General features: G+C 38.3%; 1 long non-coding RNA gene across 1 annotated transcript; it reads left to right on the top strand.

Annotated features, from left to right (window-relative positions):
• Positions 1–31,059: 31,059 nt before the first annotated feature.
• Positions 31,060–51,944, top strand: LOC119703020. Its single transcript, XR_005257526.1, has 3 exons — positions 31,060–31,158; positions 48,542–48,681; positions 51,594–51,944. It is a non-coding gene; the product is annotated as an uncharacterized LOC119703020 (long non-coding RNA).
• The last annotated feature ends 20,145 nt before the right edge of the window (positions 51,945–72,089 follow it).

The raw sequence follows: 72,089 nt of genomic DNA, 5'->3' as shown, positions 1-72,089 counted from the left end.
GATGTTTTTTAAAAGGTTTTTGTGAAGTTTTGGGAATGTGGATGTGCATAGGCAACCTCTTAAAGGTTGATTCTTCCTTGGTTTATGGCATTCCCTCTGAAGTTCTTAAAATCATTGGATGAATGTCAGTGTGTATTAAATGACTACTGAAAGGAAAATGTGGTAGCAGAGTAAGGCAGATTTGGTTAAGAAGCTCATAATGAATTTAACAAAAATAATAACAGTTCTCTGAAACTTGTCTGATTTTCAATTATTAGGGAAAGAACTGTTCTTCCAGGCACAACTTGCAAAATCCCATTTGTTTTCAGCCTAGCCCAGGGGAGGTTATCAACATTACCATCCCATATGTATTGCATTAAACACTTCAAGTCACTTCAGTAATGCTTGCAAAGTTAAAATTAGATTCAAGACTGGAATGATTTAAAGGTCTTTAAAATGAATGAACCATGAGATTGCTTTAATTGTTTTAAGTATAATCATCTGTATTTAAAAATATTATTCCTAAAACATTCAATTTTGGCATCCAAGAGGAGATTAATTTGGCAGGCTCTTTTTATATTAGGCTTAATGAAATCGCTTAAATTCAAATGTTCAGAGTAACCAGTGATTTGTAGCTGCCTAATTTAAGCCATTTTGGAATGGCATTACCATAAAGCTTCTTCAATATCAGAAATTACATCATTTGGAGCCCACAAAGCTGTAGTTTTGTTGAGCTACAGTACCACAGTTGTGGTGTAAATCAGTATCTAAATTACTTGGGAAAATGTTATGAAAGTGGATCATTTAATGCTCACATGACTTTTGTAAAGCTTTTTAAGGACTTCAGTGCAGCACTCAGGCAACAACTGTGTCCTGGACTTCAAGTTAATGAATTGATCAGCCTGTAAAGCTTGATTAGCACCATGCCATAATGTGTAGGAAGACTGGTGCTGCCACTAACCCATCCTTCTTGAGGAGAACAAAGGAAATTATTTGGTCAAAACTCAGCTTAGAGTGTTGCACAGAAACTGCAAAAGAAAACCCCCCAGAATTTTGAAAGGTGAATTAAGACAGAAGGAAATGAGGGCAGTTGTCCACATGCAGCTGTTTTGCTGCATGCAGAGTAAAGCCTTTTAGCATCACAAATAAATGCTGACAGTGGGTTTCTTACTCAGGTGAGGAGGATGGATGGGAGGAAAAAAGCAAACTTCTTTCCCTAAATCTTCACCTTAAATTTGGCTTCTGTACTGCAATGATAAATGAGGAGTGAGATGTACAGAGCAGGTTTTCATATCTCAGTAAGAAATGCCTGACAACAAATGGCATATTAAAATGGCTGTTTTAATAAGTCAGGATGAAAGGAATACAGGTAATGAGCAAATTTTATACCCCTTCAGGTGCTGGGAATCCCACACTTATGCAGCATCAGACAGAGCCAAATAAATACAATAACAAAATACTCACAGGGAGGGGAAAAAGGACCATCATACCTCTATTTGTGTATGTGCAGGGGTGGATGTGCGGCCAAAACCAGGTGAGCTGCGCCTCTGAAATGCACTTTCACTGCAGGAGGGCATAGAGCAAAGTTTTCAGACAGCCTATTATGGGTTTTAGCTCTCATATTTCTCTCAGGACATCCCCTGAGGCCGTGACAAATTATGTGTTGACAAATTACATGTCAACAAATTGCAGAACTCAAAGATGTATGGCTGGAACGAGTCAGATTCTCTTGAATATAAACAGGCCTCATTAAACCTGGCTGTAGATTTTAGGTCTGGCCAAAAAAAGAGTATTGTGTAGCCTCAAGATAAGCATAAAAATGTGAATGGAAAGGACCTTTTTTTTTTTTTTCCTGACAATAGCAAGAAATGGAACACTAGGTAATTTTAGAACAAAAAATTTTAGTGCTGGAAAGCCCTTTTGAAATGGGCAGTAGAGCCTCCACAGTTCCAGAAGACCAGAGGAGAGCTATATTACTTCATTTTTCTTATCAGAAAAAAACCCTCAAAACAACCAACCAACTACAACAACAAAACCAACTAGAAAACCCTGTCAGATTAATCTGGATTTTCCCCAGCCCCAACAAAGCTCTGATATGAAGACTACAGCTTTTCCTAACAAGAAAATCAGCAGACTTTTTAAAAGAGGTCAGAAGACAATTCTGCCAATGTTTTTGAGAAAAACGAAGTCTGGCCTATTCCACAATAAGATTAATACAAGTAGAAAAAATACCCTGGAAAAACAAACAAACAAACAAACAAAAAAAACCAACCAACAACAGAAAAGGAGCCAAATATTTCTCTTTATAAGCTGAAATTTGGTGGTTTCACTGTTTTAGAGCACAGAAATATTTCAAATATGCTATATCCAAATAAAGCAATATTTTCCATGTAACAGGTTTAGGTAATATTTAACTATTTAAACCATAAGCTTTTCAAAAGCTGGGAGATGGGAGTGTTTTGGGAGGGAGTTTTTGTAAATTTATAAGACCTGAGTACATCTTTTGGTCAGTGAGGTTTCAGATGACAGGAGGTGTCTTGACTGTAAGTTGTAAAAAAGGACCAAGAAGTGATGAATTTCTTGTTTTGGGTGTGGACTGTGTTTGTGTCTGGGGGTGTCTGATCAAATCCACAATTGTACTGAGATATTAACTGGGGCATTGCCTGTAAAGATGTTAAAAATGTTAAGAAACATTTCCTCTTCTTGCCTCTTCTTACTTTTGATGCTATTTGAAACTAGTTATAAGTAGGGATTCAGTGGAATATGGGGCAAATGCTACCACAAAAACCTGGAAAATCATAGTTCTTTTAAAGTGCTTCATTTCCCCTTTTGTTTTTTTTTCCTCCCTTTTTCATTTTTCTTTTTTTTTCTTTTTCCCTTAGAAAAGACCATGAGGTTACATAAGGCAATCCATCTGGTTTTTGTCTAAACCAAACAAATTGCTTCTTTTGATTTCTCATTTTTTACCTGATAACTGATCATCATTAAGTCACAGTGAGGGTAAATTAGAGACAGGATTCTCCCTCCAAAAACTCAGTTCAAGAAAAGCCACATAAAAATGAAACAAATACATAAAAAATCTTGGAGGGATGATATTATTTTAGAGAGAAACTAATACATTCAACTGGTTATGAAGCAAATGCACTCCTTTTTCTAAAATGAGTAGGTTTTTGGATCTGGGTCAAAGATTTGTGATCCAAGGAGATTTTTTCGGTTTTTTTTTTTGTTTGTTTGTTTGTTGTTTTTTTTTTGTTTTGTTTTTTGTTTTTTTTTGTCAAAAAAAGACAGACTTAGCAACTTAGTTATCTTGCCCATTCAAAATACCTGTGGAAACTCTCATTTAAGGTAAGCATCCATGGTTTAAGTGGAATTACAGAAATGTAATTTCTCTGTTATGCATCCATATCTGAGCACAAATTAGAAATAAAAGGCAAAGCACAGCTGGAGGAGGTGGGCATGGGGAAATATTTTGCAATGTGACAGATATCACAATAGCAAACAACATCATCTACTAGTGCAGAAAGGGATTTTCAGCCACCTACTTTCTGCCCTCAGTCCTCCATTAAAAATATTTCCTGAATGTATCAGACTTGAGGATTTTAATGTAACCAGTGAATTATGATACATTATAGCAGAACAGTCTAAAGTAGCAAAACTTTTCTAAAAAATAATCAATGTGTGAAAAAAAGGTGATAATAGTAGCAAATTTTGTTTAGTGTCATCATTAGAGATGAATAACTTACAAATAGTGGCATATAGGCAGAAACACACCAAAAAAACCTCTCAGGAAAATGCCCAGCCAGCCTGCCTGTAACAAAGATCTCTGGTACAGAAAGATCTGAGAGTACAAAAGAGCTTTGACTGGTCCTGTGTCTGAATTGTCCTCAAATTTCACAAAGAAGTTGTAACATCCAAAAATTCACACAGAGCGAGGAATGAAATGTAACACAGGAGAGTAAAAGCTCTCTTTTTGTGTTATACAGGATCTGAGAAAGAAAAGCTCTAACAGATTCCATCTCACAGCAAAGAACATTTTCATTACACAGTTGTTGAAGGCAAACAACCACAGATTTATTCCAGTGACTCTGAGCCTTTTATTCCATGAGTGTATATGGGTTTTTGTTAGATTATTCCATTGACTTCTGAAGAGTTACTTTGGATCACACTGATACCACTAAAATGAGGTAAGAAGACTCAAAACCCCCCACCCTACAGAGCTACCTCCAAAGCTCAAAAAAAAGCTCTGACTTCAAGAAACTGGTGCAGTGTTCACAGATATATTTTAGAAACCTGATTGCAGACCCTTATTACATTAAAAAAAACATACAACAAGCAAAAAAAAGGCTGTCAGAAGTTCTCTGAGTATAAAGTCGCACAATGCTGTTGTAGCTCATGTGAGCCTTTTCTGGCAGAAATCAATTTTTTATTGTTTTAAAGAACTATCTATTTTGCTGTTGTTGTCTGTTTTATAGACTGGAGGCTTTTTTGTTGGGCCCTCTGGAACAAAGAAAAAAAGTGTAAACTGATTTTGGTTTCTGTTGTTGCTAAGGAATGTTGTAAAGGGGTCCGTTGAAACCTACTTGTGATAATAGGTAGGAATTGCTCTCTAGTAGATCTTAACTTCAGTGCTTCTAGGATAAAATGGGATTTCCTGGGTGATGCAATATTGACAAAAGTGTCACCAGGCAGAAGAATTGCCATGCTTACACAGAGGCAGCAGTGAGTTTTTAGTGTCTTAGGAACGTTCACAACACCTTGAACGACCAGCAAGTTGTGATTTGGAATTCTTGGAAGCCATGACTTAAACAGATAAAAATTCTGTGTAGGGGAGCTGTGCCATTCAGCCAGGCTGGAATAAGGGGAATGATTATGTACAGTGACAGCTTTTTATAGGGCCTTTTTCCAGAATAAGCAGGAGCTTCATCCCTCATTCCATTATCCTGAGGGCTGGGGGTCACCTCTTGGGTTACTTGCTACTGGATTAGAAAGCTGTGTGGTATTTAGGAAGGAAAGTTCACAGCAATATGAGTCAGTGCAAGCTCCTCTTTCCTTCTCTCACTGTGTCAGATATTACAGATTAGCAATTTCCCTAAGTGACATTTAATGCTAATTACTTCAGGGTCAATGAGCTGTGACCAAAAAAAAAAAAATCTTTAATAGGGTTTTTCTCATTTAAAGCTTATAATGGGTATTTCTTCAGCCCCATTTCCGCTCTTCACATGTGCCTGTCCATACTGAGCCCACACCAGCCTGGATGTGGATGTTGAGACTCAGTCTTTGGTTTTTCCAGTTATCCTCATCAAATGACTCCTGCTGCCAGAGATTCCAAAGTGACAACACAGATCTGTGATTTGAAATCAGCATTCCAAACCTATGGAAAGAAAAAAACGCATTTTCTAGTGGCACTCTCTTCCATTTCAAAGTGTTTCTGTCACAGATGAGTTCGTGTCCCTCCCTCTCTCTTCTTCACCTGCCTTGTCACAGTGGGTGTGTTTGGGTTTTAGTTATAAATATTTTTTAAAAGGCAAGGTTTTTCTTCTATGTGGAAGACAGGAATTCAAGGATATTAGAGCCATAGTGAAGCACAGGAGTTACTGAGTGGAATTGCAGAGTTCTTTTCTTGCCAAAACCAGACCAGATATTGTCTTTGTTTCTTTTGTCCTTCAAGTCATCCCAGCAGTAGCAGTCTTCAAATATGAGTCAGACCCATGAGAGAAGATAAAAGTAATTTTGAAGTTTTTGGGTTTTTTTTTTATTTATCTTTTATGATCATGAGGTTTAAGTTCATGGTCTTGTCTCTGGTATCTGGAGGCCAGAAATTTGCTTTATAAAGCAAAGGTGAAATTCTGATATGGTCATTTGGTAAAAGAGTTCTCTGAGGTTTGAGCATGACCCAGTGGAAAAAAATTCACCATTTTGCAGATTTGAGTTTGTGACAGCAGTATTATCTAAATGCCCAGAGAAGGAGCAGCCCTTTATTCTTTCCCTGGAATATTAACAAAATTCTTTACAAGATTGTTATGAAGTGTGGTTAGAAATACACTGCTAATGGTAAACACAGTTAACATTTACACAATGCTTCCTCAGAAGCACTGCAATGCTTACCTAGAACAAAAATTGATGATTTGAAAATAATTGTTCATAGTCTACTTACCAAAACAAACAGGGGTTCTTTTTCAGTTGGCCAAAAAATCTACCAAATTATTTTGGTCAGAAAAAAAAGAAAATTGAACTTGACTAAAACTCTGGTGCTGTTTTTACCTCAGTCAACAGTACTGGCAAATTAGCAAATGTACTGCTGTAAGCTTATGGAAAACCAACCATAGTTGCAAACTTCCTGCAAACTAAACTAGTTTAGAAGCTTAGTTTAGTGCAAATAAATTCAGATAAAAATATTACCACAGACTGTACAGTTTATGTCAGTTTTTACTACTAATCTTGAAATTTATTTTATTCTGTTTATCAAATCAATGGGAAATCATCTATCAATTACATTTTTTGTCAGCTAGTCTGCACTACAAATTTTTGAAAGTGCACAATTAAAATTTTCATTATTATATGAGACCATTTTTGTGCTCATGCATTTGAATTATGGCTGTGTGAGTACTGTGCTCATGCTGAAATATTTCCAGTCCAGTTTAAAAAAAAAAAAAAAGACAGAATTATCTGCTGTATTTCTAAATAAGAAAAGAACAAAACACATTTATTATGTAAAGGAAGTTCAGACCAGCTCCTTTCTGAAGAGCTCTTTCTTTTAGAAAAAGCAAAAAATTGATGGGAAACCCAACTTGATGTCAGGCAGTGAATCCCAAATTGAAATCCATAGGCTTGTGTGGCCAACCTTTGCTTTAAGAACAAGATCAGTATGAAAACTGCTGAAAATGCAGAGATGTCATTTTATTTGCAGCAGAGGAGTGGCAAGGAAAGAGATGAGGAAACAGACTTCAGCTCAGAACATCTCTGAATAATTCTTAGCCTACTTGGAAAAATTTTACACTTCACAAAAGCATAATGAAATGAGGGAAGGCCATTAACCCCAAATAACTTCAGGCTTCATCAGAAATTAGGTCTCTTAAGCAGAGGAAATGAACCAGCCACCCTCACCACAGCTGAAAACGTGGCCTGTCCTTACAGCTGCCTATTGCAAACTATACAGGCTTGAGTTTATTAATTTAAAAGTGAGCATCCAACTGATACACAATGCATTTAATTTATTATTTTAATAACTATTATTATTATTATTACTACTTACTTTCTCAGTGACATAATTTTATACTTAGTGAGTGGGTGAAAAATACCTCTGTTCTGCAATCCTCTTCTAAATCACATTGTTTTCTTGTTTGAGTTTGACTAATTTCATTAAAATAATGAACACTCTCATTGCACTTGGGTTTGGTATCTCCTTGCTCTGGACAATTAGTTAAAATTTATTTTCAAAGAGTGCACATCCATCCCCTGATTCAATGAAGTTCCTGCCAGCATGGTGGTATCAACTCTGAAATATTGAACCTGTTTGTATTTGTCTATACAAACATATGTGTGAACATGTATTTTGTGTGTGTTTGTCAGTACACACCCCAAGAAGAATTTCCTTTCTTTCTTATTTCTCTTTCTGAAGGAGGCATGTAAATGTCCTGTTTTCCTCTTGTATTCTTATGAAAAGAAACCAAAGACACATTTGACATTGGCTTCTCTGCTTTCTTTCTTACCCGGGAACTCTCTGAATAAGCATCCAAAATATTTTTGTCTTTATCAGACTCAGGCTCAGGTATTATGTTTTATGATTTATTTGGTAATTAATTACATTATTTTTCTTTATTTTAAAGACAATACCTCTTTCTGAAATCCCTTGTTACAGACAGGAGGCTCCCTGGTCGCAGCTGCCACATCCTCCTGGCAGTCAAGGAGCACTTCACCAGCACAAGCACAATATCCTTGAATTCTCTCAGGAACTTCCCAAACCCTGTGAGGTGACAATGTGAAATGTTCATGTGCAAAAACACTTTTTTGCTATGAGAGTGGTTGCACAGTGGAACAGTTTGCACAAAGGGACAGTGAGGTCTCCTCTCCTGGAGTTATTAAAAACCCAAGTGTGTCTGCAGCTGCTGGAGCAAACTGCTCCTTGTCTGATCAACATCAACAGGACCAGCAATCACTGGAGGGTAAATGGTCTCCAGTCTTCTGAAATCAGCGCACAAACAAAAATACTCACCCTGACTCTTCTGATACTGAGGTTGAAACAGATTCTTTATCAGTTTTAGCTTCCTGTTGAGTAATTAGCCCTTCACAGGGTTTTTATCTGAAAGATAAATGCTTTTCTTAAACATTCATTAAATTGGAGCTTTCATTTTGATATAATTCCTATAATTTTTGTAACAGGAGAAGACTCATTACATAATGCAGTACATTCTCCTTAATGACACAACTTTACTGGAATTTAAGTTTATTAGCATAATTGTATGATGTGCCTTTTATTAATATTACAATGTGATGCAATAAATTACTATTATTTTATTAGCTAATTCAGTTCATACTCCTTCTATAAGAAATGTGGACATAGGTCATAGTGTTAAAAAATAGTTGAAAAGTGAGGACTGATTTGGAACTGCCTGTTTGTAATTTTTTTATTAACGGGAAAGTACTAACAACAAGCTTTTGTATTAGTGAGGATCTATAACAAATATATCCTTTTGGGTTTTTTCATTGCTCCTAGGTATCTACTAAAATTTTTTCAAATGACTTTTAGCTAAAGGCTGTTCAGAAATGTTTTAGATTAAATAGGCTGTCAATATTACCCATTTTGCCTGAACAAAAGGCAACAGAAGGATAGGAGGGTTTTGACTTCACACTATTGCACTGTTAACTCTCTGTAAATCAAAAGTAACATATCAGTGCACAGTATCTGAGTTGATAACTGCACCTGGGTATATGCTTTCCCTGAAGTTCCTTTAGCAAAATTCAGTGCTATAGGAAAAGAGTTTATGATGTATAAAAATAAACTTACAGTGGAAGAGAGAATTCAGACTGTAAAAATGACACCTATAATTGGCTGCTCCAAAGTGAATGTCTGAATCAAATCTTATGCTTTTTCAAACTTGAAGAAATGAAAAGTGAATGATAATCTTGGCTATAAAAAAATGAAGATCTACTTCTGTGAGTAATAGAAAAATACCTGGGGTTTCTTTCTCAGCTTGAAAAGCAATGATAACAAAAGAATAATTTTATATGCAGTGCTCTTGGCTGCCAGAGATCAAGATAGGAGCACTAAAACTGACAGAGCTCACAGATACAATTTTATGAAAGAAAAAGAGTTATTTTTCTTTTCAAGTTCTCAGTCATTCAGTGAAAACCAGATGCAGGAAACTCACTTTTCTTAAAAACCCATTCCAAAAAATTTAGACATTGCATTTTTATCCCATCAAGTTTCAGAATAATTATGTTAAAATCACACTTATGATTGATATAAGCCACATGTTTATAGAATGAGGTTCAAGTTACAAACTGTCACTGATATTGTAAATCTGATGGCCAAATCTGTGTCATCTCCTTACAATTGTTTTATTTTTGCTTAAAGTTATTTACTCGAGGCATGTTGAAAAGGGTACGTGGCTTTAAACTGAAAGAGATTAGGTCAAGATTAGATGCTAGGAATAAATACTTTTTTTGAGGCTGGGGAGGCCCTGGCATAGGGTGCCCAGAGAAGCTGTGGCTGTCCCTGGATCCCTGGAAATATCCAAGGCCCGGCTGGATGTGGCTTGGAGCGCCCTGGAATAGTGGAAGTTGTCCCTGCCCATGGCAGGGTGTAGGAACAAGGTGATCTTTAAGGTCTCTTCCAACCCAAACCACTCCAAGATATTCTGATTTAACAGCCTTGAACATATAGTTTCTAACTGTTAAAGGCAAGAATTTTCATTCAGTTCAGGCTGGGGGCCTTGCATTGCTCTGGTTTTGAGTAAGGATAACTTAAGGAGATTCCAAGAGTGAAGTTAGAGAAAAAAAGACCAATTACTTGAAATAGGCTCTAGAGAGGGTAACCTGTCAGCTCCTCTGGTTTTTTAGGTTTTTGAACTTAAATGGCATCTGAAGTTAATAATAACTCTCTAGGTTTTTTTTGGGTCCTTTTTCCATGACTGTCTATATTAATGAAACTTCAGTCCATTCCTTTGCCAGCTAATCACCTCCAAAGTTTGAAGTGGAAGCAGAACATGTGTAACTTTTTCTCCACCAGCTGGGGAAGTTAATTTTTAACAGTATTAATTAATTTTCAGATTCCACTGTGTTATTCATATATTAGAGTTGTGCTCCAGGTCCTTTCTGATCCAATGCACATTGATTCTACCTAATGAACAAAACAGAGCCACTGCTTCTAAAAGGGAATGTTTTGTTCTAAGCAGATATCACTGTAACACCTGGCCATGCCAGATAATTTCTCTTTAGAGGAACTACAGTAAAATTGAATCTTTCCCTGACTGTGGCAGTAAGTTGCAAATGCCATATGCTTTCTGGAACAAAGTTGGCAAAGTGCATACTGTGCTTCCTGTAAGGATGAACCTTCTCTAATTTTACTAAAAGTTGTGTGAGAGCCCTGAAGGTTGAAAGCTTCTCTTTGGTTGTACTTCTTGTTTGTGTTTGCTGAAAAATATCTACCATACACAGAGTATCCTAAACTAAAAGTGTGGTGAAGCACAAGATACTTTAATATTATTGGAAAAATAAACCAGGCTGCATCATCTATTTACAGCAGATGTTGAACCTACCTGGCTCATTTGTCTTGCAGGAAACACTTAAAAAGGGTCTGGAAAAATTTTTATCCCATGATTGGGTCACATGAATGTATTTTTCTAAGAGGACGCTGAAAATACAGTGTAGAGAATTCCAGGCTCAAATAGGATAAGCTTTCAGAACCTGGAGGCTTTTGGTTCTTGTCAAATTTTGAGCAGTGAAATAATTTTCAATTTTGGAATGATTGGCACAACATTTAATGTGTTCATAACAATTCAGTCATTTTCTCCAAGTCTTTAAAATGGCTGCCTTGCAAGTCAAACATAAAACTTTCTACAAGAAGCCTGCAGGTCTTAAAATGCATCTAAGCATTATTTTTGTATTCTATGATACCCTCAAAAATCACCAGCTTTTACTGAAAAAAGAAAATGATATTGGTTTGAAATGTGAGGTTGCTGATATTTTGAGCCCTCATGCTGTTTCTATTTTACACTAGAAGGCCATTTAATTTGTATTCAATATTAGCATATTTAATTTCCAGCACAGTCTGAACCTTAGGAAGTCAATTCCCACTGTTAGTCAAAGAGTAAGGACGTCCTATAATTTTTTTTTTTTTTTTTTACGGTAGCTATCAGCCTGATTCTGATTCATATTTATTTATATTTATTTTTATGGTATGTCAATAACTTGGTAAAAGTAGTTTGATTGGCATTTTAACAAAATTGCTAAATTTACCTTGAATTCTTTTTATGTTTTTTTTTTGCTACGAAAGGCAGCCTAGTCCTTTGGAGTAGTATTTCCAATATGTCTTGATCTAAAAGAAGCTGAACACCATCTTCAGCATTTCATGTCCCTTCTGACAAGCACAACATTAACAGCAAAACCAACAATAATAAAAATAACTAAAAAAACCCAAAACTCCACAAGCTTGCTCTCTAGTTTTGTAGAAGAATTAATGTAAAAATCCTGATCTGGTAGCTCTGGGGGTTTGCTTTCAAATTTTATCTTAAGGAGCATGCATTGACTTTCCAATATTGCTTTTAATATTGACAGTAGAAAAGGAATGCTTTTCACATAGGTGTAAACATTTCTACATGCATTTTTTTTATTCGATAAGGAGCATGCTGTTATTTGTTCTTTGATTAAATGCAATCAACACAGTGTCAGCATTTGGATTAAAAATATCCTATGAACTCTACTCTGACACATAGAAATAATCAAGCTTGAGCCCCTTGACCTTTATTCCATCAGCTAATTAGAGTAGGATGAACATAATGTTTCCTGAGGGCCTCTCATTTATGACGGAGTGGATCCAAAAAAGAAATTGGGAGCCTAAATTTCCAGTTGTAATGTTCAAAAATTCTACTCCTGGACTCTGCACAACAATCGCCTGGGTTTAATGCTGCAGTTTCCAAGACAGCAGAAAATCTGCTTCTGAACAGATAGAAGCTAAAAATAGTGATAGAAAAGAAAGTCTGTGCTCTCACAAATCCCAGTGAGGCTGGGAAACTCAGTACTGAGTTAGTCCCTGCATCCATCTGGATCCATGAGCTTGATGTTCCATTTTAGCAGAGGAGATGATCAGCTAGGGATCTGATCTGGACCAGTCTTTGCACAAAAATCTGGTCTCCTGATTCAGGTGCCCTGCTGTATCTGCCTCCCCTGAGATCAGCTCCTCTGCCCCCAGCACCAGAGCTCCAGGAGCTGCCTGATATCTTAATTCACTTTGCTGCCACATCTTTTGGGGTATGGGCTGCTTCAGATGAGTGTCAACCACAGTCTTTTAACTTTTGAAGGATAAATGCTGCCTTCAAATTCTGCCATTTTTCCCCTGCATCAATTTCCCTTTGATAATTGAGTGGCGGTTGCCGAATGATCTGGTTACATCTCACAGGTGGCTGAATTAGGCTGAAAATAGCTGCTAAAGGAGAAAATGGAATAAGGAGGGGAAGAAAAATGAGAATTAGCCTCTCAAATGGAACTTGTGCTTTTAAATTAGATGCATGATAGAGGATGACAGAAAAGTGATAGGAGCTGCCATCCTTACTCGTATTCCTATGGACTTCAAAGGAAGTTTTCCCCTTTGAGAAATGCAGGATCAGACATCCTATCTGTACTCATTTCTTTCAGCGTCTGCCTCTTACTTGTGTTGTCAGGAGAGCTTTTCTCACCATACGGGACTTGTGAAAGGTTTTTAAAGCCCTTGGTGATGTTCAGTCCCTTCCCTACTTCGCTGGCCATTCCTTACACCTTTCTAAAAAGTGCCACTGCAGACAAAACTTTAATCTGCACTTAAATGTGGGAAGCCTTCCTTGTATTGGACAGTTTTTTACAGCATTTGACTCTTACTGTAGCTTTTGAAGAAGCAGACCCAAAAAAACTGCCTTGCCCTATGCTGCCTCAAGAGAAGGAGCATGTCCTTTTCACTTATTACTGTTAGGCTTTGGCTCTTCTTTTTCCTAGCTGAAATTAAAATGTTCTTTTTTTGAACAAATCTTTGTCCCTTTCCAGTCGTGGGATGCAGAATGGCTCTTGGGCTGCTCTTTCAAGCTGGTGAAAGTAGAAAGTTAATAGTTAGATGTAGGTTTCTGGGTAAGAATGAATCAGCTGATATTATTAAACACATGTGTAGAAGCCATAAATGTTGCTGTGTAAAAATGTATCTCGTGTTCCATAATGAGGACCTGATTTTGTGTGCCCTCCAGTCACCCTTAATGCTGGCTTAAACTTTCTGCTGTGGCACAGCCCAGTTCAAATGTATTTGTTGTCATTTTTTCAACAGAAGGGAAGAGGATAGGTGAGTGCTGGAGAAGGTTCCAGCAGAATGGTCACTGTGTGCACATAACAAGAGGTGTTGTGTTACTAGCTCAGGTTTTTGAGGGAGGAGTCTTAAAAACTGTGATGAACAATTATGGTTAAAAATGTTCTGACAGCTTTAGGCTATTCCGAAAGAGCAGGAAGTATCCTTATGCAGTAATAAACATTTTAATTGCAGAATCACAGAATCATTTTGGTTGGGAAAGACCTCTAAGGTCACTGAGTCCAACATTTGACTGATCACCACCTTGCTAGTCAGACTAGAGCACTAAGTGCCAGTCTAACATCCAGTTGTTTCTTGGACACCTCCAGGGATGGTGGCTTCATCACGCTCAATTCTTTTGCTGGTGGTAGTTTAAGGGGTGAGGTTAATTACAGCAGACATGGCAAATATTTAATTTATTCCCTTGTTGTAAATCATGATTTCCTTCAGAAGATAACATCGTTCATTTTCTGCTGCACCTATTCTGTGAATATCTGTAAATTGACTTATACTTTTATAACTCCATTGTTTTATCAGCAGACTCTTCTCTCTGATTAGAGCACCTAAGTTTCTCCAGTAACCTTCTCTTTCCCTTTATCCTCTAACATTCTACTCATCTAGTTTACATATTTCCTCTGGCTCAAGTGATTCGAGATACTGAGGGTGAAAATCATGACAGAAGACTCAAAAGAAATCATTTGGTTAAACCTCTGGGTGGCCATCAAAAAATCTTGTTTCAAATGCCTTTCAGCTGTGCAGAAATGAAGAGAGCCTCATTGTGACACTCAGCTTTGATCAAATGTCGTATCTGGGATTCCTTCTGCTCAGAAGTGTTTTTGTAATAAGAGCTATCATATTATAGCAGCTCAGACTTTAAACTGGCAGGAAAGGAAAGCCTGGGAGCTGGATGAGTTTTCCAATGGGTCATAAATCCTTGGCATTCTGTGCAAGAGAGAAGTCTAAACCAGCAGTACCTTCTTAGGGTTTTGGCACCAAGCAGATATTGTTGTACTCTGACCTAGACTTCCTCTGTGGCCTTGCATAAGTCATTCAAGCTCCCTCGGTTTTTTCTTTAGATTTGTTTTTAATAATGATATTTTTTTACTTAAGGAGAATAGAGTTCAGGTAAAGCAGGGTTGTGTTTGTAAAACTTGAGGATATGTGACTTTGACAACCTGGTAAAAACTTACCTGTGATTTTGGCCTTCTGTGAAATGTGTGATATACTTTACTTCTCCTCTTTTTGGTCTTTTTTGTTAAATTATGTACTCTTGTTCATATTAATAATTCTTGGCCTGTTTCAATGATCACAGAGAGAATCTAGGGTTTTTTTAACATGCAACCCCAGAATTGACAGATATATATATATTTTTAATTTTTTTTACAAAATTATATATATATATATATTATTTTAAAAAATGATTAAAAATATTTATAATTATCCCCCACATGTACAAAACCACACACTACTAGTCAAAACCATAAAAAAATGGTGTGTGAAGATTTTCCTTTGCAAATATAACTACAGAACCAAGGAAGACAGCAAAAAAAGGAAAACTGTACATGTATCACATTTAAATGATAAGCTTTAAATGACTATTTGAATGACAGTTTGCAGGGTTCAACCTCAGGAGCTGAACGCTGAGCACATTAATGTTCTAAAACCTCAGTGTTGCTCCTCCTCCAGCTCACTTTCTTTTCCATGAAATCAAAAATCCTTCCACCTGCTGCTGATTTCTCCACAGTGAATGATCCAGTTATTTGTTTAGCACCAGATAACATCCTATTAAAGATGCAACTACTAAAAAGAGATAAGTATGACTTGGAACTCTACTGTCTGCGGAAGTGCTTGCTTAGATCATATAAGTAGTCTTGTCTCATTCTTCATCAGGACTATAGAAGTCAACCAAAGAAATCCTTTGCTGACTAGATCAGTATGGATGCCTTTCCATCTCATTTTTCATTTATTTTGATGCCAAAAGCATTGTTCTCCTTGTCTATTGAAGGCTTTGATTTAAAGTAATTAAGAATATGCCTTTGCTCAAATGTCAAAAAATGTCCATGTGGTGAAAGCAAAGTCAAGTAAAGATTAAATACAGGGAGAAGGGAGGGGAGAGGAGAAGAAGGAAAAGGAAGAAACCTGAAATAGGTCTCAAAATTAAAAGTGAGTGATTTTTGTTAAAAATCAAGACATACCTACTTTTATTTGAAGAAGTAAAATGGGAAAGTATTTTTTTCCATTCTATAACAACCATTCATGAAGACATTTGAAGTGAATTTTCCACTCTCTAGGAATTTTCCACTTCCTTATTAAAAGCAGTTTATCTGGATTTGAGGGTTCAGGTACTTCCTTCTGAATAAGCCAGCAGTGGAGGAGGAGGAGGGAGGCAACTGTTGTGAATACAGGTGTTTTTGGTGGTGGATCTCAGGAATTAAACACAGATGAGTGGCACCAGCAATCTTTAGTTTTGAGAGGCAGGAAAAGACATTTTTTTCAGAACAAATGGTGGTAGGAAAATGTTGGCTTTATCATGAAGCAAATGTTAGGGCTCAGGGTTCAGCAGATTTCACCATGCTATGGCACTTATGTCAGCTGCTATAAAATACAGATTCTTGGAATACTTTCCAGGCCAAAAAGAACTTTTGGGTTTTAGTTGTTTCCCTTATATCTTTTCCTTATTTTCCTTACCTTGCAGTCAATTATATATCTCATCAATAAGGCAATTGTGTTGCTGCATTTCAAATCAGGGAAAAAAGGAAAATTACCAAGGTTAAACTTGTAAAATTTGTCGGTGAGCACAGTTTATGCAGCAAAGGAAATAGATTACCTGCAAAGCAAGCATTGTGAATGAAGTCATGAGGAAGGTTCCTGAAAAGCATGACTGCATGAGAGTTTTTCACCAGAGAGCTTTAAAGCTTCTTTCAGGGAAGATCTGCCCATTGGTTTCCTGGGTTCAGTAAGCCTGTCCTCCCTAGGATCTCTCCCAAGCTTCTTGTATTTCTTCCATGTTACCATTTAGTCAGTCAAGTACTTTATTCCCCTTATTTTCTTTTATGTCTTTCCCCTTTCCCCACCTATTTCCAACCACTCTGTTAAACACCCAGGTTAAAATGAGTCTTTACAAAACCCATTGAGATGCCATTATGTTCACATCTGATTTATTTCTCAGGTTTTTCTCTTCCCTGGTGCTACTCAATCTATATAAAGTGGTTATTTCAGTCCATGAAAATTTTTATGACAAATCAGGCACTGCACTGCTGAGGTGAGAAAGCCACATCAGGAGAGGCTTCCCTCAGGCTCCAAAATGCAAAGCAGCCCTGGAGATCTCTCATATTTGATTGATATTTTCATATTTGAAGTGAAATCCAAAGATGAGCAAATTGATGGGCATCACATTAAAGGCTTTTTTTTTTATGAAGACTGAACACGATTTCTGTCAAAAAGCTGATCCTGCCTTTCACTGGAAGACTTTTTAAATCTGTGGCTGGCAGAGCTGACTTCACAATTAATAAATATCATACCTGTGTGCACATGCAGTTGCCTATAACAGTGTCAATTCCAGTGAAATCTGTGGAGTTCTGTGTCTGTAAAGGCAGTGGAAAGTTCCATGACACATTTCTGATAGCAACAGCAACAAAGTACGACTCCTTCCCAACAAATCTTGAATACCTGATATGGCATTTTAGCCTGAGGAATTGCAACATGCAAACTGCTGTGGGAAAACTCCACAGAGTCTCTGGATGGTGCATCATGTCATAAAACCCAGGAATAACTTTATTTTCAAAAATAGAAGAGCTGAACACATATATGGACATTGTCTCCCAGGATTATGTTGCACAATACCGTCTCTGACACCTTTAAAAAATCATAAAAGATCAAATATTGCACAGTTACAGGGGATGATTTACTTTGGAATTTTTTTCTTTTTTTTTGAAAACTTGCAATACATTTAGTTCTTTTAATATGAAAGAACTTATTAAACAAATGTATAATGCTTCCCTTTTTGTTCCCCATGGGGTTAATTGTGCATTTGGCATGAAAAAATTAATTTAAATATTTTATTGCCCTTTATTAAGCCAAACTATATTATTTCAGGAAAGAGCTATTGCAGCTTGTGGTATCAGTGTTCTTCCAAAGAGATACCAACGTGGAAAAAGCAGAGATTTTCACATCTATTAAACCAACTGCTAGCAGTCCTTCAGAGCAGCCTACAATTAATTAACAATAGCTTCTGATGATCTGAAAATGGAAAAGTAATTTATGCTTTATTATCTGTGTATGGAGAGCTCATACTTTCTGTTGCCCTGGAATTATCTGTTTATTTGTTCAGTTCTTCCCTAAAGGCTTGGGGAGCAGGTGGGGGGAGATGATTTTATATTTCAGAAACTGGGAAGGGTTCCTCAAATTGCCCTGGCCTGGGAAGAATGGGTCATTGCCTGGAGCTGCTGAGGCCACTTGAACTGCTGGAGAGCTGTGTGTCCCATGTGCCCAAGGAGATTAACTATCCACAGTATGAAAAGAGACTGGTTTGTTTGTTTGTTTCTTTCTTTCTTTCTTTCTTTGTTTTGAACCTGACATCCCCCAGTATCTCTTGATGTTCCTTGCATTGTAAATGACAGCAAATAGTTATTCCTCACTCATCAGAACCTCAAGCGCATGATCTCAGGCAATAGCCTGAAAAAGCAAATCATCTGTGAGATAGTTGAAGTGGAGCTTGATCATTAACTCTTTTCATTCATTTTCTAGTTTGGGTGACTTTCTATAAACCTATAAAGGCCAGCTGCAGACACCCTGAAAATAGTAGATCTGTATTTAATATCAAATATTTTCCAAAAAAAAGCTAGACCAATTGATAATTTTCACAGCATTTTTGTTGGTGATCATGATTCGTCCAGATGACCACATTCCATTTTGTCCTTGATATATGCATGCTTTATTAATGATAAACTAATGAAGCCAAGATCTAAATCCTAGTTTTACTGTTCATCCATATTCTTCTAGCCTTTTCCAGCTAGATTGCCAAAACATTCTCTTAAAGGTATAGAGAAAATCTCTCAGAAACCATGAAGACAAAAGAGTTATTGTAATTTTGAATATATGTCATTTGACATATGTCATTTTGCAATTCAGAATATTAAATCTGTCCCATCAGAAAATGTTCTAAAATGTCACTGATGATTGATTACATAAATGATGGGGATAGAGAAAATGGGTCTTATGAATTTCACATTTCCAGTATTAGCAGTTAGGTCATCAGATTTCTATCCTTCGCAGTCTGTTTTGTCTTATCTTTACCCTTTGGGCAGCTCTTTGTTTCCTCATCAATCCTAGCAGAGTCAAAAATGCTCACCAGAGATTCACAGAATCCAATATCTGTAGGATCAAAATTGGAATGATAAACCAATCACCTGTCAAATGTGTAAATGCTTATAAAAAAAAAAAAAAAAAAACAGGTGAAACTAAATATGACAAAGTTGTATTGAAAAGAACTCAATTACTTCATTGAACCTGAAATCTCTCATAAATCCAGCTCTCATTTGTAGGAGGCATTTTTTGACTCTGAAAAACCATGGATGGCATAACCTTTTAAAACTAACAAGCTTTTTTTAAAACCATAAACCACAGCTGAGTGAATAAAGAAAATCAGTTGACATTGTCCCTTGTGTCTAGCATTAGACATTCAAATTCTCTTATAGAATTGTAGCCTATAAATGACTGAACTTTTAGGAGACACATTCCACCTCCTGCTCTGGGCATGTAACAGCAGTGCCCAAGCAGCTGAATGCCCAGTGAACAACCACAAACCCTTTCACATCTCTTTTGGTGATACCAGTGATGAGGGCTTTTGTTAATGCAAATATTCTTTTCCAGGAATGAAAACTCCTTTCCAATAGGTGCATGGGCCAAGGTAGAAATTCTCAGAGAAGGAAAGTGCCGTGCCACACCAATCACCCTGGGTCACCCCAGGTGGTTGGAGCATATGGCAGCAGTGAAGTTGTCACCGTGGTGTCCCTGAGTCCCCAGGTCATGTGCCCAAACAAAGATGTTGCTCTGTTTTCTGAGCTGACCTTTGAGGGAACAAGCAGAATTTCCCTTTGGGTGTCATCTGCTCATTTGGCTCTCTATAAACCACCCACAAACTGGCTTCAAAGGCAAACATGCACCAAGGCAGGGCTTCCCCAGGGGGCTTTATTAGATAAATTATTTTAAGTGCTTCTGGCCAGGAGAAGTCTGATGAAGACAGATGGTAAAATGGAGGAGCCTCTTTCCAAAGGGAAGGATTTTTGTTTTTCAAGCTTTGCTGCAATGTCACTGTGTTTGTGGAAAAGATTAAGAACTGGGTCTGCACAGAAAAAGAATAAATTCATAAATGTGGGTAAACTATCCCAAATTTTTATAATAGCACAGGGGTTTTTCATAACTATTATCTTTCCAAGAATGCTTTCATTGGGTTGTGTTTTAGCAGGAGATATTCACCAGCTGGGGCTGCCTTAATGTGAGAGCTGGGAATATTGCCTCCCTCTTATGCACAAGAAAGAAAGCAGAGATTAAGCTCTTTGCATAACCCAGTGCCTGAGCCACTTTAAACAGGTGAAATACCAGAAGGAACACTAATGAGCACAAGTAATTACTGAAAATGGGCAGTGAGAAGAAGCACAGAAGGTGAGGCAAAGTGTAAAAGCTCTGTGTAAAGGAGGAGCACCACTAATGAGTGCAGCTCCTGAGTGTGCTTGTGCTGCTGCCCCTACACGGGGTGAGAGTCCTTCTCTAAAACATTTTCTAAAACAATTGCTGATAAAATGCAGCGTTTCTCTGTGGGCTGGCTGACTCCCTAGTTGTCACCTGGTATCTGTGGCACTTCACCCACAAAGGGAGCAGGGATGAGCAGCAGCTGGAGCAGCCCAAGGTGACCAGGGGGCAGGCAAAGCAGAGGTGACTTTGTACAGCTTTGAGGATCAGTCAGGACTCACGACTGAAAGGTAACAGGAGGGAGCCAAACTTCACTGAGAGCATGAAAGGTTTCTGGCTGGGTATCACAGAACAGAGTCCTGCAGAAAAAACATTAAAATGTTCAAACTTTGGTTGACTCTTCAAAAGTGAGGGCATAGCAAGTCTAACTTCACAGTCTGGCATGTGCTTTGGGTACCATCTCTGAGCCCACAGAGGAAAGCCTTCAGCTTGGACTCATCCCAGAAAATTTATGTTTCACAAATAGATTTTCTTATAATAAAATATTATTTGGCATTCAGACAAGTCCTTCTGTATGCTGTGCCTCATTTGGAGAAGACTCTATTGCTGGCTGCTGATCAAACTCTGTCTCTAGGATTTCTGCAGTGGGCTCACAATTAAGAACCAGTCCAAACCATAATGAGTGCTACAAATTATTCTGAGTATATTGAACTTCATTATCTCACACTAAACCTATTTTTTATAATATTAAAATAGTATCATAAAGAATGTTCACGTAGTATCATAATGAAGTTCACAATACCGAGAATACATAGAAAAGTTTCCTTGGCAAATAGATTCAAAGTATATCACAGGAGTCCTATCAAGATTTCACAAATCTTTATGATAGCAACACCACTTTATTTATAGTGTAATTTTTTTAATGGTGATAATTGCTGTCGTTAGTACCAGAATAGGGCAATCTGCAATTTAAAAAAGCAAATTTCTTTAATTATGTTTTTTTAAATTTCAAGCTATTTTTTGTGAAGGGTTTTTAGTTGAAATTGAAAATAGTTTTAAAGTTTGGTTTCGGGGGGTTTTTTTCTGTTTTTCAATTGATTTCAATTTTAGAGCCAGGTGCCTCAGGATTGTTCTTTGAAAGCTTTGGGACACAAGAAAAAATAATATCTGTGCTCCTTTTTTTTAGTGTAAACACATAATGTCCCTATCCTTAATTTTGTATTCTCTTTTAATTGCATGAAAGTTATTGGGCTTTGGTTTTTATTTGTCACCTGAGTATTGCAAAGCAATAGCACCAGTTTGCCTGGTTGTGCTGCAAAAGGGAGAATTTTGTAGCTGTGTGAGGCAAATCCAAGCTGAAATATAAAGTTATCAGCTACATAATTCTGGGTGAGTATTTTCTGAGTTTCTTGAGCCTCATGCTTGCCAAGGAGCCTATTTCTCAGGCAATAATATTAGCTGGGTATTTATATTTACAGTGTTTCAAACCAGTCTGCTTTAGCACAGGGACCTTGTCAGAGCACAGATTTTCCTGGAGCCCCTTTTTTTGTGGCATTTCAGGCTCACAACCATGGAGTTTTCTGTTAAATCAGGCTCTCAGCCTGTGCTGAAGGATCTTTGCTGTTGCCAGGTAGAAATGGACTTCCTAATATTGGTGTCAAAGCAGCTGGAAAAAGGGACACAGTATTTTATTACTTGCTTTGGTTTGGATTCTTTTATTCCATAACTCAAAAGATTGAAAAATAGCTCTTATTTAATACCAAACCAAAAAGCTCAGGCACCTACCTTCCTCATTTTGGTTTTAGGAATGCAGTTGTTATTTACAAATTATGGTTGCTACTGTTACAGTGCATTGGATTGGAAAAAAAAAAAGACAAAAATAGGTAGACAATTGTTGTGTTTTAATCTTGTTGAATTCTGTAAAAATCAGCCTGAGAGAAATTTATTAATTATCATGATTTAAACTCCTTATTTCTATATTTGGTAATTAATACCCGATTGTACAAATACAAGGTACTGTGTCTCTCCTTTAACCAACTGCAGCTGCTGTAATATTTCAAACAAGTTGCTGTTCTTGCTCTTGCAGAAAAGAAGCTCTGGTAGTTTAATTTTGCATCAAATGGTACCACAAAATACACTTCTACTTGTTTTTATTTTTCCCTTATCTCAGCATTTGGGCGTGAAATGTGCAATGCAGAGACTCTGCTTAAGGTGCAGTTGTTTGAGGGACTTCCAAAAAAAAATGCATCCAATGAAGATATATAATGTGAGGGCATTGATATTTGTGTGTATATTTTGGGTATACATATATGAAAGGGCAAAAAGATCCTCTAAATCAGATCTCCCAAATCCCATCTTGATATCAAAGTACAGGAACAGAAAACAGGATTAATTTGTGCTGTCCAGATAGAGAACTGAGGAACCAAAAGATTAAGTGCTTTTGGTCAAGGTCACTCTGGAAACCAGTAGCAGAGGTGAAAATTGGCTTGATACAGATAGCTCAGCTCCAGCCCATGCCAGCAGTCCCTCCATCCAAATGGATGTGCCACCAGAGGAACTCTCTGGTTAATATGATCCCAGAAGAAAAGGCAGGTGCTGAGAGGGCTTTTGATACAGGCTGGTGTATATTACAAATGGTTTCAAACATGGAGAGGAAAATGAGCTAAAGCAAGGGCAGGACAATGAAGTATTTTATTTTATGGAGTGGAAATAATTCTGTTGATACATTCTTGGGAATTAAGTTTCATAACTGGTGCTAAAAATAAGGCAGTGTGGGATTGTAATGCTGTGTAAGAGACCGAGGGCAAACTTCAATCTAATTTTGTGTGTCCCCCACATATAAAAAAAAAAATAGGATGAGAAGTGATTTGAAGACATCTTTGGATCTGTAGTTTCTGCAGCAAGGAATGTCACCTGATGATAACTCAGATGGACATTTGTACCTTATGAAAAGAAATCATCACCAGCAACTTACTCCAAATCAAAAATCCAGTACTTTACATCACTCTCACTAAATATTTCATAGGATGGAAGGAGCTACCACAGAGGAAATATTTTTTAAAATAATATCTTGTAATTTCCATGAGAGAGCTCAATATGGCTGTTGTATTCTGAGGGTGGGGAGAAGCAAAACAAAACAAGAGACAAAAAAAGGACAAGTCTCAGCAGTCAGCTAATTGTGTTTTGTACTGAGAAAAGAGATTTCCTATGACACTGGTCCCAGGAGCACAGCGTGGCTTAAAAGCATTCTCCTGTTGGGTGGAAGTCTGTGTGCCTGTTTGATTGAGTGGAAGGAGTGCAGGGGAAAAATGAGAACACAAATCCATGTTTTGGCTGCCACACGGTCAATACAGTAATAGGTCAGCAGAAACATCAAAACACAATCAAGAGCTGTCTTCAGGGCTGTGAGTGAGCAAGAATTGTTGGGCAGGAAGCCAAGGGACAAGAGAAGAGGTCTTCTGTTGTTCTTAGAGCTCACCAAGAGGCACTAAAGGAGCAAACTGAAATCTCTTTTTATTGAAAATGAGATTTGTGTTCAAATTTGCACGTGCAGTTTCATTACATGTGGCACAACACAGCTGCCATGTTCTCTCCCCTGAGCTGAGAAAACTTTGGGGGTGAGGAAGGTGATGGTGTGTGTGTAAATAGTGCACATCCAGTTTGTACCATGCTGCAAAAATTTCTGTGCAGTGTCTTTGGGGTGCAGTACTCAGGAACATTAAAACCAAGAGTCATTGCAAGTAAATGCTGAAAACTTTATATGCAACTTTTCCAAATGTTGCTTTGTTTTAAAAACAAAATCATGAGCACCCGAGAGCTCCAAGTTTATTTTTTAGTACTTTCCTTTTTTGAAAGAAAGGAAATAGCCTTCAGTGTACAGCTCTGAGAAGGAACTGTAGAAGTTCATATAACATTATATCCATAGGCAAAAGGACACACATGTAAATTTCCATATGTCTGCACCTTCCAATACTGTAAACAAGGAGCCATTTTTCAAAAGGAGTTTGTGATAGCCCTTTAGTGTTAGACTCAAAATCATATTTCATGTTCCAGTATCTGCCTTTACACTCACTATCAGCAGTGAGATAAGTTTAAAATGACAACACTCTGATACAACTTAATACAGAAAGAGCAAATCAATTTCTCAAGCAATGGGAATTTTAAAGAACAAGTAATTTCTTGCTCTTCCTATCATACTTCTGACTGGCCTTGGGGGCAGGAATATGTAGGATGAAGTGGTAAAAAATGTAGAAATATAAAAAAAAGTGAGACCATTTCCGTGGCAGATTGATTGAGAGTGATAGATTTCTTGAAGCCTCATGAAAATTTGATCTCTTACAGAAGACATTAAAAAGACATTATGGAATCATCATGTAGCTATACAAATTTATTATATATTCCTTTATATGTTTGCCTGTGTAAAAGAAACAGGGATATCAAAAGCTCTTGGGCTTGTGAGACCTGCTCTTTGGTGTGGTAACAAATGATTGGTCTGATTCCCTTCATTATCTCAGTGGGCATCATTTCCAAGACAGGGAGTTTTGCCAGCAAGGTGAGCATCCTTCCTTTTATGACAATGTTCTTCTTCAAATTCCCAAAACAACTTTATTGATAAGCTGTTCATATGCAAGGATTTTTATGACCATGATTTTTGGCTTTTCTGAACCTCTTAACATACAGTGAGGTTTGGTATGGGAGCTCCTCTGCTGGTCTTGATGCCTTGTGAAGGCTTACCTAGAACAGAGGCTGGACAGAGTTAGAGAATAAAGGGATTTATTAAAAGGATCTCCTCAATGGATTCACCTTGGGCAGCACAAGAGCCCAGCCAGGGCTACACCCAAGGTGAACCCAAAATGGTCACAAAATGCACGACCACTCACAGGGTCTCTCACTTTTATAAGTTTTGCTCTATTTGCATATTGGAGTTCATTGTCCAATTCCAGCTGTAGCCCATCAATTCCCATCCTTGTTTTTCTCACTTCAGTTCATGTTGTTTGTGCTCTTGGGCCTGAGATTTGGATCATTTGTCCTTGGTCACCAGCTAGAGAAGGAATTGTTTTGTCTCCCTGCTCTGTGAAGAGAGCTCACCATCCCATAATATGAAGCCCAGACCCACACACTAAAGCAGTGCAGAATCTGAAAAATAGAAAAGCTAAAACCTGAGGCATCATTCTGAGATCTCTCTTTGTGCTCTCCCTTCCCACTTGCAATTCACATAACAGGAAAAAGCATGGTGATCTGGAAAGCATCTAAAGAATCTTTGTAAGTGCTTGAGGAAAAATGCAGATCTGAAATAGGTCTTTTAGAGACCTGCAATATTACAGAATCACATGTTGGCTGATGTTGGAAGGGACATCTGCAGCTCATCTTGTCCAATGCTCCTTACCCAGGCTCACTGCTGCCTAATGACACCTTGGGGTGCCCCAGGACCCCAAATCTGCAGAGCTGCTTTGCAGCCTCTGTTTGGGCCAGGGTTGAGACTCATGATATGTGGGGTGTCAGTGGGGCTGCAGGTTTGTCCACAGGCCTGGGCATTTGTGAAAAGAGGTGGTATTTGAAGCCATAAGCAGGATTCCAGCTTCACAACACCCATCCAAAACCCATAGATGAAACACTTGGAAAAATGCTTTGAAAATATATCCCCAAAACATAGAAAGTACCTTCACAATGAAATACACCCCACAAATCAAATGGCGTTGTAAATTAGTTCCTAAACAGTCCAAATGACCCTTTGGGATGTTTTCATCTCAGTAACAGAGATAACCTGCTGCAAGTCCTTGCCAAGCCTGATGGGGCAGGATAAACCTTCCCGTGAAGTTTTTAAGGTGCAGTACCCAAAAGGCTTTCACCTTCCTATCTGATAAGTTTGAAATATTGAGTCCATGTCAGAAAAGCTGCTGCTGAGGCAATACAGTCTTTCCAGCTGTATTTTCATTCTTATCACAGTCTTCCCACCAGGGGACAATGAGGAAAAATGCAAAATTCCTTGGCCTGTAGTACAACCAACAAAGAGGGCTTGCTTCTTCTGTTTCTGGACATGCAACGTAAGCTGTATTGACAGCAGTAACAATAACTTTTGCTTTTATGCCTTTCACATGAAGGAAAGCAGATGAAAGCAGTTGGTACCATCATTATTTGCCACTCTCTGCATAAACTGTAACAGACCTTCATAATCACAACACTGACTATGAACCTTGCTGGGTACAGAGGCTGCATGGGCTGGAATCTACTACTCAAAGTGAAGGATATTTATATTCCTGAGCAAATCTCTATTTATATTTATAGTATTTACATCTATAGTATTTATATTTACAATATTTATATTTATATTTGTTTATATTCTGCAGATTAAACTACCCTCAAAAGGCTATAAAGTTGTATTAAAATTGTATGGATTGTATTAATCAGTCAGCACAATACTGGGATCCATACTGGGTGGTTTGTTCTTGGCAGTTCTAACTACCTACACTGTTGGTTGGGGCTCTTTGCTGCAGCAGAAACGAGTCAAAAACCTTCAGAACCTTAGGATTCATTCTCTGTTTTGACACAAACCTGGGTTGGGGTTTTTAACCAGAATGTCCATACATAATTAGTATGTTTTAAACTAAAAGAGATTTAAATTAGATGGAAGAAATTCTGGTGAGGCCCTGGCACAGGCTGCCCAGAGAAGCTGTAGATTGGATGCCTCATCCCTGGAAATGTTAAAGGCTAGCTTGGATGGTGCTTGGAGCACCCTGGGATAGTGGAATTAGTCTCTGCCCATGGCAGGGGTGTTGGAATGAAATGTTTTTTAAGGTCTCTTCCAACCCAACCCAAGCCATTCTGTGATATCAGTTTGCAGCATAGAGGTCACTGGGGATAAGAGAAGAATGCTCACGGCAGACCTGTTTTGGCATTCTTCTAATGTGCTGCTGCCCAAATGCAAGAGAGAAGATTGAAAATACATAATTTCTCCACCATTTCCATTTAAGCATCTCCTGTAATTGCCATAATTAATGTGTACTCTGGTAATATTTTCTGACATGCAATCTTCTTACTGCTTTTTGGATTTTATTGGGTTTTTTTATTTGGTTGGTTTTTTTGGGTTTTTTTGTTTGGTTGGTTTTTGGTTTTTTTTTTACTTCTTTTTTTACTTTCTAGGTAATGGATCTTTAATGAATTGTGACATGTACTTTACTTTGCTCATTATTAGCTAGACATGTGGCCTTTGTTTTCTCTTGCAACCTGTGGGTGGTCATGCACTCACCTGTGAGCTTTGATACCAACCATGGAAGACTGATTTTATCAAAAAGTAAATCACCATCCCAGGATTGCTTTAATATAATTGGAAAAAAGCCTCTGTTTCTCTAAAGCCAACCATACAGTGCACTAAAGCCAAGAAAACGTCCCTCATTGACATCCCTGGGCTTTGGCTTGGGACCCCTGCCAATGTTTTATTGAAATGGGCTTTTAACAGTTTCATGTATTCAGCTCCAACCAATTCTCGAGTTCAATGAGAGAAATGTTCTAGAGCTGAATTGTAATGTACCCTGCTAGTAAAAATATTCATTTGATTACAGTGGCTGGCTGCCACTGTATTTATTTTGAAAGTACAAGCTGGTGCTGCACTTTTTCTGAAATCCAAGACTGGAAATTAGGCACAAGTGTCATATATACAAAATAAAACCTATCAGAGATCTAAGAGCTCTGGAGTGAACAGGAGGGGGAAAAGGAAAAGAAAGAAGAAACACCTGTAGCAAGCCCTAGAAAAGGGAGAAACAAACAACACATTAAAAAGCTTCATGGACTTGGTGAGAGGTACCTCACAAAGGATAAAGACTCTCAGTTCTTGGGGCAGCTAAAGAAAACCTGATTATCTCAGTTCAGTCAGGTATTTCAAGCCTCAGAGAACAAAGCACTTTTTATTAATATTATGTAATAATAATATCTTGCCCTCAGTGTTGGCAAATTGTCTCTTTCTTTTCCAAAAATAGAGAATACAATTTTTTCAAGTCAGCAGTGGAGAATTGCATTATGTATTCCAAAAGGTTTAAATTCATCATATATTTATTAAAAGGAAACCAACAGAGGATGTTGAGATATTTAGGGCATTTTGTATTCATTTTTATTTTATGGGTAGTTTTCTGCTACAAAAACCACTGAGGTAACATAGCAGGAGTTAATATTGAGTTTTCCTCTTCTCTACAAAGCCCATGAAGGTCAAAACTTTTCTTGTACCTTTCTGTTTTATGACAAAGCTGGGTTCTTCTCCTTGAAAATACAGTTTTTAACATTATTCAGTGTTACGAACTTTGTCTAGTCTTCAGCTAAAAAAAAACCACCCTAAAGACTTTCCTCACCTCCAGTTTAACCCATTTTGAAGTAAAACTGCCAGAATCAAGTCTCAACAGCTTCCAAATGAAGTGTCATAACCCCAGCAGCATGGTGACACTTACATGGAGTCCACAGGCAGGACAGAAATTGAACTGTGTGGCTCAGTCCTGCCAGGAGGCTTGAAAGCTTAAAGATAAAATGGGAAAGAGGGTGGCTGAAGAAAAAAATAATTATCCAGGAGTAACTGCTTGACATGATGGCCGTTTTCATCAACGTTAATAATTTTCATTAATGTTATTGAACAAGAATTATAGACCTTATTTTCAGGCTTCTATCTCCTTATAGGCAATTCATTTCACTCCTTATTTCCAGTACATCATTAATTCTACCTTGCATCCTATTTCATTCTCTTTTATCTCTTTTGGGTGCCCAGTTACTCTCAATTAAATATTAATAATCATCTTTTTAATTTACCCTGTAATTTGGAAACAGAGGAATGCTGCCATGTCTCTTGTCTTTTCCCAGCGACAATATTTCTGAGCAATGCTGGAGGATTCCAAGTGGGAATGCATCCATCTCAGGGGGTATCAGGCCTGGGCTGACAGCACAAGGATTGTCCTGCCACTTTTATCTGGTGGAGCTGTATGGAGGTGTCAGAAGGGATGAAAGGGGGGAGATAGAGGCCTCAAATGTGTTTAAATAAAACCTTATATGTTCTAAATTTTTTGAAAGGGCCTTTTGCAGAACCAGATCCAGATCCACCAATCACTCTTCTTGTGCTGTTCATCCAGGAGGGCTGCTCTGCTGGGAACGAGCGTCTGGGAGAAAGCAGAAAGATCTGCTCAGACACAGCAAATGGATTTCAGAACCGTGTCTCCCTTCCTGGGGTTTTTCTGAGGCTGCTGTGCCAGGGAATGAGCATCAGGCAGGTGTCAGATCACAGGCAAGCTCTGCCTGTCATTCCTGCAAATCAGGGATCTCTGTGGTGTGTGAAGCTGGGCATTCAATATCCCTTTTGTAGCAGTGTGTGGAGAAATTCACAGCCCCAGAGGTTTGTGTCCAAAAAGGAGACAGAGGAGTCCTGGAACTTTATTCAAATAAAGGGAGAAGCCATGGGATCTCTCAAATTGCTGGGGGATGCAGCCCCCTTTTTATCCTAATTTCCCAGCTGCATCACCCTCTTCCTTCCCTCACTGGCTGAGGTACTCAGAAGGTACAGACTTCCCAAATTTCCTACTCTATGCCCCTCTCTAATATGCACTCCTTTTTTTCCCTTCTCTTTTATAACAAAACACTATTCATAATTCTATGAAGCCTTTGTTGTTTTTCTCCAAGTTCAGGAATTTAAAATGGCCTTGTCTGAGCACCTGTCCATGTCAACCAGTAACATTTTCTAGAACTGATGGTTTCTGCTGTTACTTCCCTATCTGTAAGTCCCTGGCCCTGTCTGCAAGCAGATCCTCATGGTCTGTTTGTAAAGACACATTCACCTTATTCCTTCCAACAGAGGAAGTGCTGCTGGAAGCTCTAAGTGCAGCTGAGCCACTGTTTACAGAGGAGGGAAACAGCAGGAGGGTCACTGCTCTGCTTCAGGATTTTTGGGGTGGAGCATTGGGTGTTTTAAGGGCATTGACCTGCAAGAAGAGCAAGAAGATAGGAAACCTCCAGCCCCCAGCTTGGTGACAAAAGAGACATTTCACACTGGCTTTGCCTCTCAGTGCTGATTCCAAACAGAGCCACAGCTGCTCAGCACATCCTCAACTGTGATGGATGTGAGCAGTCAGGGATATTGTCACCTTATCAATAGGATGAGGAGGGACATTAAACATGAGAACATGTCAGTCTGAATCAACTTGAAAATATTTTGTTTCAGGACAAGCTGTAAAGTGATTATTCATTTTAGATAGAAGTTGCTGCAGATTTATTCTTGTCTTCTTTTTCCTAAAAATGATTGATAATAAGATTTTTCTAAGCTGCCCCAAAAATTGAGAATCTTTATCCTTTGAGAGATGTCTCTCACTGAGTCCATGAGGCTTTTTAATGTGTGCAGTGTACAAAACCACAATTCCCTTAGACCTCACTCTGATTTGCAAATTAAAAACAAATAAAAGAATAAACCCTTCCATGTTCTTTGATTAATATATTTCAATATTTTCCATTGAAATTAAAAAAATGCTTTATTCAAATGGAATCCATGTACTTATAACTGGAGATTGTGATGTTGTGTGATGACCATGCAAGGAAAATGCTTTTTGCTAAAAATTAAATATTTTTCTACCATCTGCCATTCAGAGTTGTTTTTAAAAAAATGATTGGCAACATTTAGAAGATAAGGATTCTTTCCTATTACATGCACACCTAGACAGCCATGCCTTTTAGTTCTGGACACAGGTTCCCAGTGCTGTGTGTTAATAAATTACTCACCTGTTTCAGAAAGGATTTAAAAGACTTCAGTGAGTTTTATTTACATGAACCCTGCCTATGAAAAATTATCTTTTTCTTTTTTTTTCCATCTACAACAGTTCTCGAGGTGCTAATGGAAAGAAGAGGCCAGAATCGGAAAGAATTCAAGGAGGAAATTTGTCAAAACTTCAAAATATTTAACCAAGATTATAATTACTGATGGAATCGAGGATTGATCATTTGTTTTTAAGGTAATTGGTTCAAATCCAATCCATGGTGCTCAGTTGCAGGTACAGAGGTGTGGATGTGTCTGTGTGTCCTAGGAAATTGAGTTATTCACCTAACAGTCAACCTGGGAGAGATCTGGGATCACAAGCTAATACCATCTATTGATAATCCTGTAATTAAATAGGTCATTGATTTGCTTTATTTTTTATCCTTAGTGAGATTTTACTAATATTGTTAATATAACTAAGGTGTAAGGAATTTTCCTTCAAGTGTAGTCATCAAAAATGTTTCCTGTTCAATCTCTGTTGAAATGCCATATTTCTTTCCTGTTTTTATTTTACTTCAAAGGGTTTTAGTTGCTAGCTCAGATTAGAGAGAGGAAGAGTTAAAAAAATGCAGGAAAAAAACCCCAGAAAAGCAGAAAATGAAACTCCTCCAAGTAAATGATATTTTCAGAAAAATAATTACTCCATGTTCTGAAGTGAATATTTCAACTTTTGGCTGATTCTTTTACCTGAACTCTGAACTAGCTGCTAATGAGAAACTGGGGTCAGCAGTTTCCTAACCTCAACCAGAACAAGCAAACCTGAAGTTTCTATTAAAGTAGGTAATCTCTGATTTATTAGGGAGCATGGACTGATAAATTTTAAGAGGGCATTTCCAACATTACTTGTTCAGTAGTTCTGAGTGATTTATAAAGTCACTTTATTTTGTGAGCTTAAGAAACTAATATTTCAACTATGGATATTTTTTTCTTTTGCGTTTGCTACAGATACACTGAAATAAAAATATGTCCACAGCTAAATTAAATGTATTTAGTATCAAGGGGAGTGGTCTGATGGTTTCTGCATTGTAAAAGCAAGATGATTAACAGATTGGAATTTGAAACATTCTTTTCATCTCAAGCTTAAAGAGATTTTGGCATTAAAAAAATTAATTAAAAGCTATCTAAATGGGAATCAATTGCCAACATTTCATTATTGCAAATATTTGCTATTCAGAAAGTTACTCCCAGTGTTGTCATAATATTTAATGGCTGTGGAAAATGGCGTGATGTGTTGGCAACGTTTGAAAATTGCATAAAAGAGAAGGATTTCCAAAATGTCCACAAAACAGGATTATTTAATAATCACTATATAAAATATCTACATCTATCTATATTATATTCTAATGGCACTATGATGCAGAGTGCAGTTCTGGTCATGTCTGCTCATGCTGATATTAATTTTTCATGAAAAACAATAAAAGGACATATAATCGACCCACCAAGAAAAGAAGGGGAAAAAAAGGAACTTACAGGAAATGTAATTTTACTTTTTTTTATAATAATAGTAGATAAGCATACATAATTAAATTGAAAGCAATAATTTAAATTTGTCAAATGGAATTATTCTTTCACGTGAAAAACAATTAGCTTGCAATAGTGTATCAAAAGCTGTGATGGAATTTCAGACAATAGCCTAGTACCCATGGACTAAGATTTTAACATTTCACAGGTGAATTAGGTGCGCATTTGAGCACTGTGGAAATGAAGACAAAGAATTACCCAAAATGAAAAAAAAAACTTGAAAAAGTGGATTTTTTTTTAATTTCCCTCTGAAGATATATTTCAGGCCTTTATTTCAGAGATGGCTTGAGATGGAGTCAAGGTTTTATGAGAAGGTTCCTATTTACTGCAAGATAAGGTGTAAATACCAATCTTATGTTCGGTGTCATAAGTCAGGAGATGTCATATTTTAGATACTGTTTTATCCCCCTGAATTCTGAAACAATTTTGACACAACTGGGGCAGCAATTTTTAGGGAGGGCTATTTTTAAGGAGCTGGAGAAGGTGAAGTAATCTCTAAACTGACAAATTTCATGGAGGCCTTTGCTCTGGACCAATTATCTTAAAATGCTAATTATGCTAATTAGATCTGGTTTGCCTTTCCAAATCCTTCTTAGGAGTATCATCAAGCAATGCTTGAACACCTCAGAAGAAAACATTGCTTTCCACAGCTCAGGAGGAAACAAACTTAAAATGGCTGAAAAATTATTGCAGAGAAGGAAACAAACCCAGCTTCTGAGAAAAACAGAGAGACTGAAGTATTTGCAAATTTTTCCTTATAAAATATACTTATTTTGACACTGAATTAGGCATGGACTCACCTGCACTAAGCCTGTTTTCACTGCAGGTGCCATCTATGTCTGAAGTGCCTTCAGAGGGCAATGCTAGGACAGGAGTGCCTCAGCTGGGTACAGTGGGGACAGAGCAGAGTCTCTCTCACAAAAAAAACAAACCTGCTGCTTCTCCTCTTGCTCCAGAGCAGCATTTCACCTCTCTGGAAATCACAGGCCAGAGGATGAAGGAAACACCATGCTGGGGCTGTCAGCATTCCCCACCTCTGTTAAGATACCACTTTAGCATCACTTTTGCTCAGAAGAGACAGCAAATAATGAGTATAAGCTGGAAAAAAACCCCAACTATTCAAGTTCCTAGGCAGACACCTTATTTGTATGGCCCCTACAGGACCATCCATTTGTTTTTAAGTGACTCTCAGCTCCTGTGTCCCACTGTGTGAGATGAAACACAGCCAGGGAGCAATCTCTCCTCTCTCTTACCTCAGGGCAAAAATGGCTGGACTGAGGCTCAGCAGGGAAATGAAGCAAGTAGCACATTCTGCAGTACCTGTGTGGATGAAATAGGATGGACACCAAGGGCACAGTCCAAAATTCCCTATAGGTAATCCTGGAAAATCTCATATCCCTTCCTGCATGGCTTCCCAGAGTGGACCAGCTGTTTTCTCACACTAAAACAGGGAGCAGAAAGTACTCAAGGGATGGATGAAGAAAATGGGAGCTTCTTTTAGGGAGAAAAACCAAATTAACTAAAGGCTCCTCGTGGTTGTGTGGCTGCCTTGGCTACATTTGGGGTAGACAAGCAAGAAACCCCCTCAGCTTCCTAAACCCAGCTGCAGACAGAAAAGTCACACTGACCACTGCATTTGCAACAAACATGCAAAGAGAGAGAGGTGGTTTAAGAATTCTTTGATGTGCATGAGGTGTCATGAAGCACAGGAAAAGGTTAAGAAAGATGTTACACAAAAGTAAGCTCAAGAATTTTGTTTCTACCACAATTTAGCATTGCCTTTGGTCACCACCTTTTCTGGAGCTGAACAAAATGCAACAGCTCCTTCCTCTTCTGCACTCTAAGGGCTTGTTGCTTGTATAATAATGGTCAAAACAACTTTGCATAACCATATATATTTTTATTAAAAATAGTCTGCAATATTTGCATATAACACTTACGTGGAATGTTTTTAGCTTCCACATTGCTTGAGGTTTAGGCTGAATTTCAAGAAAAGTTTTTAAAGCAGAATTGAACCAACATTACATTGTCTGAAGCTAAAAAGGAGCTTTGCATAGCAAAAAAAAAATGAAATTGTTGTTTTGGATTCATATATGGCCCACAGAGTTGTTTTGGTTTTTTTCCTAAAAATGTGTGTAAATAGATAATTTAGCAAATTTCAGTCACATCCATAATTCGTCTTGCATAATGGAATTTCTAACAAATTCAATGGTATGTGAAATTTGATAACAGAAAGGCAAGCAAACACTTATCGTTGTTCAGTCTAAGGCTTGTGATACATTTAATTCCCTCATTTAAATTTACTAAAGTTACAACTGTACTAGTTTTACAGGATACTATTGGTTTGTTTTGGTTTTTTTTCCTAGTTCATGCATCATATTAGAATTGATTTAATCTCCTTTTTTATTTTGAATGCTATAATTCCATTCATTCCACAATTAAATGAGTCACTGTGTGGTAATCTGATAATCCTCTCACCTCAAAAAAGCTGTATGAAATGAAGTGGAGTTATCTGTGTGCTAATCCTTCAAAATCAAGATGGAAAAATAGGCATTGACATAAATGTATAGGTCATAAAAAAACAGGAATATTTAGAGTTTTCTGGACCACTTCGACAGTGGTATACATTGTATAGATTATTTGAAGGAGAGCTGTAGCAGTGCACTCTGCTGACTCTTGGAAAATCCAGCAAATATTTTGCAGGAGGCATCAACTACTCAGCTTTGTGTGAAATACTGAACTTTTATGAAATGTGTTATTATTAAGGATTAACTACAGCATTACCTTTTAATAGGATTGTAAATCTTTAATTACAGTTCAATATGGTACCAACTAAAATTGCTTTTCCAACAAAACATTTTTATTAAATGGCAAAAATATGACATTTCCTTTAGAAGTAAAGAAATCATAACTTCTTGGGGAAATGTTAAGGCATGCAAAATTCCCACTGACTTCAACATTTGCCAGTGCATGCCCACTGACTAACAGGGAATTTACCTAGTCTGCCACTACTATTTTTAATAATTTTAATATCCATTAAAGTGTCAGGTTCCTCTGTGATTCTTATATTTATATTTGTTTTTTAAACTCCCAGTGGTGTCAGCTGTAATTATGTAAGAGATATCATCCCAGGGAAGGGATTTGGCAGGACAGCTTTTCAAAGAGAGAGGTAGGGGAGAAACAAGAGCTTGGTGGAGAGAGAGTTTCCTTCAAGAAACAAGAAGGTCCATTGAAATTTGATATTTTACATGGGAGCATTCTCCGGGCCACACCCTTGGATTACACCCATGAGGGGAAAGGACACACATGCTACTCACTCCTATACTTTCATTCAGGAAATGAAAGAGGAAATCTGTGATTTCCAGGGAGCTGCACCAGGAGAATGTTGTCATGAAAAGATGTGTAAAGAGACAAGGCTCCAGTTGCAAAGAGAGGGGAAAGGCGGACACTGCTCTCACACCAAATATTTTCCAGGCCACTGATGTAAAACCCAGTGTATCCCTTCTGGAGTGCTCAAGGTGGGGAATTCTTTCACACTCACAGACAAACTGGGCAAGGCAAATTTCTGTGTGCATTTGGTGAAGCTGCATCTCAACAGCTGCTGGTTAAGCAGCTCTTTCTGCTCTGTGTAAGGATAAAAGGTCATTGGCAAATGAGGTTGGTATTGGTCCCAAGGCTGTTACACAGGCTGCCAGTTAAAAGCTAAAATTAAAGTGATTTTGCAGGTGAAACCTTCTTTGTATGCAGATGTGCCTCACTGACATGTTCACAGTACAAAGATTAAAACATAGGATTAATGTACATCTGTACCATTCCTCTTACCCCTCTCCTGACCCTCTCTTGACTGGTATCACTGTCCTTATGTCTTTTTTTAATATTATTCTTTTTTTTTTTTAACTGTCTTTGCTTTCCTCTCAAATCTGGGAGTACCAGCAAAGCATCCCCAAGGGAAGGCTGCAAAGTGTTTGTGCAGAAAAACAGCAATATCAAAAGTCTGGGGAGGAGGATGAAATAAATGTTGCCTAAAAACTAAAAAACCCTCATATACTAAACTTAGATTTTTTTGTTGTTGTTTTCACCAAGCCTTTATAACAGAATAGGCAATTAATTAATTATTTTCTTAGCTTACACTATCTTGCTTCGCTTACACTATCTTGCTATATTTTTCTTCTAACAAAATATTTTTTATTAAAAAATGTGGATAGCTTTTAGGTGTTTTTTGGGCATAGGATTTTTTTGTGTGTGTTAGTCTCCCTGCTGAATGTACTTTATAATGTCAGAGAGACTGAGAGGTGATTTCTTACTCCATTTCCTCCAGTTATAATTTACCACAGGATTGTAGATGTATGTGAACTACAACACAGGGAAGGAAAAAATAGTATTTCCCATTATATTGACATTATTAAGGTAGACTGGATAAAAGACTACTAGCTTAAGCTCCAAGCTTGGTGGAGCACATGGCACTTATGTTTTAATACAAAATTTGACAGGGCTATACTTTTTATTTTATTTTTATGTCTTCATTAATGTTTTTACTCATGGGAATTAATTGTTCCCCTTGGCATGGATGGCCCTGAAGTCATTGCCCCTCACTTGTGGGTGGAGAGGTGAGTTATTCATCTTGATGGTCACAAAGCCTATTTTATTGCTGTTTTTTCCCTCCCATTTTCCATCTCATGTAGCTCTTCCCACTGCTTTGGTCTGTTTTCTATAAATATCTCAGCCAAAGAGCTGATGTTCCTGTATTTCCTAAGGAATTCCACCTATACTTTCTCTGACATGAAATTAAGCCAGAAAAAAGTTAAAATTTGGGCCTGGGAAAGACCTTCCCCTGAAAAGTTCTTATGGCTGTCATCTTGCTGTATTTTCTGTGGGATAGGTAATATTTTAAAACCAACATTCTCTGTAGCCTGGGCGCCCATAGCAACCCCTTCATATCCTTGTGTTTCATCCTGCCTTGCCCTCCTTACCAGAATTTCAATTTACATTCATATTTTATTAAATTTTTGTGATGACATCACTGGGTACATTCCCATGGCCTTCATGGAAAATGAACTGAGGTTTTGAATGAATGTTTTGGGATTTGTGGTTAGTTTTTTGGGGCACACTTGCTGCACAAGATTGTTGCAGTAGGAGGACACAGCCCTTCCATTTCAGATCCAGCCATGAAGAGATTTCTTTTCTTTCAAAGCAGATCCTTCTCCAGACCCTTGGTCACAGGAGCTGTGGCAGCAATTACCTGGCCCTGGGTCTGGTGTAAGTGCTCATGCCCTGAAGGAAAAAGACGGTTTATCCCTGCTCTTCCTGCAAGTCTCTTCCTCTCAGACAAGAGAGCACAGCATCCCATCAGAGCACCATCCTAATCAGAAAGAGGCAACGAGTAGCCACTGCATTGGAACTGACTTTTTTCACCTGCTTGTTTGGAGGGGCCAAATCCCATCAAAACAGAAAATCATTCAGTGGCATTACCAATTTTGATGGAGTAGGAAGTAGGTTTCTACTCTTTCAGCAGAAAGCAGAAAGGAGCACACAAACATACAAACACACGTAGACTCTTATCAGTTTCTTTAAGGAAAGTTGCATTTTTGGGATAGTATTTCAAGACTGTTTGTCTGAGATGTGGTTTAAAGATTATGTCCCTAATTAAAATGCAACAAATATCCAAAGTTCCAGAGTCAACACAGAAGTGTAAGGGAAATTTAGCCAACCTTATAAAGAGACACTCGTTCTTTCAGCAACTGGTGTAGTTGTATTGGCAGTGATGAGCACAGGCTGAAGAAGGAGACAAAAGCATATGAAAAATACATAAAATGACAACCTACTGTCACATCTCCTTGAGTTATGATCTCTTCATGATTTCCAAGCCAAGTCAGCCTTTACCTCATTAGCAGAACTGATGAGGGACACCCATCACATCTGTAGGGAATGGAATTTATGGATCACTAATTGGTGGTGTCATTCCCTCCACCTTCATAGCCTAAATCAGTGTTGCAACTTATCCCTGAAATTCAGTTTGGATATTCTGGGCTGCCACAGTGTGACACACCCAGATCCTGCCCCTAACACTGATTAACTTTCCCACAGCAGGTTTCACCAGAGAGTCCTATTAATCAGAGCTGCCCTGCTCAGGTTCTAAACTGAGTAATTAATTTTTCCCTGCCAGCATTACCTTTGTAGTTTCAATTACTTTACAGCTTTTTTCTTTCTTTTTTTTTTTCTGTTAAAACACGTTTTTCTGAAATGGTGTGCAGTATGTAATTGCTCTCATACATGAATCCACCTCAGATATATCTGTATTTGAACCAGAAAAATGTTGCCTCTCCCAACATTTGTATAGCCCTTGCAGACACTCTAGGAAATGATGAATCTATCTGTTTTCTTGGTGATATAACAGCAATTCAAAATATATCATCCTTCTCCATACTTTAAAGTAAATATACCTGAATTTTTATCCACTTGAAAATGCATAAGTACTGCACCTTTTCTGGGTCCATTGCCCTCAGCATATGAGATCCAGAGACCTGGAGAAAATCCTTCATGTCCCCACCTAAATCAGTAAGGGCAGGGCACTGTGATAAAAAAGGTGCAGGCCCCAAGTATTTTGTTTTTTTCTGGGGCTCAGCACTGTCTCTTAGCTGCCACAGCTCTTAACTATTCTTGTAGCTCTTAGCCATTTTTTTTGCTATTACTCCAAAAATAAATTTAACCTGTAACTTAGTTCACCAGAGCTATCCTGAAACATGGACATAAATACCAAGTAAAACTCCGTGCAGTAAATAAGCACAGAGAGCAGAAATTTTTGATTCGAGGCTGATACTGTCCAGATTGTTGCACACATGTAATTCCCATCCCTCAGAGAGATTAAAAGGAAGAAATAATAACAAAAAAGGTTGTTACTAAGCCTATCAGTGAGATCTGTGCCAGGGGAATATTGATTTGGCACTGCTAACCTGCAGGAAAGGCAGGGGTTCCTTCATTTGCTGTAGCAGCAATAAGGTGAAACTGCACTCCTCAATGGTGTTCCTCTCCAAACACAAACACTTCATCAATATTCAGATCTGCTGTTCCCTACAGGAGAAGCCCCCTGCAGGAGAAGATGAGGGATGAATTGCTCTGCCCACACGGATTTTAACACAACACCGAGGCACTGTGTTGGTTCTGTGCTTTTTGCCCTGTGGGCACTGAGGGGGCTCCTGGATTTGATGAGGTTTGGCTCATGAGGCTGATTCAGGTGCTGCTGTGAGATCAGCACTGCTGGGAATCCAAAGGTGAGCTGGACACTGAATTTTAATGCAGCAGTACAGAGCTTTTTAGCACAGCACCCCCCTGACCGAGCATCAGAGCTGCCAGCACAGGAGGGCACTGGGGCAGGTCTGCAGTGGCCTGACAACATTGAGGGAGGGCAGAGACCTTCCCTTATCTCATTAACTTCCATCACTTGGTCAGTGTAAGGATGAGAGAGGCCAGAGGTAGGAAAAGAGAGATGATACATGGAAGGGGAGGGAAAGAGATCAGATAACAGAAGAGAAGCAAACACTGTGTTTGCCTTGGGATCTGAAAATGGCTGAAAATTCCTGCCTTCTAGAGCAATATAAAACTAAGTATTCTCGTAATAAAAATAATAATGTATTGGAACTTCTCCAACAAAATGAATTTTCATATCTGGAATGGCATCCAAATTCCAGCTTGTCTTCAGCACAGTTACAACACAAAATTTGGGTCCGGTTTGAGTCGTTGAGGGTCTATGTTTTTAGGTCAGCGGCAGTGATTCAAGTGCAATATTGTGTTTTGTGTGTGCAATGCTGGGTCTTCCTCTGTCCCATCCTCCCTTCTCCTTGCAGAGTTAAGTAGGAAAAGGCTTTGGATCACAGCCAATCCCCACCTGCTGAGGACAGCCCCTCCAGGCACCCTGAAGGCTCAGCAGTGTGGGTATTAGGACAGGGCAACCTAAGAATTTGTGTTTTAGGGCATAAGTGCATAATGTAGGAGTTATTCCGTGATCCTCATTCCTGAGGACAGGAATCATGAAGTGTGGATGCAGAAATGTTGAATATTTCTCTATACAGGGCTTTGTTCCACTCTGAAAGATCACCAGGTATCACCCCAGCTGTGAGTGCAAAATGGCCAGTCACTACAAGTGCTGCTCATACTCGCTTTTCCCACTATACAAAAATCTAATTTTCCTTAATGTCACTCTGCCAGTACATTATCATCCACTTCTGTGCCCTTTCTGCTGCTGAAATGGTGAGAAAAGCATGCAGGAGCAGGGAATTGAGTGTGAGTCAAGGGCCAGTGTCTTAATCATTACAATAATCTACTTTTCTGCTTTCCAGCAAAAATGAAGAGCAAGAAAATTGAAAGGGACATTGTTGCTTTCTCATTGATTCTGAAACGTTTTCTACTTTTTAACACTGTAGACTTTATTCTAAACATTTGTTAATATCGCGGCTGCAGAAAAGCTGTGCTGAATCCCTGTTCCTCTTTCTTTTTATTGCAAATTAAACACCACAAAAGCTGCAGAAAGTGCACCCTGCAGTTTCCAAAGTGGTGTTCCCACAGCTGTGGGGCTGGGAATGTTCTACTGCTGAAATTCTTGCTTGGCTCAGCAGCCACAGGCACCTCAGAGTTCAGCTGAATTCAGCTACCTTTCTCACATTCTAGGTAAGATCTCACCTGGATGGATCAGCAGAGTGCTATAACACCCTAAGGAGAGTTTAAGATTATTTATATAGGAATTTTTAAGCTATTCTTCAAGGCTCTGGAATTTAAAGAGAACCTAAATTTCAGATCTAGGCTTTTGGCTCAGGTTTAACCTTAATTTGCAAAGATCTATGAATAGAATATCTTGTCACAGCCCCTTCCAACCTGCCCCAAATTTTCCTTTCCTTAGGCCAGCCACATGAAATCACTTCCATGACAGTAAACAGCTCACTTAAAAATACCAACTGTGAAAATAAAAAAACCCTCTATTGTTCTAGCATTTCAGTATTGACATTAAATTAACTTTTAAATGGTAGTAAAGCACAAAACTAGAAGGAAAGTACTTTGGTTTGGGGGTCCTGCTCCCACTAGATCCCAACACAAGTGAGTTTCACTTAAAGAGTGCAAGGTTTAGATTGACAAAGCCTATAAAGGCAAAAATCAATATCAATCTTCAGGTAGAACTGGTTATATCATATTTTATCTATCATTAAATATTTTCAGTCTCCAAGCACTTCAAAAATAATTTTGGTTTTATTCCTCACTCTGCATTGCACTCCCTTAATTTTGTAGGGTAACCTTGTTTAAATCTGTAGGAGTTTGTCTTTGGGAGGGGATCCTGCTAATACTGTCGTGATCACATAATATCTTACAATTAATTTTACCAGAAAATTCTCAGAAAGCACTCAGAAAACTATTGGAAAACAGTTGAACATACTTGTTTTGTATAAGTTGATTAAAATAATGCTAGGTAATTTTCTCTCTGGTCATGAAGTTTAAGATGGAAATCACTGTAGATCTAAGCCAAATCTAACACTGTAAATGTAGTTGTCACCTACAGAGTTTCTAATCTACTATAAAAGATCTGTCTACTCATCAGAAAATTAAATACTCCTTGAAATCACATAGGCAATTGAAAAGAAAATTATTAAAATATTAAGAGAAAACAAGAATTCTATGGAACATATCCCTGTGGTCCAACTACTACTTCCAGCAGAGAGCTAGGCTGGGCTGAGGAATGTTCTTTGCTCTGTAAAACTACAGAGCAAAATTGTAGTTAATCTAAGAATAAATTAATCGCACGTGCTATTAAGTGTGGAAATGAAATTAAGACATTTACCTTGATTTTTTTCCCTATTTTTCTTAGGATTATATTTGCACAGATCTTGATTAAAAAAAAAATCCACATTCTCTTTCCTTCATGATTTTTCTAACTTCTAATTAATTTTGCACATTCTCTGAGATGTACTTCCACCTTCCAGAAAAGCCATTTCCCCCAATCTGTATCACCTGTTAACTTGCTGCTCCTTCTGGAGACTTCTCACTCCTGATTCACGAAGCCATTAAAAGGCTTTCCTTTGAAAAGGAAAATTGACACTGCTGTGTCAATTATTGGTGCTGGCAAGGAGGACTTGTGGCTCTCCTGAGCAATTAACCTGGCAGTTTTCCATAGCAAACACCGTGCACTGGAACAAAACACGCCGGAGCCGTGAGCAGGGAGGCCGCAGATGGAAATGGTGGATAATGGACACGGAATTGGGAAAAGGTGGGCCCAGCTGGCTTCTCTGAACCCCGGGCAAGTGACCTGGAATGAGATTAGAAAGCTCCATCTCCTGTCCTGCTGTGTTCTGGTGGAAGAGCAGCATTGCCTCTATGTGTGTATTTAAACAGGGAAGAGCAGAGAGTCTGTGACACGGCTGAGGTCCTTAAAACGGCACGGATCAGTGGACACGAATAGGGGCCTTTCCAATGACAGCTGTTTTACAGAAATCTTTGCATGGAAAAAGTGGTGCTTGTGCTCAAAGCTGCACTGCTTGGAGCCCAATCCTCCTTTTCACTCAAGTGGTTTTATGCCCAGTCCTCACCACTGTGCCCAGCCTGGGCTTTTCTCTGGGAACTTGCCAGGAACATGATGGGCCTGAGATGCTGCAGGCCACACTAAGGTGACATTTTATGTACTCAGGGTCAGGAGCTTGTCCTACATTTTGCTCATGTTGTGTTACATGTCTGCATCTCTTCCTACATCTTTTTAAACAATTGTCTCTTGCTTCCCCTTTCTCCCATCCCAGCATAACTTCTCTGGAATCAACAGGTTTGTCCCAAAGCTGTGGCTTCTCAGGCTCCGTGACTGGGCTTGGCAGGGTCTGTGCTGCACTGAAAAAGGCAGCTGGACCCTCAACCAGTGAAGCCTGTAGTAAAGCATGCCGAGGTTTTACATCTGACCTGCGCTTTGCATGCCACTTGGCTCTCCACATAATTTTGTATCTTTTAATTAATAGGAAATTTTGGTACCTAAAAAAAAAAAGAGTTCCTTTCTAATTGAATGCAAATGCTGAGTTCTCTTGGCAATAGTTTTCTACTGCCTATCCCCCTGAAGACTGGGTAATTATCTGATTTAACACCAATTCCTTATGATGGCAGCTGACAGGAACACGTGCTGGATAGCTGAGACTGGTCCAGGGTTCTGAAATTGTCCAGCACCTCAAAACGGGATCTGACTTGTTTGGTGCTGAAGAACATCTGAAGGTTATTATAACTTGTAAGGTACAGACAAGCCTGCATTTAGTGCTGTACTATATGGTTTGTAAGTGTAACAGCTCTAAAGTTATACATTAACACCATGAAATTGAAGTGGTTTTTGCATATTGCATTAATTCCAGTTAATAGGGAATTAGTGCCACCTAATGTAAAAATGTAACCCAAGTGTCTCTGCTACTATAAGGGAAGGCTTTCTCATTCTTTCTCTCCCATTTGCAATAAATATTAGTGAAATAAAAATTACCATGGATTATGGAACTGTTAAATATAATATATTTCTGTGCTATTAAGTGTCATCTATTACCATTACATAAACTTTACATTTGATTAGCAGCAAATATTCTGCTTTATTCTGAGAAACTGGCCATTTTGTAATGCTCTAAAGGATTAATTGTGGTAATGAAATATTTCCCTGTCACAGTCTTGTGTAAACTGTAATTATTTTGGCCCCAGTTCTGCAAAGGTGTATGCAAGTCCTTAATTGCACTCAGGTGAGGAGAATTAAGTGCATGCATAAATATTAATGTGGGAAGAAGCAAGGTCCTATGTGTAGTTTTTTCTCCTTTTACCAAATGTATAAGCCTGAATTCCAGGGATGACCAAGTCTCTCTGGCTGTTTTATAGGGGGAAAATAACAATTTAATAAAAACAAGTGAGAGAAAAGATAAATACAGTGAAGCTCTGCTTCACCAGTAATTAATTACCTATCACTTCTCTGTTTTATTCTGTTGATTTTGAAGTAAAAGTGTATGAGCCCATGACACCTTCAAAAGAGTCAGGATGAAGTAGAAGTAAATATTAATGTAGCTCTTGAGAATATTTAAGTCATGATGCTTTAACCACTCCAGGTGGGTAGAAAAGGCAGTACCTTGGTTTTGTTGTCTGATTGACAGTGAGGAAAAAAGTGCCCAATCTCAGCTATTCTGCTTTATTCCTTAATTATGGTGAATGTCTGGCTGTACCTGAGCATGCAACTTCAAGAGAATGAGGGCCAAAACCCCCAGCATCTCTAATGCACAGTTTCTAAAATCAGTCATGAAGTTACATTAAAATTTATTATGCTTTATATAATTTTTCCTAAAACAAAGTGTGAAATTTATAAAAATTATAGAATCAACTAAATCTTAAAATACCCCCCCAATTGACAATCTTGCTTAATGAACTTGACGTTGAACCATTAGAAAGACAGTTGTTATTTTGAGATGTAAACAATGGATATTGTGAGGGATTTCACAATAAATCTCAGCACAATACAAATTTTGAACAAAAATACAATACTTAGGGAGAATGCATCTAGGTAAGATGTTTTGACTATTACAATCTGAAGTGACTAGTGTAAAAAATCTTTTAATAACTAAATTGCATACATTTCCTTCCCCACCAAAGTAATTTTAAAAATGCACTATTTTTAAGGGATAAGCATAATAGAAGATTCAAAATCCAATTGTAAAAGTAATAATTTGTGTCATGCACTCATTTATTTTTTTCAGAGCTCCAATTTAACTCACATTTTTGTTACCACAATGTAAATGATGAACATGTTTGTAGCTGCCTTTATGTCAAGTTATATATATAAAGCTCTCAGGATTGGTGCACAGAAAATGCTTTTTGGAACAAATTACACAGTGTGACATGCTCAGGCTTTTGAGATAGTTGCTTGAGCCTAATTGTAAAGATTTTACCTGACACAAACACGAGTTTGATTTACACACATGGAAAGCTGAGATGCTCCTGCTGAGGTGAGCTGGACTGTAATGTCAAAATTATTTTCCAGGGGCTAAAGGGTGACATGCTGCTCCCAAAAATTTGTCATCTCCTGTCTTTGGAACACATGAGAGGAGAGCTGCACTGCCCACCCTGCACTACCTCTCCTCCTGATCAGATGGCCTGGATAACATGAGCTGCAAACTTAGAAAAGTGATCATAAACCCAGGGACTTAAACTTCCTAAAAGCTGCTCAAAACTGGTGGAGAAACTGAGGAATATGACCATCAGCTTGAATAAACAGTAACTGTGGATTAAAAAGAAACTTTGGAAAAAATCTGGAGCCAGCTTGAGAAGGAGCCACAAAGCAGCATGGAGCATTTTTGGGGCCAGGTATCTGGGGAGGGTTTTGGGGTTTGTGTGCCTTGGAGGTGGCACAGGAAGTTGTTCTTATTAACACTTTACAGTGTCCTGCACATTCTTATTAACACTTTGCAAGTGTCCTCTGTTCTGCTGAATCTCTTCTATTGCTGGTGTAGACCCTGAATATCCAGGTCACACATTGCCAGTTATTTATGAGCTGTTAATAAATCAATAAAACTTCTGATCTCACTTTGATTTAAACTTCCCAAACTCAGGAGATTTTCCCTGTAACCATTGTGTATTTCAGTGGGATGTTATGGGCTTTGGTAACTTCTGCTCCCATGTAGAGGATATTTCTTTTTCTTTCTGATATCTTTCCCTCCTTCTCATGCCATAAATTTCTATGTTTGTTAAAGACATCGTAAATTTAGCTTCTGGACTCTAGTGGATCCAGGAAATTTTTTTTTCCTCATTTTTTTTCCATGCCATCATTTTGTGAGCAAATGCACAGAGAAGGAATGATCAAATAGCTTTTGTACTAAGATTACTTATAGCACTATACATGTAATTTATGTATAATAGAAACCCTTATAAAACATGCTGAATAAGGGAATGTGGAAGATAAACAAACAAAAAAACCCCACCCGTAAAACCTCAGAAGTGCAGATTTCTGTGTGATCCTATTCCCTTCTCTGAGTACATTTAAATTCAATTAGCACATCGAAGTACATTCCAGAGCCTTTAGTCCAACTGTGCCTCCCAAGGTGGAAAAAAAGGTGCAAACCCCCCTTTCTGTTGGGATCTATTTTTATGTCTCAAGGTGCATTTTAGAGATCAGTGAGAGGTGCAGAAAGTCACTGCAGTTTTGCTTGCCTGTGATCTCGTGCTGCGGCAAGGACAGCAAATGCCTTTCTCCACGTGGGCTGCTTTGTCTTTTTTCTGAGCCATTTCTTTGAACTGCCTTCCATTAAAGAGAAAATAGCATTTTCCTGCTTCAGATTTGCTGGGAGATTCATATGAACCGCAAGGAAACTCCTCTCCACGCTCCTGTGATCAAGCTGTGTGTGATGAGTGGAACTGGTCCCTGTATGCAGCAGCAGTGAAAGGCTTATTGCAGCTCTCAGGTCCCAATCATGCTTTCAGAAGTGCTCCCTGCTATTATGAAGGCAAATTTGCCCACAGATGCATTTTACCCAGTATGATCCACTTCTCCTACGTGGTGAGCTTTATTGAGGTTTCCCAAGCCTGCCTTTTCCTGAGACTTTTTCCAGGATTTTATGCTTTTGAAGAAAGACCTGAATAATATGCTACAGGATGCTGGATAATCCCCATTATTCCTGCTTTGTAATCAAGGTTCTGCATTTCTGCCACTTTCAAAATCCATATTTCTGGACAACTACGAGCACCATATGTTTAAATAGGAGGGAGGATTTGCATGTTATTTATGCATCCTGTGATTTCAAGTCATGTTGCCTTTGCAGGAGAAAAAAACAGAACCTTTTCCTCTGCACTGGACAATGAGAAAAGTATCTTTTGAGGGGACAAATGCCAATACTTCAACACTCAAGAAAAGAAAAGATTTCTCTACCATATTTAGTTCATTGTGCAAGCATTCTGCTTTGAAGAAATGTGATTGAGAGATGCTTGATCCATCCTGTTTACTCCTACATGGTGTGTCGTGGTGAAAATTGGCCAACTGAGAAGTCTTCAAGTGGTAGAATAGGAAATGTATTTTCTCTGCGTTCAGTTCCTGAAGACAAGGTTGCAGTGACAAAGAGAAAATAATGAAAGCATACTAAAAAGTAAGGGGATCTGGCATATAGGGCTTGAGCTACCAGTATGATAATATTGCTCGAACATTTGCATTTCACAATTCCCACGAAGAAACATGGTGCTATTTCTTCACACCACTGAAAAATACAGTAAACTTCCTTTTACTGTTGATTTTTATTTCAAAAGAGCCTGTGGAAAGGTGTTTTATGTTTTCTGACAGCAGTAAAATTGAGTCAAATATTTGATTCCAATATGGAATTCCCACTGTCTATTAAGAATTAAGTAGAAAGCTGATTGTAGCACATTTATTTGTTAGAGTGAGATTTTAAAAGACATACCTCACAGTGTGATTCATTTCTCTTAAATTAATTCTTTTTCCTCCATGGTGTAATCTTTTCAGGGACGTATCTAACATAGTTTGAATGCACATTCTACTGTAGGGAAATAAAACATATAGGGGAACTCATGTAGTCATATCCCATTTCCATCAGTTCTTTCACCTGTTAACCTAACATTTGTTGCAGCCCAGATCTGCTACAAATGCTGCCATTCTTATACTCTGCTATTCTTTCCTGGGACTCTGTTTTGTGTGTTGAAGGCAGAATAAATTCTTTGGTAGCAACTATCTGAATTCATATTTTGTGACCATGTCACACCAGAGAAAGACAATGTTCATGTGCTCTGGAGAACACAACAGGAGATAGAACTTCATCCCAGATTTTCAGGTTAAGCCTGAATGTTTTCGAGGTGATAATTTCATACCTAAAGGTATGAGAACTGCTGTTCATGCTGCGTGATGAAACAAAGGTGGGGTTTGGAGGGAGCCTGAAGAAAGGTACTGCTGTATCTTTCTGTAAAGCCATATTTGGGCACCCTGGGGAGCCAAATTAGAATTTGGGACCTTAGGACCACATAGCTCAGGAAGAGCCTGACCACAGAAGCTTTGCTTTTTGAGGAAATTTTTTCTTTTATTGCTCCAGGTGTTGAATACTAAACTACCTGCACCAAACAGCAGCAGGAGCGCTGAAAAAAATTGCTGGATGTAAAAGAGAACATTAGGCTGGCATTTTGTGGAAAATCTGGCTTCTAACCTGCAGAAGGCAAGGAGGACCTAGGACAGGTGAGTTAAAATCTAATCCTGCCCTTGTTACAAGCAAGGGTTTTCTGCCTCATGACTTAAGAGTGATTTGGGGAATACATGGGATTAAAACTTGGAGTTTTCCAGTTCAAATTGACCTTGGGATCTTGATAACTGCAAATCAGATACTCTTTGACCTTTTTTTTTCCCATTTTGGAAAGCATAAGAGGCCACAAAATATCATTTTCAGAGCAGTTTTGGCCTTTGCAGAGCTTGTATCCACATGCTTCAAGAAAAGGGAGAAAAAGTGTGTAACATGTGGACCTGAACAGTCCCACCTGAAAAATGTGTCCTGTACAACAGAGAAAAATGGAAAGCTGAAACATCAAAATGCCGTGACAGAAATTAGACCCTCTTTGCTTTTTTCAAAGCACTTGCAAAAGCAGGCAAAAGGGAGAAAAGAGTGGAAAACAGTGCAAAATATTGATTTTTTTTTTTCCTGGAAATCTCTGACCAACCTGGTGCTCTTGTTGAGTTATGCTGGCTATAGCTGAGCACCCACACCACCATGACCTACAACCATTAACACAAGACAGAGCTGGAAGAATTATTCTCATGTTACTGGTAAATTGTTCTCAGATTACTCCACTGGAGGCCCAGCTGTGGTTTTATGATGTGCAATTACACTGTGTTAAGTGAGGCTGGTGCTTCCAGGAAACAGGAACATTGATAGATTGTCTGTGCTCTGGGAGCAGCAAAGTTTGTTGTTTTTTGTTTTTTTCTGTTTTATTTTTTAAATTTATTTCATGCTCTGCTGAATAATGGAAGTGTCTATTTTATATTGAATCCATCAAATTGGGGTGGCATGAATCTGAGGATCTTCACCATCACTCTGCCAGTCCTTACCTTCATTACAGATTTACACTTTGGCCCCATCAGCATAGCAGTCTGCAGTCAGGAGCTTTTTTTGTCAGGTCAGAACTGAAGGCTGAACTGGCTTTTTTGCCAGCTTTGTGGTTTTTTTGGTGTTGGACAGCTTCTGTCCTTCCTGCTATGAACTCCTGCTTGTTGGAGGAGTCTTCTTGCAGTCTTGGCCTGGCAAATGTGGTTTGATCAATTGTCCTTCATGCAGGTAAAGTTCAGCCCACAAATTTGGAGTTAATTCTGTTTTCCTCTGTATCCTCTAACACATTAATCTACTTTCTGCAGAGAACAAAAACCACCATCAATTCAGCACGAGAAACCAATAGAAGCACTAAGAAAAGATGTATTATTTGACTTAGTCCACTATTTACTTCAATATTTTTGAAACACTTACCTGCTAATAAGTGATAGCCAATTCTGATAGATTTCATTCTATCACCCTATTCTGTATAGTAAAAAAGCCAGGCAGCTGAATGAAACCCTGTTGGCTCATATTATACAGATTGTTTTTGTATCAAAAGCTTCTTTTCCTTGACCACTGTTTAATGTTGCACTGTAATAGCAGGAATAGCTACTTGCTCCAGCAGTTTTCCATGAATTTTTACAAAGTCATTGATGCGAAATTTGACTGGTATTAAACTGCTTTCATTCCACATGTAATTGCTGCAGGCAGGCACCTTTCCCTTCTGCCTCCTAAATTTTAATCACTGTTACACCACATGTAATTAAATACATGCAGAAGGCACGTATTTTACAGTTTTGAGCCTTGATTATTTAATTTTAAAATGTTTTATGGTAGAATAAAAAAGTTTACAATACTCCAGCCTACAAAAAATGTAATCTTGTTGTAAAATATCACTCTAATTGAATTTGCACCTCCCAGTGACTTCCAAGGTTACTCTCAGAATGACACTGGTGACAATGGTGAAAGTGGCACAGGTATTAACTCTTCTGGCACTTCCTGCAGTGGCCACTCCATTAACATATATTTTTGACATGTTTTACTCTGTTTGTCCTGGATATTGCCACTAAAACCCTGTAGGTATTTTGTTTTCTTCCTCTAAGTCCTTCTGAGACATCCTTAGGAGGGTGAATTTGCTTCCAAGCCTGACTTCAAGCAAAAATAACATAAAAATCAAAATATCTCACCTACTCATCTTTGATTTAAAGAGTGCTCAGAGCAAGTAGGAGCTTTCTTGATGCTTGGCAGATGTGTGTGAAGTCAGAGAGTACAGAAGGGAGGCACAACTTAATTAAAATGATCACGTGCCTCAAAATTTTGGGACAAACAGACCCATGAGAAATTTTGTCCATGTTGAAAGAGAAAACGCTATGGGGCAGCAGCAATTGTGGGAGTTTCAATTCTTCATGATTGTTTTTCCTTTGACCTGAAGAGAATGGATTCCTTTCCTGGTCTTTGCTCTTCTGTGTAAGTAAAGCAGAATAGGAAAATGTTTTGGGGGTTGGTTTGTTTTCGATTTTGTTTTGTTTTGTTGGGTTTTTTTTTCATTTTAAATTTCAAAATTTCATCATGGGTCATTTTAAAGCACAGTTTTAAGCAGCTTTGCTGCACTGGCTGCTGGACACAACCAAGATGCTGCTTTAGATTGGTCCTTGCACAGACCTATGCTACGGCCATTCTCAGGTTTTTCATACTACCAGCACAGCTTTGGCAACTTTTTTCCCCCCTAGTTTGGTTTCTATGGGATTGACTGCTCTGTGGGGATTTTTAAAAATATCTCTGTAGTCTTTCAGTGTTTCAGGGTGCTTTGAGGGACTCATCTTGTTGGTAAGTGCAACAGGGAATGAAAAATGCTTGAAACTTTCATGGTCTTTGTTAGCAAGTTTATGCCACTGCATAGGAGTGGTTTGGATGAACATTTTTAATTGTTAAAGTCCAAAGTTCTAATTAGGTCATACAATAAAGTAGCTTGAGGTAAATAGCAAAAGCACTTTCAGACTCCCCTGACTCCAGTGAGAAGAGTGGATTGTTGGGAGACAATCAGACCATTCAGTTTTGTTTTCTACAGGTAAAAAAGTGCTATTGGAAAGAAGACAAAAGACCCTTCTCTGTAATCGTGGGAGGCAGAACAAAAGTAAGTGGTGACAAAGGAGATTCAGGCATTCAGAAGAAAGAACAAAATGCTTTCCAGTGGTAAAAACAATGAAAAAAACCAGAATAGCTTACCTAGGGAAAAGGTTGAGTCTCCACCCTTTGAGATATTTAAGAGCAAAACATCATCAGGTGTCTCAAGGGTGACCTAAATTTTGTTGATGTTGACAAACCGAAGGGAAGGTCTGGAGAGAATTCCGCAACCTCTTGGAACATTATGCATTTGAGCAATGTGTTGGACATAGCTCTGTGATTACGGATATTTAAACAAAAGATAGGCTAAACATTTTTACACAAATTATTAAATTTTGCAAACTTACCCCAGTGTTAGTCTGACCAACATAGACTACTGAGTTTGCAAGAGCAGTAAGATGGTGTTTTTCTTCATAAAATATCAATTTTGGGGTGGTTTTTTTGTTTGCTTTTTGCGGGAGGGAAACAGGGGAAAAACTTTTTTAAACCCACTCCAGAGCAGATGATGCAATGATATTTCTACATGTATATAATGCACCTAAAATGTGCAGCATGAGTCCTGCAATGAAAAAGTCTCAGATACAACTAGTACAATAAAACTATCCATTTAAAACTTACGATTTTCTGCATTTGATTGTTTGGGAGAAATGCAAAAAAAAAAATCCCTTATGAGATCCTGTAATGAAGGATTTTTTTTTTTTTTTGAGTGCTAAATGGCAAATATCTGGGTTAAAGGCCTGCCAATTTAATAGGAATTAAACCAGTGATGTGATAGCTCTGTACATTATTTGCAATTCAGGGAAGCATGAAATTTAGTCCTACCCTGTGGTGGGTCACCAGCATACTGCTGTGCTGACATTTGGATATGACTGCATTCCTTTCATCTCTGCCTTGCAAATGAGCAGTTTGGAAATAAAAACAGAATTACACTGAGGCAGGCCTGGCAAGAGAGCAGTTTCACCACTCTTATTGATGTTTGATTTCATGGTAAAGTATTATAAATACTTGTATAATATTATACATACTATGTATTTAAGAGAGATCTGGAATTCAATAATTAACCTTTTTATTTAAAATACTTAAAATTAATTATTTCATTTAAATTAAAATGGCTTATTTTACACACAATATTGCTATTCTCCAGAGTGAAACCATGGCTGAGTGATATCTCTTGTTAGTGATGCTGTGCAACTCTGCCATTGCTATAATCTTTATTAATCTACAGCCTGAGACAAAAGCATTGGCAAGATAAAAATCAGACTTTTATTCCTGGCTCCCAGCCTAATATAAGGCAAATTTTTATATTAAAATGAAATGGCACTGTTGAAACCTAAAGTAAAAGTTTCTACTTATAGAGTCATCTTTCAGTAAGCACATTTTCATCTTTGATATACTGGGAAATAAGTGATCCTCTTTATTAAAACAATCCCAAGCCAATATAAAAAAATAAAATACCTTCTCTTGTGTCTCTTTTTTCCCATATCAACTTTTCATGGCTCATAGGATACAATCATCTTGTTTGAGATGGATTCTGGAGAACTTATATTGAGAGCTATTATTGGTAACACAAAAAGAAAAAAAAAAAGACAAAGAGAAAAGTGGAATTATTTTTCAGAGTGAGTGGAAATCATCAGCTTTAAAAAGTGATCTTAGCATTACACACATACTTGGGGAATATCCTGAAGTGTCACAGTTGGAATTTTAGAAAAAAAAATAATAAATCACATTCCTAATGCAACAATGGGTTTTCTTCTAATAGGACTTGAAGTGTGTGTGTCCTCCTAAGCCTTCACCATCTACTTTATCTTGAAAGACATTCTTATTGCTGATTTTTTTGGTAAGATTTATTTGTATTTCATACTAAATGGAATGCTTTTAGAGATAAGTAGTCTAATTTGCTCTGTAAAGTGCCAGAAGAGTTTCTTCCAAGAGACTTTCTGCTGCAAACAAAATATTCTGCCAGTATTTGAGATGGCATTAGAGGCTGCAGTCAACTCAAAGCTTCATCACAGCCTTCAGTGGTAACCAGGTGAGTGAATTTGGGAGTAAAGTAAAGAAAATGCGTGCTCCTTGCAGCTCTGTTATCACTTCATGTGTAGGATCATTTACAATGGGAGTGTCTGACTTTGCTACAGAAGGTTCTGAGCAGGACTGAGAGTGATATTTCCTGTGTGTGATGTTGGCCCTTCCCCTGAGTGCAAGTGTCACCCTGAAAGAACAGAAATCCAAATCACAGCTCAAATGTACACAACCTGTCACTTCTTGCCTGCAGTTACGAGGTGCAAATCTTACAAATGCAAAATATTTCAGGTGGTTTTCCATTTATGAATGAGACATGACTGATATGGGCACTGGAGAACCAGCTATGACAATAACTTGACTTAAAAAAAAAAAAAGTATTTTTTTAACCATCACTGTTTCACTTCCATCTCCCCAGCCATCACAACCCTGAAAACTTTTCAATTATTTTTAAGTTGTTCTCCCATAGAGGTTTTTTTGGCACAAAATACTTGGAATAAACATTTCTGGAATAAAATTTGGCCCACTTAAATCAGCCTTCTGTAGGTAAGGACCATATAGCTCATATAGATATTAATTATTGAAGACTCTCTGAACATTAACATTCGTATTATTTAAAATATTAACTATGAAAGTTAATATGTGTTTAGATGTGATTTGTGTGTTATGTTTGCATGTATTTGCATGCATTTACTTGTATACAGATGCATGACATTTACCTTGAGTTTACAAATGCTTTCAGTGCCAATCCAGCAAATATTTTATACCCACAATTGAATATGCATCTAAGCAAATGTTGAGCTCATGGATGCATCATTAAGCACATCAAAGGGCCTAACCTTACCAAACAACCTTTTTGGGTTCAAATATTTACCCTGAGCTAATAGGAACATGATGTGCTGACAATGACACTGGAAGTTATTTGTATTTACGTAAGTATTAATGGAGTGGTTCAAGGACCCTGTAAAGGGAACTCCATAAATTGGATGCTGTCATCTTTGCAGCCTCGCCTGTAATTTTCCACTAGGCAGAAAAATATGATGGTCCAAATCACATTTATTACCAAAGCTGGGTAAGTGTTGAAGTGGCTTTAATATGAATGAGCACTGGGTCTTTGAAGCATCACAAATGACACTTTCTGAGAGGAAGAAAACATTAGTTGGTGGGAGGACACTCTAATAAAATCCCAAACATGAGGGGAAAAAGAAAAACTTTAATCCAGAGACAGCGTGCAGCATCAAGTTGTGCAAATGACTCTTTTTTGGGGGTGTTCCCAAATGAAATATATTATTGTGGGAAAATGGCAATGCTCAGTCAGCCTGCCAGTGTCAGATCTGATTCCCTATTCATTTCCCTTGTTAAGAAGAGCTCAAAATAACTCTTTGCCACTCTATTTTCAGTGCTCCAGCTATTGATTCCCACATATTGCAATATCCCCCTTTTGCCCTTGTGTGTCCTGCACTTATTGTATGTGAGTCTACTAAAAATCAGTGAGGCAGAGAAATTCTTATTGTTCCTCTGCCATGCCACTGCCCCACGATATCAGCACACCTTTTTGTCATACCTTGTGGTCCACCAGAGTCTGTTCATGGCTTCATTGGAATAAGCAAAAAACACAACATAAAGAGCAATAGGGGAAAAGCTGCCAGTGCTGCAAGCTGGCCAGAAGTCTGTGCTCACAGCAGTTCAAATTGTCTGCTGCCTGAAATATCTTAGCACCAATCAGGCAGCCTCTTTGTAGGAAAGCTTCAAAACAAAAATAAAAAGTGAAATGTTCCAAGGGGGAGCAGGAAGACTTGTGCCCATGCAGCAAGTCACAAACCAAAAAACTGGCATATTCACTGTGTGTAGAGCAATGGAAAATAAAACTTAGCAGAATCTCCAGCTCTGCTTTTGTGTGATACAGGAGAGGAGAATTATGAAGCATTTTTTAGCTGGTTTTATAGGGAGGAAAGGTTTTGCAAACTTGATACCCAAGGGAGTTTCCCAATTAAGAATGAAAAACAGAGCCAGCGAGCCCGTGCTGGCAGCAGTACCACACAGCAGAGGGCCAGAATTTTTTAAAGCATTCCTAGTGAGTGGGATAGTGGCATTTCCACACAAATATTTGTAAGGATGTTGCAGGTCTTGCTTTGATTGATCTCTCTCTCATGCAGGTCTGAAGCCCAAACCCCGACCTGCCAATTGCTCCACCCAGCTGTGTCCAGCTCAGAATTTTACCCTGTTCTCCTCTCACTCAATGTTTGGGTTGTTGTTTTTCAATTTTTAATTTGTATATTTTTATTTGGTTGTTTTATCCCTTTATTTGGTTGTTTTTTTGGTGTGTATCTGCAGACTCTCTGAGCCGGCTGCTCCAAACCTGGAGTGCAGCTGGGAGGAGAACTGATAATGTCATTCCCTGATTTTTAATTTTGTATTTTACTATTCTCCACAGTAAAACATCTCAGAAAAAAAAAACTGGAAACTGTGACTGGCACGATGTGGTGCAGATTATTGCTATCTATTCAGTGTGAAAATCCTGCTTCTGCATGGGGTCACAATCAGGAAGGAGCTAATGAACACACACACATATTTTATTAATACCACCATGGCTTTAAGTGTTATAGTCAGTGTGGGTTCACAGCCACTGAGGTGAATTTCATGTTAGCCACGTGAAAAACACAGCTTTTTAGATACATAAACAAATCTGAAAACACCACTGCACACCTTTCAGCATTACAAAGATTAATACTGTTGTCTGTCATTATGCAACAGACTTTTGGAGGAGACTCAATAGAATTATTGGTAGGTGGAACTAAAGCCCCTCATGTACCAAATGCAGCTGAGAGTGCAGCCAGCCTGGACCAGACTCCCACTCACAGTGCTTTGAAAGCAGCTCTCTGGAATTAAGGCTCTTGGAAAAAAAAAATAAATAAAAAACCAACCTGAAATCAATGCCTTTCAACTCACTGGGAGATGTTTAAAGTGCTTGTTTTAATTCTGGTCTAAAAGACTTAGGGAGTTACTTCTGAGGGGGAAAAACAGCCTGCAGAGAAAATGAAATGCCTTAATGCCTCAATTTAGACAACTGCCAAAGTTCAGGCTTAAGAATCAGTTTTTTTTATTTTGATCTTCAATTAGGAGAGAAAAGCCATTCACCTTGCTTACAAATTGCTAACTTTTGATGTGATTTCCAAGTCATCCCTAAATTCAGTCCAAATTGCCCTCTGGATCTTATAACTCTCATTGGGAAAATAATTTAAAAGACTACTGTTGATAGGCTTCCAACACTTTCCTATTCAAGACATCTGACCCAAACATCTCTCAACAGGTGAATGTCATAGGGCCTGACCTTGAGAGTTTCCAAAAGCCTGAATTTATTTTGGTTTTTTGTTTGTTTTAGAGGGGTTTTGTTTGTTTGTTTGTTTTTGTGGGTTTTTGTTTTGTTTTGTTTTGTTTTTTCTTAGTTGGTTTTGTTGTTGTTGTTTTTGGGGTTTTGTTTGCATTTTATGGGATTGTTTTGTTTTGTTTTGGTGAATGAGTGACTTTCAGCCACACCTTCTGAGGTTCAAGAGCAATCTCTTGTCCACCAGGACCCCCAGATCCTTCTCCACAGAGCTGCTTCCCAGCAGTTTGACCCCCAGCCTGTGCTGACGTCTGTAATAATAAACCTGTACTGGTTACTTCTCCCCAGGTGCAGGACTCTGCATTTCCATTTGTTGAATTTCAGATGATTCCTCTCCGGCTATGTCTCCAACCTGCCCAGGTCCCTCTAAAGGGCTGCAGAGCTCTGTGGGCTACCAACCCCTCCTCCCAGCTTTGTCTCCTCACAGAACTTGCTGAGAAGATACCCAAACCCTTCACTGCACACTGCTCCCCTTCCACCCTATCAGCTTATCACTTTATCTGCATTCTAAAGAATATCAACATCATTTTTAGATGGAATTTAATGATAGGCCCAACTTTGTCAGGCAGATGGCTGCAAATCACAGTTGTTAGAAATCCACCCTAACAATCTGCATTTTAATAATTAATCACTGGCGAGCCCTTGTTTTAAGCTTCTCTTACAAATGATGTTTCTCTGATGTAACATAGAAAAATGACAAATTCAGAGATTCTTAGACAATTATTTCCCCTCTTACTGAGGCACAGGATTATCTGTCTATCCAATGTCTTGGAACTGCAGAAATCCTTTTCATAAAGCATTTTAAAAGTGCCTGAAAAGCTGAATTAGAGTAAGTAATGCAGTTCAATAATAACTTCAAATATTACCCACAATGCACACACACATCTTTTCTATAAAATATTTAATAAAACTACTAAATTTCTATGGCAAAGAAACAAGTTTTTCCTCAAACAGTGTACAATTCACTGAGAATGAGTCTCACATTTCCTAAGATGTCCAAATTTTGTAGCAAATAAGCATTTATTTGAATTCTGACCATGTTTAAATTATTCTGTATTGACACTTTAAAATAGGACCTAAAAAAGCCCACTTAATTTCAGCAGCTACTATAACATTTTTGTTTAAAAATATACATTTCTCTTCTCCTTTGCCTGCCCCATATCCACCACCTTGGATGTGCACATTCCATGGGCATTCTCCTTTTCAAAAGAACAGAGGTAATCCATCTTTGGGAAATGAACAAGACCCCAAGAAAGCTGAAAATTCCCAGTGATGCCAGAGAGTGGGAGCTTGGCTGTGGCTCCTCTGCCCTTCCCAATTCCAGGACAGGGAAGGAATAAGCCCAGGAACTCTCCTCTGACTACAGGAAATTGAAACAAGGAGTTTTATACCTTGCTCTGGAATTTAGGAGCCTCCAAAGGGACCCAGAATCTCACACAGGAAGGCAGAGAAGCAAAATTATTTTGCTGCCCTTTATTTCTCCAAGATTTTACAAATCTGCAAGCCAAAAAGCATTCTTAGGTACAAACTCTGTTTGCTCTTTTATCCATGTTTATTTTGAAAATGCATTTTCCTAGTTTTTCAAAATGCATAATTAGTTTCTAAAAAAAAAAAAGGAAAGAGAACACCATTTGTTTATGGAAGAGGCCAGAACAAGCACCCAGAGTCATACCTGAATAAATAAATACAGGAGCCAAGTGCAAATAGGGAGGGAAAATGACTGGATATTTACCTACTTTGCTGAGAGACTGATCAATGCCAAAATATTGTTTCTTTAAATGAAGCGACATGATTTAATGCTGCCACTTGAGTAACTTTGTCTCAGAAACTGCTGTGGAGCTGAAAGGAGGGCAAATACCCCTCCATTAGACACCACTTTTCCTCTTTGATGGGAAATTCTGATACCTTGATAAAAAATCACCTTTTCCCCTCACAAACTAGAGGTGGGCTCTGAACTGGTTCACAGTTCCATCTCAGAGCAGGAGATAAAAGAAGCTGAGCAAGAGTTCAGCCTTGTGGTTCCTTGCTTTAATACAACTCCAAGGCTGTGGGATTTTTGCAAGCAATCCTGACAAGGGAAGAGATGAGAATCTTGACTCCGTGTTTCAGAAAGCTGATTTATTGTTTTATGATATATATTATATAAAAAATGCTATACTAAAACTATACTAAAAGAATAGAGAGAAAGGATTCATCAGAAGGCTGGAAAGGAATGAATAACGAAGGCTCGTGACTCTCAGAGAGTCTGACCCAGCTGCATCTTTGGTCATTAATTAGAAACAACCAGCATGGACCAATCACAGATGCACCTGTTGCATTCCACAGCAGCAGATAGTTATTGTTTTTCTTTTCCTCTGAGGCTTCTCAACTTTTCAGGAGAAAAAATCCTGGCCAAGGGATTTTCATAAAATATCATGGTGACACAAGGCTCCCTATAAATCACTGTCACAAGGTGACTCAGATTCTGCCCCACACCAGGATCTTCCATGGGGTTGCTGTCAGAGCTGGTTCAGGTCAGCACACTGAGCAAAGAAAACATAATCAGAAATCAGAGCAACGGCCAGAGCCTGGCTGAAGAGCTGTGTCCAGTCTCACTGGCCCTCACAGCTGTGGCTGTGCTTGGGCTGTCAAGATTTTGGGGTAAGAACACAGAAATCTATCAAGATGTGGTTGCTTTTGTTCACCAATTTGAGATTTCCCAGCTAATGCACCAATGAGTGTGGTGGGTTCAGTGCTGGCCAATCACCAGTGCACTCATTTCCTGCTGAGAGGGGGGATAAGGAGAAAGGCAAAGTAGGCTCAGAACTTTAAAAGGGTATAAAGAGAAATTTATTAACAGTTATTACAATAAAAATGTAATAAGAATCAAAACAAAACCTTCAGGACACTTCCCCTCCCCCTTTTCTTTCCCAATGACAATGTAAAGAAGCAAAAGCTAAAATTTCAGTCAGTTTACCACCTCTAGAATAGTCCTTCTTCAGTTCACTTAGAGAGAGAAGTTCCCTGGACTGTGGTTTTTCTTTTTCTTTGAACCTGTTTAAACTTGCTCTGGACTGAACACCCAAATGCTGTAAATGCTTCCCGTGCAAAACCAGGACACAAGATTGCAGCAGAACTCTCAGTTTAGGAAAGATTTCCTATTTCCATTGCCATGGATTACAGCTAATGAGGTGCTGTGGTGCAAAACACTGGAAGTGACAATAATGCTTACTGCAGACCAAGTGCTTTTTCCCTATAATGGTTGTCAGGGTCAAGAGGTTGAAAAATCTGCAATATCAAGCATTGAATTTGCTGGCAAAGGCAGTGCAGTTGTTCCTTCTAGTGCAGTGCCTTCTTCCTTTTCTCTGAATTCCTACCCATAGTCCAACAAAAAGCTTTAACTTGAAATACTTCCTAACCCCTGCATTGATTTGTTCAAGGAATGGACTGTGTGGTCAATCAAGTAACCCTGAAGTGATTAATTAGAACATGTTTAGATCTAATTGACTTGTTATTATATGATACACCAATGAAGGAAACTGGCCCAGTAACTCTTTTTGCCAGAGGGGGAAAAAAATGAAAGGAGATTTCAAATGGCTTGCTTTCTAACCAAGATGTGCACAAAAATCCCCCTTTTTTGCAGTGCAGCCAAATTGAAGCATTTTTTACATCATTTTTGGAACTTCTTGACATATGAAAATAGTATTTTTATTGAGATAATTTTTTAATATCCAAACCCTTAAGACACCCTTGGCTTTAAATTTAAATTTTGACAATGAAGATTGAAAGAAAAGTCAATTTTCAAGTTAAGAGCATAACATACCATTCTGGGTATTGAGGTGATTTTTCTATCATTAAGGAACATGTCTTACTGTGGGAAGAGAAATAGGATTGTGGGGAGCCTACATAAGATGGATATTGTGGTTTGACAAGAAGGCTCAAAGCTGTAATTCAGCAGGCAGGAAATGACACCAGGACACAAATAAGTAAGGTAAAATCAGCCAGTGGGAAAAGTTGAGTCTTCACACAGACAGAAGCTGGAGAGGTGAAACAAAGCTGTGGAATTATAAGGATGCTGAAATAAAATGTGGTGCCTCCTGAAGGAACAGAAACTTGTGTCCTGCAGAGCACTCAGTTTGCCATTGGCAGAGGATTCTGCCTGAGAGAAAAACAAAACCAAAACCAAAACAAAACAAACAAAAAAACCCACCAAAAAACAACCAAAACCAAACCAAACACTTTTTGTCCAGACTTCTGGTTCTAAGTCCAATAAATGTGCTTTCAGTATCAAACTAGTATTATTACAAAGCAACATAACCAGACGAATAACTGCCCCTGAATCACTTTCCTATGCTGTGGAATACTCTAAATGAAACAGACAAAATATCTCTGCTTGATGGGAAAGAGGAAGCCACCCAGATGGAAATGCAGCTCAGATGGAAATGCAGGCTGGTGTCCTGTCAATCTGCTGCATCTGTGCTTGCCCAATCAAACCACAAGAGTGAAACAAACGTCAGAGGATTTTCTATCACACATCAGTCTCCCTAGGTCAGTCAGCAGCACCTGGCATGCCAGAGGAAAGCACAGAGATTTTGGCTGCAATCAATTTAAAGAATAAATACGAAGTCTACCATAGGAATGGTTTTACACGTTAAACATTTGCCCTGCCATATTCTTTTCACAATGACAGTGTAAAAATGGATGCCTTTTAGCTCTGTAATTTCAAAAATGTGTGCAGTGTTTATGGCAGCTAAAACTGGGGAATGCATTGCAATGATTTAAAGTACTTCTGTCAGTTGTCCTGGTACTTTTTGAACAAGGCTGGCTCCTTTCAGTCTTTTGAAATGCACCCGTGCTCTCCCTAGTCTAACAACTATTTACAACAGGATAAGAAAAGCTGCCTAAAATGCTCTCATTAATTCTTATATTCTGTTACTTTTCTTTAAGCACAAACATTAAAGGAAAAAAAAAACCTTTGTACAATTAGCTGAAGTCATAGTCCTATAAATTTTTCTGCTTGCCACTGCAGGGGCCCAAAAACCTATTCATTTTCTTAATTCTATCACAGCCATTAAGTGAAGATATTACTGTTTCCCCAAACTGCAAATTTTAGATTTTATAAAGTCAGGCCATATCCTGAGGTATCTGACATCTCTCCAACAAAACAATCCTCAGTGTGACAGCTGTGCTTTGACAGAGAGAATTAAGACAGCTTTGACAATACATCACTGAAGTGATTGTGATCCCTGAATATTTCCAGCTGTCTTTTCTGACCTTACTGAGAACTAATGTTTTTCCTTGCTTTTTTCATCACGGTCCATGTCACCAGATGTGTTGTGCTACCCACAGGTCTTTTTCCAGTGTGGCAGCAGGGACAATACTGAAACTCAGGGCAAGAGACAGCATAAAGTGCTGCTGTAAACTGACAGAATCAACAGGAGGGAATGAGTGGTTTGAGGTTTATTCAAACTAGGATCCATTTCCATGCAAAGAACACAACAAATTTATTATCCAGCTCCTCCAAGTATGCAATACAGCATGGGTAATTTTAATTTGTAGGTACTGTTAATTATTCCTGTTCCATTAATAACCATGGGAACTTTTGGTTTTTGGTAGGAAATTAGAAATCAATTTGAAAAGTAATTACTTCATTAAATTTAGTAATTATGTGTTATAACCACCTCAATCTTCTTTAAAATGAATGACAAGATGGTTTTCTCATTCATTATTCTATATGAATTTAAAAAGTGCTACTTTCCTTTTCAATCTTAGGACAATGAAGAAGAGCTATAGAAGATATTTCTGAACCAGATGGATAGAAGAATTCAAAAATTGGAAATTTATGTCAGTACTGCAGCCAGAGAAAGCAAAACTGAGATATTTAATTGCTGACTTCAAGCATGGGCTTGAGGTCCTTTCTCTTAAAGCCATTCTCTGGGTAAGAAGAAACAGTACCTTCCTAGGGCTTCCATTTTCCACATATACATGTGAGAACAGAAAAAATGAAAGTACTCATTCTTCAATCTTAAAGAGGCAACTTTTTTTTTTTATCCAATGTGTGGTTTGTTAATCATCTGCAAAGAAATTTTTAGGCGAAAAGAACAGGAAAGCATCAAGGAAAGAACTTTTGTCTGCTGCAACTCATTACAAAACTTCAGCCAACTGTTCAAAATAAAAACAATTATATGTCCAGAATGCAGGATGGAAAAAAGGCCTTAAAAATATGCAGGAGTTTTCACAAAATGTGGTTAACTAGTTAAAGGCTTCACTATGTGCCTCCCTTTCCGTTGATCAGCCACACTCCTCACACATATTCTTTTATCCAGTGTAGGGAGCTTCTGGCTGTTTTCACTCTGGCTTGTGAGTTAGCAGCAAGGAGTCAAACCTAGTTATTTACATGTTTTTCCTCCTCTTTCATTCTGCACTTCTGTGGGCTCATAATGCACACTGACAGACTTTTTTCCCCACACCATGAGTGATGAAAGGGTGAGAGATAAAGGAAAGTTGTCAGAACATCAGTAAATTGGAATCTCTAAAAGTAAGGTGGTTAAATATTCAACATAAGCAGTTGCTGTGGCACCAAAAAAGCTTGAAAAACAGCAGAGGAAGTGAGTAGCTTCATCATTCCTTGAGATTGCTGTGGAGACTGTGCAAAACATCATAAACGTCTGGTTTAGTTAGAGTGCAGAGCACTTCTATTCTCCTATTAACTCGTGGGCCCGTATGTGCTTCTGTTTCCCTGGTTTGGCAGAGCCTCTGCTGGGCTCTCACAGAGTCCTGAGCATGGTTTCTTTCTGCATTTGGGGGCCAAAATTTTGTCTGTTGCTGAAGCAGGAGGGAAAATGTCTCAACAGCATAGAGAGGGCCCAGGGTGAGAGATGGGGCTGGAAGAGGTGGGAGAACAGGGTAAGGATGGGCACTTTTAGCTGCTCCCCCTCCTCTGCCAGCAGACATTGAAATAAGCAGAGATTTGACAGAGTTGAGCACCCTGCTTTCAGCACCAAGAAGCCCTAGGGAAAAGTGATCTTCTGGAGCTGCCTCTTTTTTCTGCACTGTGGGCAAAGCCCTGGTCAAGCCTTCATCTTTCTTCATTCTTTCTTGCAGAGAGGTAAATCCATGTTTCTTGTTGTAACCACAGCCTCTTTAAGAACTTTCTATACACTTGAGAAGTATTAATATTTATTTTCTCCTACTTCTTCTTCCCTGGCCTTTTAAAATTTAACTTGTACTTAGCCTTCATTAGCTCTTCTGTGTAGTTCTTGGCTTACAAGAACTTTGATATTTCTCACTCACTGGTAGACATTTTTAAAATCAGTCCACACCTTCCCTGTAGTGTAAAGTCAAAAAACTAGATGAAGCCTTCCAATTGGTGTCGTGCCAGTGAACAGCAAAGGAATTATTTGACATTTCTTATTTATATTCCAAATATCACTGGTTGAAATAATGTCATCCAACGTTATGCTGTAGCTGTCAACACTTGACCTGGAGAGTCTTTAAATTTCTTTAAAGTGAATTTGGGCTGTGATCCATCTGAGGTTTTCACCTGTAAACTTTAAATTAGTGAGTAGAACTGTATGTCAGAAGTGCCTGTTCATGTTGGTTCATGGGATCATCGAGTGGCTAAAATAAAGGTACTCACATGCAGTGTGCAGGACTTCTTTTGTCCATATAAATACCATTCTTCACTTGACAGCTGTTTTATACTTCTGGATACTGGAGAATAGGGGATTGGAAACTATTCCTTGATCAATATCATTGACTCCTGTCTCCTGCACACACCAGGAGATGTAGATATATTTATATAGTATAGAATTCAGGAGCATCTTCACACACAAAAGCATGCTGCAAGTCACAGATCACTTCCCAAACAACCATTCCATGTGTAGTAAAAGACCAAAGTTTCAGATGCCATGTGCCTCAGGAAAAGAAGAAGGATGATGATTTCTCTGTGCTCCTGGCAGAGCACATTAATGAAACCCCCCTGCATGCCTCTAAAAAGCATAAAAGGACCACACCTTCCCAGGGTGGGGTCAATGTTTGCTGCCAAACTGACGAGTTGGAATTCTCTGCCATCCTCAAATCTGGCAGTTGTTTCTGTCATGTGTGGCTGAACATGGCACAGATGTGTCAGGCTAAAGTAAATCCTGCACCCTGAAACCACAAACTGTAATTTAGAGGATTAAAAAAAAATAGTTTCTGGTTTGTAGCTACATTTGTCCCCTCCTGAAACCCTGCACCACACACGTCAAGTGCAGTCCTGCTGTTTTGTTAAAATTATCTGCTGTCCTTATAGCGAGGGGGTGCAAAGCCAGAAAAATGCAGATTATTTGGAACAGCTCCGGTAGTTCAGTCACTAAGGAGGTTCAGTCCTGTGTTTCTTCAGATACAGATACGGGATTTAATTTTCTGCACACATTAAGGAGTGCATTATACTTTTTTTGAGTAAAACAAATAAACTTTTTTTTTTGCCTGCAATGAATTGCAGTTAATACTACACACAAAATGCTGAAAGAGTAGCAAAGTATTAGCATTTCTGAATGAAAATATGACATTTTATATACCCTTAAGGAAAAAAATTGCTAGCTCCCTGGCGCTACCCTGACCAATTTAATTTACCACATCAGTACACATAGGAAGTCAAAACTTCCCACTGCCTTTCCATCTACACATAAAACTCAGAGTATCAGATTTTTTTTGTTTTAATTCTTATGTGTGTTTTCATTATATTTCCTTAGACCTGCTATTTAATAGGTATTCACATGGTTGTGATTCTGGTCTCTTTTAATTTGATCTCTGCATTTCACCAGACTAGAATCATGCGCTCAATTCTTAAGTGGTAGAAGAAGGTCAAAGCCAAAAAGTGAAGGCTGCCCAAAAGCATTAAAGAGTTGCAACATTTAGGTAAATAAGTTGAAAAATTGAATGGATTTCTATTCTGTATGACCCTAGAACTGACAAAGCCCTATAGCAGGTAAACTCTGAGTTAAAAATTTAAAACTTCAAACCATCCCTAATCAGAGGATATCTATGCCAAACCTAAAGGTGTGAAAACCAAACACCAACTACAGAAACTCTTTTTCCTGCTTCCAGGTTCATATCAGATCACTTTGTTTAGGATGAGAGGTTCAAAGGTTTGAAACTGTGTGCTTTTCACCCCTAGGATTGAGGAAAGGCTCAGCTGAGCCTGAAAAGATTTGGTTTTATGTGTCTGGGGATGTCATGAGGCCTCAATACTGCTTTTAAAAGAGTCTAAATCAGAAATGTTGAATGGATCACCCTCATCATAAAGCACCTCTCAAATTGCTACACAATTGAAGTTAATTTCACATTGTTAGTGCAATAAATACCTGAGAAAATCTGGGAATTATGTGCTCAGAGTTCTTGTCTATCATGTGCCAGATCTTCAACCTAATTTGGCCCAAGCAGATTTTTCACTAAAACTTTGCTCTTTGGAAGAGGAAATTTAGCTTGGCTTTCCATATTAACATGTTCTTTTATTCCTAAGTCATATATTGATAAATAATTTTTTATCATTACAGGGTATTAAAATCTCCAGTAAGGAGACATTTAAAACAGTAACACATTTCCACTTCAAATATAGAAAGAAAAGCAGGGAAAAAATTGGTGTGTGGTGCTGAGGGAGAGCATCAGAGCAAAAATCTTTGAAAGATGAGACATATGAAACTGGCTGGCTGCCTGGCTGCCTGATGTTCTCTTTTAGGTTCTTGCTGAGACCTACTTGAATTTCAAATTGTTTTCTAAGCTGGTGAATAGCAGGTGCTTGCTAACCAGCTCATAATGAGTACAGAGGTCCAGCTCCACGGAGGCTTCTCTCCCTGCTTTTGGCTGTCTCCTGTGCTTGTGGAGAAAAAGCACTGGAGCTGGAAATTGGAAATTTTAATTGAAAGCACACATACATGAGACAATTTTGTAGCCTTCAGAACCCAGAGGGCTAAAAAGAGAACAGGATGTTGTTAATTTTTTATGCTATGTATACTGTGATATATTTGGGGATGTGTATATTATTATCCTGAAACCAAGATGCTTGCAAAAAATGCCCAAATCAAACATTCGCCACATTTTTTTTTCTTACCTGGGAAGGTTCTTGTTCCAGGCTGTTCATTCTAGAGGCAAAAAGCTGAGAGACAATAGTCCAGGCTTTTTCTTTTGCCTAACATCTCTCTAAGGTTTAATGACAGAATATAAGAAATTAAAGTCTTCACTAAATTAATCCTTTTTTTCCTCACCCTTTCCCCATTAATCCTAGATTAATGGTTTTAACGTGTTTTGGGACTTTGTGGAATTATATCTTTGCAGCTCTGGAATGTGTGTAACACAAAAGATGTGCGTTCTGCTACAAAAATGCCACATAACTCTCCAAAATGAAGCCATTAACAATGCAGTAAAGTCAAGTGACACTGAGGATAATAACTGGCAAAGGGGGAAAAAGACCTAGCACAGCATTAAGGTCAAAAATAAACTGTAAAACCTGAAAGTCTCCCCAGCTCCACAGCTGGAATCAGTCATCTGACTCTGTAGAACACCTTCTACTCTTCTCCTCCACCACAGTTTCCATGGAAAGGTAATCCAGAAGGAATGTTGGAAGCAAGTCTCAGGTGACAGAGTCCTTTGTCTGGGATATCCCAGGGCCACATCTTCAGTTTAGCAGAGCCATGATTGTCTTGTCCATTGCTAGCCAAATAGAAGAGAGAAACTGAATAATGCCAGTCATATAAGCAAAAAAATTTCTTATTTTACATTCTGCAAATAGAGATGTAATATTTTGCCATTTTAAATAAACATTTAAAGTAAGCTTTCCTTTAGAAAGATGAAGTATTTAAATAAGTTTGGAATGATTGTCATGATAGCAAAGGAACCTTTATTTACAAAAACCTGCAGACTGACAATCACCTAGTTCAATTCAGTGTCAGCCCATTGATTCATGGAGGCTTTGTTGATTTATTGCAGTCAAGGATCTCATCCAACTTTAATAAATTCCATTTTAAATGAATTGTTGTAGAGATTGCAGTATCTTAGGTTTGGTTTTCTTATTAAGTAGTGAACTGATTGCATAACCTATTGAGTGAGGAATTTATGTATTCTCATTACTGAGGAGTTATCTGCAATGCTTTATTGATGGATTTGTGTCAGATAATCCAAAATTATCAGTGGCTAAAAATGACTGAAAAACTACCACAAAAAAAGTCAATGAAAATGTTGATGGAGAAAAAAGTAATTCCATATTTTGCCCAACACAAAATATGATATATAAAAGCCATTTCCTTCAGGCAGGTGAGGAGATAATCTATTTTGATAGCTCTTCTCATGAATGTAAAGCCATGGAAAACTGGATGCTGCATTGGAGGCACCAAGAGGATGGAAAGAGAAGTGGTCTTTCTTTGCCAGGTGCAGAAATGTCATTAGCACAGGACACTTTTCATTGAATATGTGGCAAAATAAGGTTTTGTTACCTGCGGAGGAGCTTTTGGTTGGAAATTTTGGCCCTTTGCATCTTGCTTGTGCTCCTTTCTCAAGAGAGAGCTCTGGAAATGAAGTGAGGTAAATAGGTAATCCCTGCTTGGGGAACTGGCTGGTGAAATTTAGGAGATTTGACAGAGGTTTTCATTTCTGCAGTCCTGTCTGCCTTTGTTTTCTTTGGTGGGGAAAGCAAAGCAGTTTCCTGAACCTCAAAACGTTTCTTCACAATCACACAGGAAGATCTATTTACTTGGGCTTTTGAGTAAAGGGATCATGATGAAACCCATGCATTGGGAAAAACACCCTGTGATTTTATTTTGCTTTGCTTAGTAATATATCTGTCAGTCCTTCAAAGTATAGATTTACTATGTTGTGAAGGCCAGTACAGATGGAAATACACCCACTTTCCTTGCTGCATGTGCATTACTAGTGCAGCTCCCTCAGCCTCTTGATTGCTTGTTGGCCAATGGGAGCACACGTTTGAGGGGGGAATTGGATCAACAGGGAAAGAGTGACCTTGTGAGTGGTTTTTTAGAAGATAATTCCCTGCCTACAGGGTTTGGGGAAATAATAAGGAAGGACAGTTGTGTGTCAGCTAGAATGACTGTATCTTTCCTTCAGCTTCTGCAAACAGCAATTCCAGAAGTGTGTCAGCTGTCTGCACCATCTCCCTGCCCATCACCAGCAGCTGGGGTTTCTCCTTCCAGTTTCATTATCCTTTAAACCACCTTTCATCAGTCAACTATTTTTTTTACATTAAAACCCAGTGAGGGAAACATTGCTCACATGCCCCTGTCTGTTAGAACACAGTTGGTTTGAGCTGTTTCATGTAGGGGAAATGATTGAGAAGATGTGTTTTGCCTCTTGGTGGTGTGGGTTTTCACTTTCACCTTCTGGGCATGAAACAATACAGATTCAGTAAATAGATATAACTGTGTGCAATGAGAATGATTTCAGTGCTTTAGGTTCATTAGTCTCACAGTGTGAACTTTAATAAAAATGAATTTGACTTGATTAGATGTAATTACAGCAATTTGAGTTAAAATTTGTGTACCCTTACATGCTTATAAAAAGGGTGATTATTTTAAAATATATTTGGGTAAATGACACAGAAAAACATGAATGGCTGTCATACAAATCAGTGACTGCAATTCTCAGTTTACAGAAAAGGAACTTTTAATCACTGGGCCCTGTGGTCACTTCACTCTTTAATTAGACAAAATTATCGATCATCCACCATTAATAACCATGACCCTTACAGAAAGTCTATACTTTATATGTAGGTATGGAGGTAGCACAGTCATCTCACAGTGGACATTTGAATATTTTCAGGGTTTGTACATTGTACAGAAGTCAATGAATTGGTGCCAAAACTTGTGTATAATTGAGCCAATCTGTGTTCTCTACCCATTAAGGCTAATGGTGATGGTCTCACCAGCACTGGACACCTTGTGCTGCATCTTTAGCTGAAGGGCAAGAAGTATCTACACACCAGGCCATGGGGAAAGCAGATTAATTTACCCTGGCAGGTCTGAATAACCCACAGATCTTTGTAGTCATATCCATCCCCCTTGCCTGAGACATCCCTGACATCCCTTTCACTTTTTTTTTTTTTTTTTTTTTTTTTTTTTTTTCTCAGTGTAGTGGAAGGAAGGCATCAGACCTGAAACAGCCTGTGGAGTCTGAGGTCCCACAGTCAGGCTCACAGTCCCCTATTCTTTGCCAGCTTTTATTTTCAGGGTACTGCAGCATTGTGCACTGCTCACAAAAAATCATGTCACATTCTGAGATCAAATGTGATTATCAATCTTTTTTACCAACAAAACACTGCAGATCTGCAGAGTAGTTTTGCTTAGGGAACTTGCAAATAGGAAATTTCCCAATACTGTGCAGCCAAATTACCCATCCAGTCTACATGTGAAGGTCACTTTGAAGGGCAAGATGGCATTTTGCTGTTTTGCAGTGTTTCTGTCTGTCTCCATCACTCTCCGCTGTTTAAAACCACTAAAAAAGGATAAAACACTTGTGCTAGCAACTAACTTTAACACAGAAAAAATGCCTGGTTGGTGCCTTCTGTGAGAACCTGATAGTGCAGTTGTTTGAGGCACCACCTGCAATCAAAAGTAGAACATTTCTATTTTGGTTGTTCTTAAAAAGTAAAGAGAGGTAAACAACCATAAATAGTGAAAAGATAATAAACTCAGAAGAACCCACCACTTCAAAATGTAAAAATGTTGGAGAAAGCCTTTGTCTGAAAAAATGTGATTTCCTTCAGTTCAAAGTGTGACCAAGCAGAGCTGATTGAGTGACCTCCACTGGAACAGAAAGGTATGTGGGGTATTATATCTCTAACAAGCAGAAAACTTGTGCCTGTTTGATATGAGCAATACACAGAGGACAAACTCTGTTCCATCCACATTCACCTTGATGAAGGTCATGTCTGGGAACTGGAAATTGTGAGAATCAGGGAGTTTAGACAGTTTGAGCATGTCTAATTGCAAGCCCATGGCATCATGGTGTTTGGGTTTGAAGGTGGCACGAATGTCAAAGGACCAAAACACTGGTTTGCTTTTTAAGAAGCTCACCTCCTATGATAAAGCTGTTTCTTCCACTAGGCAGGACAGATGAGACCAATCAAAGCACCACATTCTTGAAGTTGCAGGTTTGAGACACAAAAGACAAAGCAGTATTAGATTTCGACTTTGTGAATGACCGAGAGTATGAGCTAAAAGTAATTTAAGTGATAAGCAGGGCAGTTATTCAACCCTTGATATCCCCAGTAATCATTTTAAAAATCACTCTGTGTCTCTGCACAGTTTGCCAAGCAGAAGCATTTGCTTCTTCCTGTAATTCAAATTCCCCTGGGAGATGCTGTTTTTACAGGAGGCAGGGATTAGCAGCACTGTTAAAGCAGGCCTGAAGTTCTGGAGGAGGGAGCAGCTAAGAAAAATGAGATTGCCTTAAATGGGGATCATGTACACAGACAGCCAGGGGCTAAAACAAGTCTGGCTAAATATATAACATGTCTTTATTTTGTGTTCTGAAACTTGTCAATATGTAAACTGAAAAAAAACCAACCAGAAAATCAACACGTAAACATCCATTGCTCCCTACAGAACACATTTAGCACCTCTGAATTTTACAAGGTTAGCCTCTTAACCCTGTGCTTGTGGTTTGAAATGGTTGGAAGCCACCATCTGTTTTAAAGACAATGGAATTTTATTCTATTCCGTTTATAGATTGAAGATAAACTAGGATGATTTGCTGAGCCCATTGCTGAGCAACACAATCTCCATAGATGACAATCCAGAGGTTTTGATTCCAACATACTTTTTGAAAGTGTGCACTTCATTTCTTCTTTTTAACCCACAGATCACTGCTAGTTCAATTGAAATTTGGTTTGTATTTGTTTGTTTGTTTGTTTTCCACTCCCTTTCAGCTCCTGACTCTTTTGCTAGCTCAGTGATTTTGCCATTTATCTTCGAGTGAGAAAGCATAGATCCATAACTATAATCCCAAAATTAATTAGATGTAGAAATAGTATGACAGCTATTGATATACTTTTCATAGAGAGAAATC

This window comes from Motacilla alba, chromosome 1 (genome assembly GCF_015832195.1).
Source record: "Motacilla alba alba isolate MOTALB_02 chromosome 1, Motacilla_alba_V1.0_pri, whole genome shotgun sequence".
Classification (NCBI taxonomy): domain Eukaryota; kingdom Metazoa; phylum Chordata; class Aves; order Passeriformes; family Motacillidae; genus Motacilla; species Motacilla alba.
This window is presented reverse-complemented; position numbering and strand designations above follow the sequence as displayed.